The 72,089-nt window shown below is 33.7% G+C and overlaps 1 long non-coding RNA gene across 1 annotated transcript in view; it reads right to left on the bottom strand.

Moving 5' to 3' along the window:
* Positions 1 to 71,744: 71,744 nt before the first annotated feature.
* The window catches only part of LOC131876429 (uncharacterized), a 387-nt gene continuing 42 nt past the window's right edge, over positions 71,745 to 72,089 (bottom strand). Inside the window, exons 1-3 of the long non-coding RNA XR_009372790.1 lie at positions 72,083 to 72,089; positions 71,920 to 71,966; positions 71,745 to 71,831 (exon numbers count right to left, since the gene is read on the bottom strand). The exon at positions 72,083 to 72,089 is cut by the window's right edge and continues 42 nt beyond it. This is a non-coding gene — a long non-coding RNA (uncharacterized LOC131876429). The remainder of the gene's footprint in view (positions 71,832 to 71,919; positions 71,967 to 72,082) is intronic.

Genomic DNA, 72,089 nt, shown 5'->3' with positions numbered 1-72,089 from the left:
AGAACTAGGCTTCAATCTCAACTTAACAACCTTTTCTTTGACAACTGCTATTAATTTTATGAAAAGGTCTCATCCCATGTTCCATTTTTTCAATACTTTCTACCTCATAGGTAGACTTATACCATATGCAGACCATATTTCCAACGTGGGCGAGGTCATCTCATAACACCTCAGTTTTGATTACCTCTCACACATATCAGTGGTATGGCTCCTAACCATGTCATACGCATCCCTTTCCTTGACACTCTTTACATTTTTCTATTCTCCTCCTTTTCACTTCCAATAATTATATTCAATGTAGTTATCAAACTGTTCACACATGTTCCTTACATGAACCTCACAGTGCAACAATTAAACACTAACAAGCTTGAAGAACCTTACCCTTGTGAGACTAAGATCTCCCATGGCCCATATCAATTTCATATGCATAACATTTCACGTAATTTTCTTAACTCATTTTGATTTTAATTTTTTTTGTCAAAAGATATATAGTTTTTCTTAAAGTAAATGGTTTAAGCATTTTTACTTCTTTTTAACTGTTTATGTTATCACAAACTATTCTACCAACATTTGACAAAGATTGCACCTTCACCATAGCTCTTGAATTAGATACACATATTAATTATTCCTTAATGTTTGAGAATCAAACTCATTGTTTTACTTAATAAATATATTATTGGACATAACTATTACAATAAACCAACACAAACATACCAAAATTCAATAATACATGAAAAAAGACAAGAAAATATATATTTTATTTATAAGCTCAAATCCACTTTATGCTTTGAAAAGAAAATTGAATTGTTGGATCTTAGATGAAGATGGATCCAATGCCTTTGTGCTTTTCAGAATGAATCAACAGTTAGTTGTGGAACATGTCTTCTTGCAGGAAAATACAAAAGCTTTACGCTTCCCTTTTCTTTTAGTATCTTCCCACACTTATCATAACTACTACAAATGGATGCCTCTGAAATAATTTCTTTCATTTCTTTTGTTATAGTTTTTACATACTCATTGGAAGAGGCGGTCAAAAATGATGATTATGATGATGATGACCTTTCTTCAAAGTAGCTTCATTCATCTGACTTCCTATACGGAAGTACCAATTTCATATGGTCAAATAAAGGAATTTGCAAGGAGAACGACTACAACAACTAGAAGTAGTATTTCAAGGTGCTTTCCCAAGGATGATCATGATCATGATCATTTTTAACCACTTGCTCCAAGGAATATGGAAAAGCTATCACTGAAGTAGCAAATGAAACTATTTTAGAGGTATCCCTTTGTAGCAGCTATGGTAGATTGTGGGAAAGTTAATGAAAGAAAAGAGAAGTATAAAACTGGTTTTTTATTTTTGTGCAAGAACATATGTTTGACCAGAGACTACCAAGTCATTTTTAAAAGCACAAATGCATTGGATCCATCCTCATCTAGGATCCATCGAACCAAATTTTTTTCAAAGCATAGGGTGGATTTCAGCTTATAAGTGTAACATCTTATACGAAAGATTATTTTCTCAAGTCTCTTTCCATTTATTATTGAATTTTAACATGTTTTTGTTGTTTTATGGTAATAACTATGTCCAATAACCAAAATATTCAGGGTGAAGTTATTTTTTAATGTAAAAAGATGACTCAGATTCTGAAACTAACATAATCCTCTTTTCCTAACTTGTTGTTGTTATTATTATTATTATTATTATTACAACTACTATTATTTTTCATACTATTGATTCTATGAGTAATGTTAGATAGACCAGATAAATTGAATATGATTGGAATTTTAAATAAAAAAGAATTAATAAGTGAAGAATTAATAAACTAAAACCCCCAAATTTCTTTTGTTCACGGTCTCTGTAAAATTTTCTAGAATGACCAAGAATACCAAAATTGATTTTAAAACTAAATCAACAAACCCATAAAATAAAAATAACTAAAAACCTCAATCTGCAGTCTCAGACTCAGAAATATCTGAGAAATAAATCTCATTATCAAGCCCTACAACATATTAATGCATTCTGATAATTTGAAACAAAACCCCCCAAAAATATAGACTCAGGAATTTTCTAAGACAAACAAAGAATGGATTCAGCCAATCTTAAACAAACATTTTCATTCCCAAGCAACCCATTCTCGCAAAATTTTGCCAGCATAACCCCCGCTTAAGGTAGAATTAGTGAATCTACTTAATCTAGAAGCATGAACTCCAACTAATTTAACAATCTTTCCACAATAGAAAACAATCCAAACCAATTTTTTCCAAAGCTAAAACTCAATTTTAAGAACATTCATGAATTTTTAAACCAGAATTTTATGAAGAACAACCAAACACAATTTTTGATTTAACAACGAAATAAAAAGGTAAACAAGAATCCTACCTCTTTTAGCATTTCTGGCAAGATTTTGAAGAAGAGCCCAACTTGCAGCTGTAGAAATCCTTCCTTCCTAAAATCCTTAATTTTCTCCATCCAAAAATACTTTCCCCAAAAAAATATCAACAACCCCCAAAAAAATTTCCAACCTAGGTTAAATGGAATAAAATTTGAATTAATCTCTTAATTTCGAATTTAAACACTTTTTAAATAAAAAATGAAAAATCATTCTTTTCAACTATTCAAATAATCTAGCTTGCTTTTCTAATTAAAATTAAAATGCTTCTCTCTCGTTTAATTTTAATTTTCTCAATATTAACAAAGCTAACATTTATATTTCATAATGAGGGTAAAATATTTTAATTAAATTAAATTCCCAAAATCAATCTTTCACACTATATCAAGTATATATATAAATTAAACTTAGTTTTCTCATACAAATTGATTTTCTTAAATAATTAAAATTAACTTTTCTATTCCAAAAAGCAAAAAGGGATTAAATTATTTTTATTTCGAATAACTTTAAATATTCCCTTTCTAAAATGCATAAACTAAATAAATTTACGATTTTAAATTAACCATTAAATTAAATTTGCTACAAATGTAAATAGAGCAATGTTTTTAATTAATAATTAATCACATAAAAGAAACCTATTTATTTTAATTCCTCAATTACTAATGCATAAATGAACACATTAAATCAAAACAAATAATTAGGGTTAAATACTCAAATTTACCATACGCTAAGCATGGAATCCAAGAAAGCCAACCAAATACATGTCCCGACGAAAAGGGAAACTGATGGACCACAGGTGACGCTCACTTGAGCATAACTAGGGTAAAATGAATGTTTTACGACCAGCTAACCAAAATTCTAAGGGCGAAAGAGGTATACTCAACCGTACGAATCCAGGTGAAGACGTACCTTGCACAACAGCGATACTGTACCTACAATCTCTTGCATGCAAGAGTCACACAAGCATACATAAAAATTCAACCAAGGTCAAACCAGTTTTACAAAGCTAGGGTAGGGGGACTAAAAAAAACAACAAATTTTCTTATTAGAAATCTCCTAATTCTATGAAATAAGCATTATTAATAGACTAGACAAGGGGCAATGGAAGTAAAAGATCATTAAAAGAAGTGTTTTGGACTATTGATTCTATATTCATATCTAAATATCTTTATAAATAATAAACATTTTGTATTTACTAACCACATTTTTAAAGAAAAGAAAACAACAGAACCCGATATGATCATATTCCAGATAATTCATGGATCATTAGAATTTCAAGAATACCAAATAGGATACATATATCTTCTAATTGACGCAGGAGGTAAATTAGTAAGAAATCAATATTCAAATAGATAATCAAAATCTCTTGGTGTCCATACATGCGAACCATTCTTAAATCTTATATGGAAAAACCTAAAGGTGATATGGAACATGGGTACTTAATTAAATCTAAATCAATTCATGCTTAATTATATGTTATTTACCTGATTAAAAAGAAGTGCCCCAAATTTAGTAGACTTTGTGTTGAATTCTTCTAAGTCTAATCTTTTCTTACGATAAACAATTTGCAGAGAACATTTTATACAAATTTATTAATTCATTTTGTTTAGAAATTTATTTCTCAAAAAATTAGGATTTTTTTTTACAGTAAATGTTTCAACCATTATTATTTCCTTAGACCAGTTTCTATTAGAGAAAACTATTCTAACAACATTTAAAAAAGACTACACCTTCAGGCAGCTCTTATATTAGATACACGTATTACTTATCCCTTAATTTTTCAGAATCAAAATCATCTGTTTTCATTAAAAGATAACTTCACCTTGAATATTTTTATTATTAGACACAGCTATTACCATAAAGCAACACAAACATGGCAAAATTCAATAATACATGGAAAAAAAATTCATAAAATAATCTTTCTTTTAGGATATTACATTTATAAGCTGAAATTCACTTTATGGTTTGGAAAAAAATTTGGTTTGTTTAATCTTAGATGAAGATATCTCCGATGCCTTTGTGCTTTTTAGAATGACTTGAGAGTCGCTGGTGGAACATGAGTTCTTGCTAATTCCATTTTTTTTGACATTTGAAAATGGTAGTATTAATCCTTTGTCAAGTGGAGGACAAGATGGCCACAACTACCAAGATGATGAAGAATGTGAATACCTCGTTATTTTTCAACTTGTGCATTCCCTTTCTTCCATAAATACCTAAGTTATCATTAGTGCTTCAGTCAGTCAGTCATGGCTTCCAATTCTTCATCATCTTGAGAGTTGTAACAATTTCAAATATTAAAAAAAATGGAATTAATAAGGAGAAAGACAACAACAACAATTTCAAATAGTATTTCACGGAGCTTACCCAAGGATGATAAAGATCATCATCATCATCATTTTCCACTGCCCTCCTCCAATTCCTATTTCAGACGGATCCCTTTGTAGCTATGGTAGAGTGCGTGAAAGATAATGAAAGAAAAGGCAAATTCTAAAAAGAACAAAGGCATTAGATCAATCAACGCACCAATTTTTTTTCCAAAGCATTAAATGGATTTCAGCTAATAAATGTAATATCTTACATGGAAGATTATTTTCTGAAGTCTCTTTTATGAATTATTGAATTTTGTCATGTTTGTGTTGATGTATGGTAATAGGTGTTCCCAATAATAAAAAATATTCAAGGTGAAGTTAATTTTTTAATGTAAAAAGATGATTTTGATTCTACATAGCAAGGAATGAGTAATATGTATGATAATCTCTTCAAAAATTTGCCTAAACATTCTTAGTATATATGTTGGCAGTATTATGACTGCTTAAAACACCATGAGTTTCTTTCTCAAATTATATTATACTCATGAAATGAGTGCGAAATGGGTAAAGATTATTACCTGGCCCTCCTATTCTTAAAGCAAATGTCTCCTATTCTTAAAGCAAATGTTTATTTGTTGAGGGCTAATATTTAGATTCAGCACTAGTAAAATAAATAGAAAAATAATTAAAGTTTTTAATAATATATAAAAGAAAAATTTAAATATCTGTCCATCAATTAGAAGATACTATTAATATTTATAGTAAAGTTATGTAAATAATTCACGTATGTATGTATATGTATCTATCTATCTATACATACACATACATATACATACATACATACATACATACATACATACATTAATGTATGTACATATAAATACATATATGTATACATATATATACATATATTTATATATATAGGCATGTGTATATATATATATACACACACATATATATATACATACATATATATATATATATATATATACATACATATATATATATATATATATACATACATATATATATATATATATACATACATATATATATATATACATATACATATATATATATATATATATATATATATATATATATATATATATATATATATATATATATGTTTGTGTGTATATATATATATACACACACATAATTTTTTTCTAATCATCCCATTTATCTGCATATCATAATACCACACCTTCATCACAATCCAACATTTATCAATCAAATTCTTCATTCAAACCATTATAAATAATTGGATTCAAAATATTTCATCTTTACAACATTTGGATTCCTTAACCAATCATGATCTCATCCTGCACGTTGTCAAAATGGTGTTAGGAAACAAATTTTTAAAAATGCAGCATAGATATCTTGTGAATTAGGTTATTTTTGTTATTTTGTTGGCATCCTATTTATATGTGAGAAAAGTAAAATAAATGACAGTTGAACTATGTAGAAAATTGTTATATGTGCAGGAGAAGAAAGGGATCATTCTTCGAAGGGATTACTCAAAGTGTGGCTAGCAACCAAAGCGATATCCTTTGATCTTGTCTAAAGATCTCATGGCTAAGTTGTGTTAGCAAAAATAATTATCTTGTCGAAGAGAATCTTGAATTTAACACTAGAAGAAGGGTTAGGATGCCTCCAAGAGTACATTAAAAAAAAGAATTTGAGAAACCTGGATGACGCTACAAGCTGGGTAATAGATTATGAACGGTGATAGCTTCGGGAGGACGAGGCTATAAATGAGGTCACTGTGGAAGAAAATCAAAGCTCACGCGGCCCAAATTATCTATGGAAAGTGATGAAGGTGAGTGAAGGCAATTGATGAGAAAAATGTTTCTGCTGAGTATTGTGCTGGGTGGAAGTATGCCCAATTTTGGTAATTATGGGTATCATAGCTCATAGTATAGTAGGTGTTTGAAAGTAGACTTATAGGGATGTAATCGAACATCATTTTAATTATAAAAGCGTTGAGTAGTTACCGGTGTTATCAAGTTTATCGGGAAAGGCTTACAAGCAAAAACCATTTTGTGAAACTTTGTAATGTTTATTTTTTCTGATATTAATGCAAGAGTGCAGTCCATTTATAATGCTTTTAAATAATTTAAAATTATAGAATTAGGATTTGAGTGTCCTTTTTATTCCTTTGGGCATCATTCATTTCATTCCCGGCTGCCCTTTTGGTCCTTTCCACTTATTTCTGACAAATATTTTAGTTTTTGATCTCTTTAGAGTAGAATTTGCTAGATTGTTCCTTGATTTTTTCGCCTTTGCGCGAGTTATGAGCACTTTATCATTCAAATGAGGGTGTCTTAAGTGATATTTCTTGCTTGGCTCTTAACTGCTTTCCGCATCACAACCCGAAGGACCAACCTTCCTAACAAAATTCAATACAGGAAATTTTAAAGCCATCTACAATATGAAGTGCCACTTGTTATAAGAAGTCATTTCATCAGTAATAGGGCGGATATTCTTTAGGATGTGGAAAAACAATTCATAGTATATGAGATGGGTTTCCTTTTCATTTCAATTAGTATTTTGTAATCACATGAACTTCAGTCTTGCATGAGAAATTCATCAAAGAGGATATTATTTCTATTTAACTTTCGTATTAGTTTTTGGGAGATTTGGGCGTTTGGCAGGGGCTAGCCTGGTTGGTATTTTTCTTGTTAAGCTGGTTAAGGCTTCTTCCACTGTTAAGTCTTTGTATGATGGGATGGTTTTCAGTTTGGACATAGAGTGCCCTGTAGGATTCAAAAATTTAATGTAATCTATTGAGGAGGAAGTAGAGGAAACTCTATTCTTGAAGTCAAAATACTTATATAGGCTTTGAAGACTCTATTGAACACTCTCATCCGGTTCCTGTGAAGCTAGATTTGAACCAATCAAATTTATCTCTTGTTTGAGATGAAGTGTGGAGCTAAGAGGAAAGTGATTTGGCAATTAGTATTTAAGGACGCAACGTTTTCCTGTCCTTTTCCTTTGTTGGAAGTTAAATGCTAGTTTTCATATCTTTGTTTTTTCAAATAAACTTCTTCTAGGGTAGTGTACGTTGGAGTGTTACATGTCGTTAATCTCAAAAAGTGGGAGCCTTGTAATGTTAATTCATGGGTTGTGGGCCCTGTTTTTTTTTGGGTTTTGGTTCGAGGTATTTGAAGATTGTAGATTTAAATCAGTCACAAAATATAAATTTAATTTAAGGCACACATTTTATTTAATATCTATTACAACATCATTTATTTCTATACACAGGTTATACTTTTATCTACATAAACAATACAAGGAGACAATATGCTATAGAAGTTGTAGCCTCTAAAATCATCATAGGTTACTACATCACAAATAAAGAAACTTTTAAAACATGGTAATTCCTACCTCAAAAACTTCACCAAAATCACTAGAAAATTACTTAGAAGCTCTCCCTAAAAACTACCAACTACATAATTTAAATTACTAATTCCATTTAGAGTTGCACACTTACATCACTAGTGAACATACTTCCCATTGATGCTTACTGGACTAAAAAATTGAATCTCTGGAACTTAGTATGCAAAATTTCCATCATTACTCTACCAAATCTTATAGACCAACAAGGTACTGATTTTGTAGAAGTGTTTACTTCCTGTAGAAGTTCTTATCTCTCTCCTCCATGAGATATGGAAAGGGTTTCGCCTTCTTTTTGTAACAAAGAAAAAAATCATGACACTTGATATGCACACAATTGTTCTTGTTAGTTGTCATTGCATACTATGCCAACGTTAGACAAAAGTAGGCTTCATTCTCAACTTAACAACCTTTTCTTTGACAACTACTATTAATTTTTTGAAAGGCTCTCATTTCATGTTGCATTTTTTTAATACTATCTACGTCATACATAGACTTCTACCATATGCAGACCATATTTCCAATGTGGGCGAGGTCATCTCATAACAGCTTAGTTTCGATTACCTCTCACACATATCAGTGGCATGGCTTCGAATCATGTCATACACATCCCTTTCCCCGATACTCTTTATATTTTTCTATTCTCATCCTTTTCACTTCCAATAATTCCATTCAATGGAGTTATTAAACTATTCACACAGGTTCCTTACATGAACCTCATTGTGCAACAATTAAACACTAACAAACTTGAACAACCTTACTCTTGTGAGACTAAGATCTCCCATGGCCTCCCAAATTTAGAATACTTTGTGTTAAGTTCTCTTGAGTCTAATCTTCTCTTACAATAATAGTTGTAGAAAATGTTCTAGTAAACAATTTCAAATGCATAAGCATTTTTACTTCTTTTGAATTGTTTTTGTTATCACAAACTATTCTACCAACATTTGACAAAGATTTCACCTTCACCACAGCTCCTGAATTAGATACACATATTACTTATTCCTTAGTGTTTGAGAATCAAAGTCATTGTTTTACTTAATAAATATATTATTGGACATAGCTATTACAATAAACCAACACAAACATACCAAAATTCAATAATACATGAAAAAAGACTTAACAAAATATATATCTTATTTATAAGCTAAAATCCACTTTATGCTTTGAAAAAAAAATTGAATTGTTGGATCTTAGATGAAGATGGATCGAATGCTTTTGTGCTTTTCAGAATGACTCGATAGTCACTTATGGAACATGTCTTCTTGCAGGAAAATACAAAAGCTTCATGCTTCCGTTTTCTTTCAGTATCTTCCCACACTTATCATAACTACTACAAATGGATGCCTTCGAAATAATTTCTTTCGTTTCTTCTGTTATAGCTTTTACATACTAATTGGACAAGGTTGTGGAAAATGATGATGATGATGATGATGATCTTTCGTCACTGTAGTATTTCATGGTGGTTTCCCAAGGATGATCATGATCATCATTATTTTCCACCGCTTGCTCCAAGGAAGATGGAAAATATATCACTGAAGTAGCAGATGAAACTATTTCAGAGGTATCCCTTTGTAGCAGCTATGGTAGAGTGCGAGAAACATAATGAAAGAAAAGAGAAGTATAAAACTAGTTTTTTATTTTCGTGCAAGAACATATGTTTCACCAGAAACTATCAAGTCATTCTTAAAAGAACAAATGCATTGGATCCATCCTCATCTAGGATCCATCGAACCAAATTTTTTTCAAAGCATAGAGTGGATTTCAGCTTATAAATGTAACATCCTATACGAAATATTATTTTCTCAAGTCTCTTTCCATTTATTATTGAATTTTAACATGTTTTTGTTGTTTTCTAGTAATAATTGTGTCCAATAATCAAAATATTCAGGGCGAATTTATTTTTTAATGTAAAAAGATGACTCAAATTCTAAAACACTAAGGAATAAGTAATATGTGTATCTAAAGCAGGAGCTACGCTGAAGGTGTAGTCTTTGTCAAATGTTGCTAGAATAGTTTGCACTAACAGAAACTGGTGAAAGGAAATAAAAACTATTGAAGCACTTAGTTTAACAAAAACTCTAAATTTTCTGGAAAAAAACATTCGAAGCAAAATGAATTACGAAAACTGCATAAAATGTTCTGCATTTGAAATTGTTTATTCATAAAAATACAATCTATGACTAGAAAAAACAACCTGTGGCTACCAAATAATCCAGTGCAGTGGGATAGCGATTAGGTGGTGGTTAGATAACTTGTTGAATTTATTGAAGTAGTACCTAGGAAAAAAGAATCAACTTTTCTTACTAGAAATCAATTTGTTGAATATAATGTAAAAAAATGACTCGGATTTGGAAATAGTTATAATCCTCTTTTCCTAACTTCTTGTTGTTGTTATTATTATTATTATTATTATTATTATTATTATTACAACTACTATTATTTTTCATACTATTGATTCTATGAGTAATGTTAGATAGACCAGATAAATTGAATATGATTGGAATTTTAAATAAAAAAGAATTAATAAGTGAACAATTAATAAACTAAAACCCCCAAATTTGTTTTGTTCACAATGTCTATAAAATTTTCCAAAATGACCTAGAACACCAAAATTGATTTTAAAACTAAATCAACAAACCCATAAAATAAAAATAACTAAAAACCCCAATTTGCAGTCTCAGACTCAGAAATCTCTGAGAAATAAATCTCATTATCAAGCCCTACAACATATTAATGCATTCCGATAATTTGAAACAAAACCCCCCAAAAAGATAGACTCAAGAATTTTCTAAGACAAACAAAGAATGGATTCAGCCAATCTTAAACAAACATTTTCATTCCCAGGCAACCCATTCTTGCAAAATTTCACCAGCATAACCCCTGCTTAGGGTAGAATTAGTGAATCTACTTAATCTAAAAGCATGAACTCCAACAAATTTAACAATCTTTCCACAATAGAAAACAATCCAAACCAATTTTTTCCAAAGCTAAAACTCAATTTTAAGAACATTCATGAATTTTTAAACCAGAATTTTATGAAGAACAACCAAACACAATTTTTGATTTAACAACGAAATAGAAAGGTAAACAAGAATCCTACCTCTTTTAGCATTTCTGGCAAGATTTTGAAGAAGAGCCCAACCTGCAGCTATAGAAATCCTTCCTTCCTAAAATTCCTAATTTTCTCCATCCAAAAATATTTTCCCCAGAAAAATATCAACAACCCCCAAAAAAATTTCCAACCTACGTTAAATGGAATAAAATTTGAATTAATCTCCTAATTTCGAATTTAAACACTTTTTAAATAAAAAATGAAAAATCATTCTTTTCAACTATTCAAATAATCTAACTTACTTTTCTAATTAAAATTAAAATGCTTCTCTCTCGTTTAATTTTAATTTTCTCAATATTAACAAAGCTAACATTTATATTTCACAATATTAATGAGGGTAAAATATTTTAATTAAATTAAATTCCCAAAATCAATCTTTCACACTATGTCAAGTATATATATAAATTAAACTTGTTTTTCTCATAAAAACTGATTTTCTTAAATAATTAAAATTAACTTTTCTATTCCAAAAGGCAAAAAGGGATTAAATTATTTTTATTTCGAATAACTTTAAATATTCCCTTTTTAAAATGCATAAACTAAATAAATTTATGAGTTTAAATTAACCATTAAATGAAATTTTGTACAAACATAAATAGAGCAATCTTTTTAATTAATAATTAATCACATTAAAGAAACCTATTTATTTTAATTCCTCAATTACTAATGTGTAAATGAACACATTAAATCAAAACAAATAATTAGAGTTAATTACTCAAATTTACCATATGCTAAGCATGCAACCCAAGAAAGCCAACCAAATACATGACCCACAAACCCAAACTAAAAGGGAAACTGATGGACCACAGGTGATGCTCAGTTGAGCATGATGAGGGTAAAATGAATGTTTTACGACTAGCTAACCAAAATTCTAAGGGCGAAAGAGGTATACTCAACCCTGCGAATCCAGGTGAAGACATACCTCGCACCACAGCGGTACTAGACCTGTAATCTCCTAATTCTATAAAATAGGCACTATTAATAAAATAGACAGGGGGCAATGGAAGTAAAAGATCATTAAAAGAAGTGTTTTGGACTATGGATTTTATATTCATATCTAAATGTCTTTTAAATATGAATAATAAACATTTCGTATTTACTGACAATATTTTTAAAGAAAAGAAAACAACAGAACCCAATATGATCATCTTCCAGATAATTGATGGATCATTAGATTTTCAAGAATACCAAATAGGATACATATATCTTCTAATTGACGCATCTGACCTAGATTTTCAATAATAATAAACTTAGCCTTTAACAGTAAAAGACAAGATTGATACTGAAAAAGAATGCAAACAGTTAAACTTATATCACATCCCATACCTTGCCACCGATTGCTTCTTGAAAAGTTTGAAAGAACATCAATATTCAAATAGATAATCAAAATCTCTTGGTGTAGTAACAAATCCATCCACATCAATATTTAAAGAGGAAGGATTATAAAAAAGAGAAATTGCAAGTATCTTGATAAACTAATGAGAGTCAGTATGGTTATATTTGATAAACTAACTAAAGAGAAATTGCAAGTATCTTGATAAACTGAGGATTACTGAAATTGATAAACTAACTAAAGAGAAATTGCAAGTATATATGATAAACTAACTAAAGAGAAATTGCGAGTAATGAGGTCCAAAACTTTCTTCTTCATTTTTTTTTTTTCGTCAAAAAAAGGTTCCTAACAGAAAAATTACATCTTAAATCTTATATGGAAAAACCTAAAGGTGATATGGAACACCGATACTTCCAATATCTGTATAAACGATATCAAATTTTGAGGTATATTATTGCCTGGATATTTAGCGACGCAGCTAAATATCAGCCCTCAACAAGTAAATTATTCCTTTACAAATAGGAAGCCAGGGTAATAATATTACCCAATTAGTACCCAATTAGCACTCATTTCTCTAGAATAATATAATTTGAGTAAGAAAATCAAGGAGTTGTCATAATACTGTGGACATTTCTATTGAGGATGTTTGGACAATCCTTTGAAAAGAATATTATATATATTACACTGATGATTTATTGCCAACAAAATCTCGTTTTTAGTATTCATTAAAAATCTGCAGTCCTTGAATAAATCTAAATCAATTCATGCTTAATTATATGTTATTTATCTGATTAAAAATAAGTGACCCAGATTTAGTAGACTTTGTGTTGAATTCTCCCGAGTCTAATCTTCTCTTACAATAAACATTTTGCAGAAAGCATTTTATACAATTTTCTTAATTCATTTTGTTTAGAAGTTTATTTCTCAAAAAATTAGGATTTTTTTTTACAGTAAATGTCTCAACCATTATTATTTCCTTACAGCAGTTTCTATTAGAGCAAACTATTCTAACAACATTTGACAAAGACTACACCTTCAGGCAGCTCTTATATGACATACACATATTACTTATCCCTTACTGTTTCAGAATCAAAATCATCTATTTTCATTAAAAGATAACTTCACCTTAAATATTTTTATTATTAGACACAGCTATTACCATAAAGCAACACAAACATGGCAAAATTCAATAATACATGGAAAAAAAATTTATAAAATAATCTTTCTTTTACGATATTACATTTATAAGCTGAAATCCACTTTATGGTTTGGAAAAAAATTTGGTTTGTTTAATCTTAGATGAAGATATCTCCGATGCCTTTGTGCTTTTTAGAATGACTTGAGAGTCGCTGGTGGAACATGAGTTTTGCTAATTCAATTTTTTTTGACATTTGAAAATGGTAGTATTAATCCTTTGTCAGGTGGAGGACAAGATGGCCACAACTACCAAGATGATGAAGAATGCGAATACCTCATTATTTTTCAACTTGTGCATTCCCGATAGCATGTGATAGGAGCTCCCTTTCTTCCATAGCTACCTCAGTTATAATTAATGCTTCAGTCAGTCAGTCATGGCTTCCAATTCTTCATTGTCTTGACAGTTGTAACAATTTCAAATATTAAAAAAAATGGAATTAACAAGGAGAAAGACAAAAACAACAATTTCAAATAGTATTTCATGGAGCTTTCCCAAGGATGATAATGATGATCATCATCATTTTCCACGACCCTCCTCCAATGATATGGAAACGCTCTCACAAAAGAAGCAGAAGGCACTATTTCACATGGATCCCTTTATAGCGGATATGGTAGAGTGCGGGAAAGATAACGAAAGAAAAGGCAAATTCTGAAAAGAACAAAGGCATTAGATCTATCAACGAACCAATTTTTTTTCCAAAGCATTAAGCGGATTTCAGCTAATAAATGTAATATCTCACATGGAAGATTATTTTCAGAAGTCTCTTTTATGTATTATTGAATTTTGGCATGTTTGTGTTGTTGTATGGTAGTAGGTGTCCCCAATAATAAAAAATATTCAAGGTGAAGTAATTTTTTTAATGTAAAAAGATGACTTTGATTCTGCACAACAAGGAATGAGTAATATATGTATCTAATACAAGATAATACAAGAGTTGTGGTGAAGGTGTAGTGTTTGTCAAAAGTAAAAATGGTTGAAACATGTGCACTACAAAAACCCTAAATAGTTTGTGCTAGCGGAAACTGTTGAAGGAAGTAAAACCAGTTGAAACGTTTACTCTAACAAAAACCTTAAATTTGAAAAAAAAAATCTTCCAAGCAAAATGTTTGAAATTGTATATTAGAACTTGTTGGTGCCCAACACCACAGATTGGAAAACCCAAAGACTTGCCAACTCCTTTGGAAATCCAATCAGCCTTGGCGAACAAACAGGGATGATTGAAGACCAAATCTGTCTACACTTTAGGCTCCACAAGACCTACGCGGGTGTACCCTTCCCTCTCAAGCACAAAAGAGTTATTTAAATGTGGATTTAAGCCTCTAAGCAAGTTTACATAACTGGCAAATTAGTGTTCTCCAACCATGCTATATCATGTGCTTTAGCTGAATACTTTGAAAACTTAAAACTAAATATGAATAAAAGTGTATGTTAAAGATATTGTATATCGAAAATGAAATGCTTTCAGGACTTGAATGAAATCTACAAGGATTAGTTCAAATAGGAGATGGAAGAATGTTTCTATGTAAGGACCTTATGCACACAAATCAAAATCTCAGAAATAAATGATAGACTAGTACCTCTATCTAGGAATATGCACGATACTTTGTGGACAAATAATTCGATTAAACTCTTGAGATAGTTTTTAGACAACTTGTAACACAAGACTATCAATATAGAGGTTCCATTAAGTGCTATAAGAACATGAAGAAGCAAATCTTATATTCAATTATAACAAAATGAAATTGATCAACACCAAAGTATACATGAATTCTAGAATTGAAATAGTGAATCTTGTATATTAATTTCTGGAGAGTGAATGCATACAATAGCTACACTTACAGATACTCCATTACACAGTGATTGCTCAAAATGATACTTCCATTCCTACAGACTTCTCCAATACAAACATCCCATAGCCCCTACTGGCAGCATCACAGATTGTGAATTGTCTCTTTTTTTTTTTAATTGAAAAAGACTCCCTATAAATACCTGATCCAAAAGACATATGTGAAAGGACACACCCTTTGTTTTACAGAGATAATTACATTTGAATCCCTAAAATACGCACTAAATAAAGCTTTAATAATATATCCTTTATCCTCCGCTTTAATAATACTTCCCGTAAATATTGAATATCTCCTGCACATTAAATAAACCAATGAAATCCCTTATTAATTAAAGATTAAATATATTCCACTTTAGATTAGGCAATAATCATTTTACCCTATGTAAAATACTTATTTACAATAATTCACTTAAACCAAAGTATTAAACACCTGTCAATATTTATTCCATTAATAGTTTTTATTAAATAACATAAGGTAAAAGATTTTGTATAGTAAGTAAAAGAAATTACCTCCCTTCCGATAATGCTACAATACTTTCTCACCTTTTGGTAATGTTTAATTTGGGTGGGAAATATTATATCATATGAAATAACCTTTGCAAAAAGTAATCAAGCATTAAATGACTCACCCTAATGAATATGTTCAAATTATTTACCTAGGGTGAAAATAATATTAAGAGAATATAAAATGGCATAGTAATATATCAAACCATATTTAGGTCATCCAATACCACATATATTTTCCCTTTTGATAAAAAATATTACAATTGTAATTTCTTAAAAGGCAAAAAGAAAATACTACTTGCATAAGTATTTCAAGATGCTACAAAATGTCTTTCGCAAGTAATAATTAGAAATATTATATCACAAAAAAATGTCAAAATGTAATCTTGGACGAAGAATACTGCACATAAAACAACATTGTAAACAAGAGAGTAAAAAAGGTAATAACAATATCAAAATTCAATTTTCTGCATTATTACATTACACACCTTTTAACATGTTTTTCAAAATAAGATCCATTTATATGAAATAATATTTTATGCTAATATATATTTTACCAATGTTTTAGGGTAAAAATAATTTATTTAAATCATATATTTCAAAATGTATTTCCACATTTCAAGATTACTTTAATAAATTAAAATCTTGTGGAAATATTTGCAAATTATTATCATAGTAATTTACCCTAATAAACATTTTCAACTAATACAATAGAGCAATTGGTAAAAGGGGAGGGTAGGTATGGGTAGTTGGGAAGGTCAGGTTGAGAGGTTGAGTGTTCAAATCCCTCTACTCAGGTCCCACTTGATTTTTCATCAGCATAGCTATGTCTCAAAGGATGCATTGTTTTGAAACTTTCCTCTAGCCGTTTTTGGACATATTTGGGCAATTTATTTGTTATCCATGGGATAAGGTCAAGAAGCTTTTTTACAAGCACAAACAATCATTTAGAGCGCACAAACAATCATTTAGAGCCCCAAAACAACTTCAAAACTCTGCCAGAAAATTAAAAACATGATTTCATCTCTTGAGTAGTAACAAAAATTATTTACTCTTTCCTCTATCAAATACCTGATTTTGGTTATGTAACAATATGTCCTTCATGAAAATATTAACATTTGCTTCACCATTCTTTAATATATTGTTCTTTTTCATTTGGACTAGAGTATGATACACATAGTTTCCTTCACACTCCTTTATCCACCTTAATTGAGATAAATTATATCTCAATAATATTTTACCCTTACTCTAAAACCATATTACTTCATTGTATCCCTTCTCTTTTAGGCAATTTTGGAAATCAACCTTGTCATCCCATGAGGAATTTACTTGCCAATGGTAACGAAAACTTTCAGTTTTATAAACTTGATTACCTTTTTCACCAAGCATAACATTTTTTGGAAGATAAATATTTGGTAAATTTCCTTTGCAACTTTTCTCTTTGGAAATATTTATGCCTCCCTTGTGTTCCATTATTTTTACCATCTCCTTATTTTGGAAAAATATTACACTTTTCTCAAATAATAGATTTGGGCACTCATCACATATGACTTTACTATAATGTAAATTTGATACAAATTTTATACCATCTTTAAACATATTTTCTTTTTCCTCGTGTTCTAGAAATAACTTATCCTTTTCACATAAAAATTTAGGGCATGTATCATTCTTAGCAATATTTGGCAAAAATACTATTTCTGCAACATCATCATTTGGTATATGTTTTCTTATGTCCTCTTCAAACAATGAATTTGAAAACATAGAATATATATGCATAACCTCATGAAAACCCTTTTCTGTTTTATTGCACAAAAAATCATCTGACAAATCACAATGCATACCTTCATAAAAAATTTCTTGAGAGTTATCATCATATGCTTCACACACTTCATCTTCAATAAAAATGTCTTTACAAATGTCCTTCATTGAAGTATCATCCTGTGCATGAACTATATGAACTTCAACTTCACAGAGAGAATTAAAAGATGATTCACTCTGGAAATATAATTCTTCATACTTCCCAAGGGTCTCATCATACAAGGGATTGTTGTGACTATCATATAATACCTTTTCTTTTTTATATTTATTTTTTTCTTTGGAATCATTATTTACTTCATCAAACATACCTTGAATGTGTCCAAATTCATTAATTTGCTCTTTTTGAAAAAAAATTGGACCATTTTTCTGAATGTACCTTTAATATTCCTTCTCTAATAAATAAGAGATTTCCTTTGTACTAAGCATCCATTTTCTTTGAAAATGAAAGCATGCTATCTATGGGTATTTTTACATAAATGTTTATCATCCTGGTGAGCAATGCCACTATAGATTCACCCTCATATCCTTCTAAATCAAAGAAGGCATCCAAAGGGGATATGCATGATTCTTCTTCCATATTGCAAATTTGTTCCTCATCCTCTTTATAGTAAATGTCATCTTCTTCATCATCTGTGACATGACACTCATATAAGAACCATTGCTCAAATTCCCTCATTGATGAAATACTCTATGTAGGTAATGATTCATAAGCTTCTCTCACATAACCCCATAATGTCCTGATGAAGAGCTTCATCACTAGATCCTCTGTATCAATTTTATAATATTTTACAAATGTGTAAAATGTATTTAAATGATCAATCACCGATTCATCCTATTCTCCATGAAACTTTGGTACCAGTGGTGAAAGTTTAGGGAGTATGCACTTTGTAGGGACACATTGAAATCTTTTGAGATGCAATGGCCTGATGCCATCTGGAATAAATGGTTTTCTTTGAAATGGTTGTCCAATTTGATACATCATGAATTAATTTCAACTAAAAACAAATTTTTCATTTCCTTCTAGATTGTCTCCCTTAGCATAGTCACTTACTGAAATATTTTGTTGAATATAGTCGCCACCTCAAATTTGAGGAAAAAGCTTGTTCCTAACTTATCTGATCTTCTAGGATCTCTCCTCTAGTAGAATCTGATACAACACACTAGAAACTCTGAATAGTCCTTCTATGACCACTCCCCAGTAGAGTCACATATCTGTTGGTACCCAAAACCATAGATTGTAAAACCCAAAGACTTGCCAACTCCTTAGGAAATCCAATCAGCCTTGGCCAATGAACAGGGATGGTCGAAGACCAAATCCCTCTGCACTTCAAGCTCCACAAGACCTACGTGCGTGTACCCTTCCCTCTCAAGCACAAAAGAGTTATTTAAATGTGGATTTAAGCCTCTAAGCAAGTTTACACAACTAGCAAATTAGTGTTCTACAACTATGTTATATCATGTGCTTTAGCTGAATACTTTGAAAACTTAAAACTGAATATGAACAAAAGTGTATGTTAAAGATATTGGATATTGAAAATTAAATGCTTTCAGGACTTGAATGAAATCTACAAGGATTAGTTCAAATAGGATATGGAAGAATGTTTCTCTGTAAGGACCTTATGCATACAAATCAAAATATCAGAAATAAATGATAGACCAGTGCCTCTATCCAGGAATATGCACGATACTTTGCGGACAAATAATTTGATTAAACTCTTGAGATAGTTTTCAGGCAACTTGTAACACAAGACTATCAATACAGAGGTTTCATTAAGTGCTATAAGAACATGAAGAAGCAAATCTTATATTCAATTATAATAGCTTGTGGTCGCACACTGTATTAAACCCTCTATCAGATTTATTGAGAGGACAAGATGAAATTGATCAACACAAAAGTATACACAAATTCTAGAATTGAAACAACAAATCTTGTATATTAATTTTTGGAGAGTGAATGCATGCAATAGCTACACTTACAAATACTCCATTACACAGTGATTGCTCAAAATGATACTTCCATTCCTACAGACTTCTCCAATACAAACATCCCATAGGCCCTACTGGCAACATCATAGATTGTGAATTGTCTCTTTTTTTTGTAATTGAAAAAGACTCCCTATAAATACCTGATCCAAAAGACATATGTGAAAGGACACACCCTTTTGCATACAGGAGGGAGTTAGGACACACCCTTTGGTTTATAGAGATAATTACATTTGAACCCCTAAAATACACACTAAATAAAGCTTTAATAATATATCCTTTATCCTCTACTTTGATAATACTTCCCGTAAATATTCAATATCTCCTGCACATAAAATAAACCAATCAAATCCCTTATTAATTAAAGATTAAATATATTCCACTTTAGATTAGGGAATAATCATTTTACCCTATGTAAAATACTTATTTACAATAATTCACTTAAATCAAAGTATTAAACACTTGTAAATATTAAATTTTGTATAGTAAGTAAAAGAAAATACTTCCCTTCTGATAATATTACAGTACTTTCTCAACTTTTGGTAATCTTTAATTTGGGTGGGAAATATTATATCATATGAAATAACCTTTGCAAAAAACAATCAAGCATTAAATGACTCACCCTAATGAATATGTTCAAATTATTTACCTAGGGTGAAAATAATATTAAGAGAATATAAAATGACATAGTAATATATCAAACCATATTTAGGTCATCCAATACCACATATATTTTCCCTTTTGATAAAAAATATTACAATTATTATTTCTTAAAAGCAAAAAGAAAATACGATTTGCATAAGTATATCTATCAAGATGCTATATCACAAAAAATGTCAAAATGTAATCTTGGATGAAGAATACTCCCTTTTAATGTTTGCCCAAGAATTTTAGCTTTCTGCACATAAAACAACATTGTAAACAAAAGAGTAAAAAAGGTAAAAGATTTTGTATAGTAAGTAACAGAAAATACTTCCCTTCTGATAATGTTACAATACTTTCTCACCTTTTGGTAATGTTTAATTTGGGTGGGAAATATTATATCATATGAAATAACCTTTGCAAAAAGCAATCAAGCATTAAATGACTCAGCCTAATGAATATGTTCAAATTATTTACCTAGGGTGAAAATAATATTAAGAGAATATAAAATGACATAGTAATATAGCAAACCATATTTAGGCAAAAACAAAATGCTAATTAGAAATATTATATCACAAAAAACAACATTGTAATAAATATTTATCCTTTAATTAATCTCTTAATAAATAAAATTCACCCTAAAGTATTTAATTTAGTGATTAAGGGCAAAAATAATTTACAAGAGAGTAAAAAAGGTAATAACAATATCAAAATTTAATTTTATTCATTATTACATTTCACACCTTTTAACATATTTTTCAAAATAATTTATTTAAATCACATACAGAAATAATTAAAGTTTTTAATAATATATAAAAGAAAATTTAAAATATCTATCCATCAATTAGAAGATACTATTAATATATATAGTAAAGTTATGTAAATAATTCACGTATGTATGTATATGTATCTATCTATACATACACATACATATACATATATACGTATACATATATATGTATGTATACAAACATACATATATTAATGTATGTACATATAAATACATATATGTATACATATATATACATATATGTATATATATAGACATGTATATATATTTATATATATACATATACATATACATACATATATGTATATGTATATGTATATCTATATATACATATACATACATATATGTATATGTATATCTATATATACATATATATATATATATGTTTGTATATATATTTATATGTATATATATGTATATGTATATTATGTATATATATGTATATGCATATACATATACATATATATGCATATACATATATGTATATATATATATATATACATATAGATACATATACATATACATATACATATACATATACACACACACATATACATATACATATATATATACATATATATATATACATATATATATACATATATACATATACATATACATATATACATATACATATACATACATACATATATATACATATATATATATATACATACATACATATATATATATATATATATATACACACACACACATATAGATATATCTAAATATACATATACATATACATATACATATACATAAGATACATGTACATTTCTATGTCTATATATATATATATATATTACTAGAGAAAGTTTTACAAAAGTTTCTGTAGGTAAGAGTAATATAAGCTTTTCGGATTCATGAGTTCAAGAGCACAAATTCACTATTAATTTTTTTCTAACCATCTCATTTACCTACATATCATAATACCACACCTTCATCACAATCAAACATTTATCAATCAAATTCTTCATTCAAACCATTATAAATAATTGGATTCAAAATATTACATCTTTACAACATTTGAATTCTTTAAACAATCATGGTCTCATCCTGCATGTTGTCATAATGGTGTTAGGAAACAAATTTCTAAAAATGCATCATAGATATCTTGTGAATTATGTTATTTTTGTTATTTTGTTGGCATCCTTGTTATATGTGAGGAAAATAAAATAAATGACAGTTGAACTATGTAGAAAATTGGTATAAAGTATCTCAGAGAGTTGGAGGATGTAATAAATAATGTGGAGGAGAAGAAAGTGATCATTCTTCGAAAGGATTACTCAAAGTGTGGCTAGCAACCAAAGAGATATCCTTTGATCTTGTCTAAAGATCTCATGGCTAGGTTGTGTTAGGAAAAATAATTATCTTGTCGAAGAGAATCTTGAATTTAACACTAGAAGAAGGGTTAGGATGCCTCCAAGAGTACATTAAAAAAGAGAATTTGAGAAACCTGGATGACACTACAACCTGGGTAATAGATTATGAACGGTCATAGCTTCAGGAGCACGAGGCTATAAATAAGGTCACTGTGGAAGAAAATCAAAGCTCACGCGGCCCAAATTATCTATGGAAAGTGATGAAGGTGAGTGAAGGCAATTGATGAGAAAAATGTTTCTGCTGAGTATTGTGTTGGGTGGAAGTATGCCCAATTTTGGTAATTATAGGTATCATAGCTCATAGTATAGTAGGTGTTTTAAAGTAGACTTATAGGGATGTAATCGAACATCATTTTAATTATAAAAGCGTTGAGTAGTTACCGGTGTTAGCAAGTTTATCGGGAAAGGCTTACAAGCAAAAACCATTTTGTGAAACTTTGTAATGTTTATTTTTCCTGATATTAATGCAAGAGTGCAGTCCATTCCATTTATAATGCTTTTAAATAATTTAAAATTATAGAATTAGGATTTGAGTGTCCTTTTTATTCCTTTGGGCATCATTCATTTCATTCCCCACTGCCCTTTTGGTCCTTTCCACTTATTTCTGACAAATATTTTAGTTTTTGATCTCTTTAGAGTAGAATTTGCTAGATTGTTCCTTGATTTTTTCGCCTTTGCGCGAGTTATGAGCACTTTATCATTCAAATGAGGGTGTCTTAAGTGATATTTCTTGCTTGGCTCTTAACTGCTTTCCTCTATACCTGGTTTCAGTAGACAAGTTTTGGCTTTCGGCATCAGAACCCGAAGGACCAACCTTCCTAACAAAATTCAATACAAGAAATTTTAAAGCCATCTACAATATGAAGTGCCACTTGTTATAAGAAGTCATTTCATCAGTAATAGGGCGGATATTCTTTAGGATGTGGAAAAACAATTCATAGTATATGAGATGGGTTTCCTTTTCATTTCAATTAGCTTATATATTTTGTAATCACATGAACTTCACTCTTGCATGACAAATTCATCAAAGAGGATATTATTTCTGTTTAAATTTCGTAATAGTTTTTGGGAGATTTGGGCCTTTGGCAGGGGCTACCCTGGTTGGCGGTATTTTTCCTGTTAAGCTGGTTAGGGCTTCTTCCAGTGTCAAGTCTTTGTACGATGGGATGGTTTTCAGTTTGTATGATGGGATGGTTATCAGTTTGGACATAGAGTGCCCTGTAGGATTCAAAAGTTTAATGTAATCTATTGAGGAGGAAGTAGAGGAAACTCTATTCTTGAAGTCAAAATACTTATATCGGCTTTGAAGACTCTATTCAAAGAGTCTCATCCGGATCCTGTAAAGCTAGATTTCAACCAGTCAAATTTAGCAATTAGTATTTAAGGACGCAACGCTTTCCTGTCCTTTTCCTCTGTTGGAAGTTAAATGCTAGTTTTCATAGCTTTGTTTTTTCAAAAAAAATTCTTCTAAGGTAATCTACGTTGGCTCAAAACGTGGGTGCCTTGTTATGTTCATTCATAGGTTGTGGGCCCTGTTTTTTTTTAAGGTTTTGGTTCAAGGTGTTTGAAGATTGTAGATTTAAATCAGTCACAAAATATAAATTCAATTTAAGGCACACATTTTATTTAATATCTATTATATCATCATTTATTTCTATATATAGGTTATACTTTTATCTACATAAACAATACACGGAGACAATATTTTATAGAAGTTGTAGCCTCTAAAATCATCATAGGTTACTACATCACAAATAAAGAAACTTTTAAAACATGGCAATTCCTACCTCAAAAACTTCACCAAAATCACTAGAAAATTACTTAGAAGCTCTCCCTAAAAACTACCAACTACATAATTTAAATTACTAATTCCATTTAGAGTTGCACACTTACATCACTATCGAACATACTTCCCCTTGATGCTTACTAGACTAAAACGTTAAAACTCTCGAACTCAGTATGCAAAATTTCCATCATTATTCTACCAAATCTTATAGACCAATAAGGTACCGATTCTTAGAAGTATTTACTTCCTGTAGAAGTTCTTATGTCTCTCCTCCATGAGATATGGAAAGGGTTTCGCCTCCTTTCTTTAACAAAGAAAAAAATTATGACACTTGATATGCACACAATTGTTCTTGTTAGCTGTCATTGCATACTATGCCAACGTTAAACAAAACTAGGCTTCAATCTCAACTTAACAGCCTTTTCTTTGACAAGTGCTATTAATTTTATGAAAGGGTCTCATTTCATGTTGCATTTTTTCAATACTATCTACCTCATACATAGACTTCTACCATATGTAGACCATATTTCCAATGTGGGCGAGGTCATCTCATAACACCTCAGTTTCGATTACCTCTCACACATATCAGTGGCATGGCTCTGAACCATGTCATACGCATCCCTTTCCTTGACACTCTTTACATTTTTCTATTCTCATCCTTTTCACTTCCAATAATTCCATTCAATGTAGTTATTAAACTATTCACATAGGTTCCTTACATGAACCTCGTAGTGCAACAATTAAACACTAACAAACTTGAACAACCTTACTCTTGCGAGACTAAGATCTCCCATGGCTCTTATTAATGGCCCAAATTTAGTATACTTTGTGTTAAGTTCTCTTGAGTCTAATCTTCTCTTACAATAACAGTTGTAGAAACTATTCTAATAAACAATTTCAAATGCATAAGCATTTTTACTTCTTTTGAACTATTTCTATTATCGCAAACTATTCTACCAACATTTGACAAAGATTGCACCTTCACCACAGCTCCTGAATTAGATACACATATTAGTTATTCTTTAGTGTTTGAGAATCAAAGTCATTTTTTTACTTAATAAATATATTATTGGACACAGCTATTACAATAAACCAACACAAACATACCAAAATTCAATAATACATGAAAAAAGACTTAACAAAATATATATTTTATTTATAAGCTGAAATCCACTTTATGGTTTGAAAAAAAAATTGAATTGTTGGATCTCAGATGAAGATGGATCCAATGCTTTTGTGCTTTTCAGAGCAGTTATCTATCTAGATCGGGATCGAAACCCAGATGTGCATACCAGATCTTTTTATATGGATCGCCGCCCTCCTATTCTAAGGGGCTTCATCTAATCATCTTATTAGGGATCGGGATCCGGCCAGGAGATAGCAATTCTGGCAAACCGCCCTCAATATTGAGTGGTGGTGTCCATCGCCCGGACTAATAAAATGCTTTTATTTACGGTCCAACGTACTGCCCGTTTTGGCGAGGAACATGTCTTCTTGTAGGAAAATACAAAAGCTTTACGAATCCCTTTTCTTTAAGTATCTTCCCACACTTATCATAACTACTACAAATGGATTCCTCTGAAATAATTTCTTTCGTTTCTTCTGTTATAGCTTTTACATACTCATTGGACGAGGCGGTGGCAAATGATGATGATGATGTTGATCTTTCTTCAGTGTAGCTTCATTCATCTGACTTCCTATACGGCAGTACCAATTTCATATGTAAAAAAAAGGAATTAGCAAGGAGAACGACTACAACAACCAGAAGTAGTATTTCATGGTGCTTTCCCAAGGATGATCATCATCATCATTTTCCACCGCTTGCTCCAAGGAATATGGAAAAGCTATCACTAAAGTAGCAGATGAAACTATTTTAGAGGTATCCCTTTGTAGCAGCTATGGTAGAGTGCGGGAAAGATAATGAAAGAAAAGAGAAGTATAAAACTAGTTTTTTATTTTCGTGCAAGAACATATGTTTGACCAGAGACTATCCAGTCATTCTTAAAAGCATAAATGCATTGGATCCATCCTCATCTAGGATCCATCGAACCAATTTTTTTTCAAAGCATAGAGTGGATTTCAGCTTATAAATGTAACATCTTATACGAATGATTATTTTCTCAAGTCTCTTTCCATTTATTATTGAATTTTAACATGTTTTTGTTGTTTTATGGTAATAACTATGTCCAATAATCAAAATATTCAGGGTGAAGTTATTTTTTAATGTAAAAAGATGACTCAGATTCTGAAACACTAAGGAATAAGTAATATGTGTATCTAATGCAGGAGCTATGCTGAAAGTGTAGTCTTTGTCAAATGTTGCTAGAATAGTTTGCACTAACAGAAACTGGTCAAAGGAAATAAAAATAAAAACTGTTGAAGCACTTACTTTAACAGAAACTCTAATTTTTTTGGAAACAAATTTTCTAAGCAAAATGAATTACGAAAATTCCATAAAATGTTCTGCATTTGAAATTGTTTATTCATAGAAATACAAGCTATGACTAGGAGAAACAACCTGCGGCTACCAGTGCAGTGGGATAGCGATTAGGTGGTGATCAGATAACTTGTTGAATTTATTGAAGTAGTACCTGGGAAAAAAGAATCAACTTTTCTTACTAGAAATCTGCTAATTCTATGAAACAAGGACTAATTTTTCACATGTGCCTGGGAAAAAACAACAACTTTTCTTATTAGAAATCTACTAATTCTATGAAATAAGGACTATTAATAGAATAGACAGGGGCCAATGGAAGTAAAAGATCATTAAAAGAAGTGTTTTGGACTATGGATTTTATATTCATATCTAAATATCTTTTAAATATGAATAATAAACATTTCGTATTTACTGACCACACAGAACCGATATGATCATCTTCCAGACAATTGATGGATCATTAGAATTTCAAGAATACCAAATAGGATACATATATCTTCTAATTGACGCAGAGGCAAATTAGTCTGATTTAGATTTTCAATAATAATAAACTTAATATCTTCTAATTGACGCAGGAGGCAAATTAGTCTGACTTAGATTTTCAATAATAATAAACTTAGCCTTTAACAGTAAAAGACAAGATTGATATTGAAAAAGATTACAAATAGTTAAACTTATATCACATCCCATACCTTCCACCGATTGCCACTTGAAGAGTTCGAAATAACATCAATATTCAAATAGATAATCAAAATCTCTTGATGTAGTAAGAAATCCATCTACATCAATATTCAAAGAGGAAGGATTATGAAAAAGAGAAATTGCAAGTATCTTGATAAACTAATGAGAGTCAGTATGGTTATATTTGATAAACTAACTAAAGAGAAATTGCAAGTATCTTGATAAACTAAGGGTTATTGAAAAACCCGCAAAAAGAGAGTCAGTATGGTTATATTTGAAGAGAACACATATTCAATGTTCAAAAATGTCTATTTTGCTTTCTCAGGTTTGGGCTACAAACAAATAAACAAGCATACAAAACAGTACCTATTAAAAGGATATGACTATCTTGCTTTGAGAAACAGAAACGGAGTTGTAGATCATTTTGCTAACAAAGGTATTGGCAATTCAAATCTTGCCAAATTTTGTATATATACTTGGAAGAAGAAAAGTTAACGACTCCAATGAATAGATACAGGTGGGTAACTTGCTATTATGAAGAAAAGTTAACGACTCCATACACCACAGTTAATAAGCAAGACTTGCTATTATGCATGTATTCCGATCAACTATCAAGACAACAAATTTAATTCATCCAATTTGTATTTTACTAACGGGTTCCTAATAGAAAAATTACATCCCTGGAGTGTACCCCATACACGCGAATCATTCTTAAATCTTATATAGAAAAATTTGAAACGATATCAAATTTTGAGGTATATTAGCCCTCACCAAGTAAATTATTCCTTTACAAATAGGAAGGCCTAGGTAAAAATCTTACCCAATTAGTACCCAATTAGCACTCATTTATCTAGAATAATATAATTTGAGTAAGAAAATCAAGGAGTTTGTCATAATACTGCGGACATTTCTATTAAGGATGTTTGGACAATCTTTTGAAAAGAATATTATATATATTACACTGATGATTTATTCCCAACAAAATCTCTTTTTTAAGGGTTCATTAAAAATCTGCAGTCCTTGAATAAATCTAAATCAATTCATGCTTAATCATATGTTATTTATCTGATTCAAAAGAAGTGACACAGATTTAGTAGACTTTATGTTGAATTCTCCCGAATTTAATCTTCTCTTACAATAAACAATTTCAAATGCAAAGAGCATTTTATGCAATTTTCTTAATTCATTTTGTTTAGAAGTTTATTTCTCAAAAAATTAGGATTTTTTTTATAGTAAATGTTTTAACCATTATTATTTCCTTAGAGCAGTTCTATTAGAACAAACTATTCTAACAACATTTGAAAAAGACTACAGCTTCACGAATGTCCTAGTTTCTATTAGAACTAACTATTCTAACAACATTTGACAAAGACTACACCTTCATGCAGCTCTTATATGGGATACACATATTACTTATCCCTTAATGTTTCAGAATCAAAATCATCTGTTTTAATTAAAAGATAACTTCACCTTAAATATTTTTATTATTAGACACAGCTATTACCATAAAGCAACACAAACATGGCAAAATTCAATAATACATGAAAAAAAAATTCATAAAATAATCTTTCTTTTAGGATATTACATTTGTTAGCAGCAATATTGTACATGGAAATAAAACTAGTTAATTAAGTTGTAATTGTGTTGGTTAGTTGGCAACCAAGGGGTGGCAGTTGAGGTGCAACGATTGGCGCTCGCACCCCCTCGGCATCTTTATATACTTCTGAATGTAACTTGTGGAGAACAACAATGAGGAATGGAATAACATCTGATATATTGCATCTGATATCTATGGCATTATTATTCTGCATTACGTGTTTTATCTATGTGCTTTAAGTTATTCACTCAAGAGGGCAAACATTTGGTGCCATTGCCTAGATGTACTTGGGAACGGAAGACGCGGATGGCGCACGGATGCGATGGGCCTAGCCATTGGTGAAATAAACCCAGAGGCCGATGACTTGTGAACAGAACTTTACACAGAAGAAGACACGACAATGAGAGAATTTTCAATTTTGCTCTAGGTAGCCATCTAGACCTACTTTCGACAAGAGGCAATGGAGGCAGAAATCCCACCAAGTGTCATGTGGACAGCGTTGGAGGTGCGGGATGGCACCAGACCAAGAAGGAATTGAACCTTGAATCTTCTATATTCAAATAAAAGTGTCATTGAGACAAGTTGTATCTGAGGAAATGTATTGTGAATTATGGAAATGTACGGCAATTAATGCGCAATCTATTGAATAAAGATAAAAAAAAAAAAATAGAAATGGATGAGTGGGAGGTCACGTAGAGGGCCTTGATTCTAGAGCAGCAAGTAGAATGAAGGCGTAGGCTAATGAAGCTTGTCGAGGGATGAATGGCCGAGGGGTTGCTCGAAGGGAACCTAGGAGGTGTCACGGAGGTTGCAGAGGCAGAGATAGACGGAGAGAAGTACACTCTCTACACTATTGTAGGGTTGCCCGAAGGGAACCTAGGAGTCATGGAGGGTGCCAAAGGCGACCTCTATAGTTTGCCTGAATACCACCACCGTAGGGTAAGAAGTCGCGAAGAGTTGGTGGAACAAACAAGGTGAAATCTAAACTTGATCGATGCTACCAAAGACCTAAAGAATTTATCTATTTTGGAGGACAACTGGAGGGAGACGATCGAAGGTGACGGTACGATCGATGGTGCCAAGGGAACACAAGGGTACCGTATGAGAGGCAATTTGTTTAGTCCGGGGTCAACAACCTTCTCCAGAGGACCCATGAGTGGAGGGTCAGGTGCTGGAGGCGGAGGCGGAGGATCACCAGGTACAAGCACACAAGGCACCAGAGGAGCGAGATCGAGCGGTGGGATGGCCAGTAAATAGAAGTTGCCAAAGTTCAATGGTGAGGGGAAGGAAGATCCCGTCTGCCATTGTCGAACGTGCGAAACCATATGGTCAGCGAATGGTGTTACTGACCAAAATGAATGGGTAATGCAATTCCCAGCCACGTTACGTGGAGTTACTATAGATTGGTACTCCAATGTGGACAAGCAAAAAGTGGCCATGTGGGCCAACCTACAGAAGGAATTCATGGAGGAGTTTCGGTTGCTCCGTCATGACAATGAAATTGTAACAGAGATATACAGTACCAAACAAGGTACCAAGGAGATAGTACAGGCATACAACAGGAGGCTGAAGGAATTGCTGGGTAAAATGGAAAGCCAACCAGTAGAGGGATTGAAGAAACGATGGTTCGTTGAAGGATTGAAATCCTCCCTATGAAAAAAGATGAAAATTGTACCCCCGACATCATATGATGACACCTATAATAGGGCGATGGACTTAGAGAGCGAATACAAAATGTCAAAGAAGAAGAAAAGTAATAAATATTCATCTGACGATGATGAAGACTCTGACGGGTAAAGTAGTAGTAGTGGCGAATCGAGTAAAAAGGTGCACGCTCTCCAAAAGGACATGGAACGAATGCTGAAAGAATTCAAAGCCATGAAGGGGAGTACAAGTAAGACTGAAGAAAATGATGTGTGGTGTACCGACTATAGGAGTGATGGACACACCAAGGGATCTTGCCCCAAGAAGGCTTTCTATGACATTTGTCAAATTGTGGGACATTTGACAAAGGAATGTCCCTACAATATGAAAAGTAGGAACCAACAAGTTCTCTTCATGCAAGAGCAGCCGGCCATCAGAACTTCGCAAACCAACAAAACTACATCATCAAGAGGTTACCAGGACAACAGACATGATGGCAGAAGGAATAGCAACAATAACAATAAAGGAAGCTGTATCCAGTATGATGCCAAGGGCCGGCCAATTATCCAATGTAGGGCCTGTATTCAGTGGGGGCACTTCACTCGTGATTGCATGAAGGAAGCTACCCCTTAGTACCTCTGTCGATGGTGTGGGCCAGGTGACCACGAGGATACAAATTTCCCACAGGTAGGGGTTAATCTCCTCAACATTGAGAAGGCTGAGAAGACTGGTGAGAAAGAAGTACTGGTGATCACCCATGCCTAGATGAAAAAAGCCACTTATCCTGACCCCCGTACAGAGAAGGAGAGATTACAGGAGGCAAAGGCCAATATTGAACATGAGATGATGACCGAACGATGGGACAACGAGGTGGTGAGTACATCATCCCATATAGAAGCAGAAAATAACATCATGGGGCAAGTACTGCAGATGGAAGTACCTATAAGGGTAAAGGACCTTCTAGAAACAATGCCACAGTTAAGAACTGCCATTTTTAGTTCCATACAAACCACTACGCAAGCACCTTTGCGTGCCACATGGGTGGAAGTTCCAGTTAGCCCCTCGACTGACCCAATGTTGTTGGCCTTAAATAGTGGTCGACATCCTGTTGTAGTAGAGATTGGAATTCTCGGGGCTATCCTCAAAGACACCATCCTGGATGGAGGTTCAGGGGTGACTGTACTGCCAGAGGATATGTGGAAGAAGCTAGGGAAGCCAACACTATGGCCACCCACGTTCAACTTGGTAAGTGCAGACCAACACGACATCAAGCCACTTGGCACCCTAATGGGCCAACTGATCACCATCGACACGCAACCTTTCATACTAGATTTTGTGGTAATCCCACTCAACAAGAAGGGGCACAACGCCATCTTAGGCAGAGGGTGGTTGGTTATAGAAAAGGTGAACCACAACTGGAAAAAGAACACCCTTTCTATGAAGAAAGGGGGGCGGAAGTACACCATTGATCTGAAGACCCAGGTTGTTGAGGAACTGACATCATCTTCAAAATCAGAGGGTGAAGGAAAAGGCTACCTGAGGGACGAAGGATGAAGCTACTGGGAGCCCAACGATGAAGGGATTCTCAAACTAGGAGAATGCTCCAAGGATGAGACAGGGTCATTGAACAAGCTCTTCCACTAGCAGATGGAGGATTATGAAATGTTTCAGAGCTACAGGCTCGAAGTAGAGGAACCAAAGCAAGTAATAGAAGAGGTGTACCTACCAGAATACATAGAATATTGGAAGGGAGACGCCCCAAACCTCAGTGACGTAGATAATCCGAAGATCAATTATGTCGGCAATGATTGGAACCTTGTGTGGAAGGCCACAGCTTTCAAAATCTTTATTATTCTTCTTCTTATGTATGGGAAGGAGACTGTGGTCCCTGTAGAATTTGTGGTTCTAGGTCTTCGGATGGCCATTGAAAATACATTGGCCACCAACAGGCCCAAATTGAAACCCTACCACACAAAGCGCGCAGGGGACCTGAGGGGTCGGACGGACACCCGAGAGCCCAAAGGGGGACCCGAGAGGATGGAGGGGGACTCAAGAGGTTGGTCAGGTGACTTGAGAGGTACGGAACCAATGCGGGAGACTCTTGGGTGAGGAAAACCGAGAAGGATGAAGGGCGATCCCAGTAACATGGGACCCGAGCCGAAGACTCTCGACAATTAGATTATATATTGAAAAAAAAAAAAACCACCGTATGGCCGTACACGTACGTACGAGAGTTGACCGTATGGCTACAAAAAGAGGAAAGTCGTGGGGCCACCGTATGGTGACCACACCGGTGGTGGAACCACCGTACGATGGGACCACTAATGGTGGAACGACCGTGTGGTGGGACCATCGACGGTGGGACCACTGTGCGGTGGTCACACCGATGGTGGGGCCACTGAAGGTGGAACCACCATGCGGTGGTCACACCGATGGTGGGGCCACTGGCGGTGGTCACACTGATGGTGGGGCCACTGGCGGTGGAACCACCGATGGTGGATGCCACCGTGCGGTGGACACCTGCACACCACACTTAAAACAAATCCCTGCACCACACAACCCACGCAAGGAAAAAGAAGGAGAAGGAAACCCCACAGAGGTGTCAGTGCTATTGTTGACCGTACGGGGAGGTTGCATGGCTGGGGTGACATTATAGAGGAAACAAAAAAAAAAAAAAAACTAAAAACGATGACGACCAGATTGAAAAATTATTCAATGACATCTGGAGCCCGGACACTGAAAATATTGGAGTGTAGAAGAAGGGTTTTGACATCATAAAACATCACAGCAATGATGCACGCCATGGACTTTTGTGTGGTTCTGAAGGTTGTAAATTGGTGTTGACATCATAAAACATCACAACAATTATGCACTGCCCTCGAACCCCGTGAGGGGCGCTGCTCCTCAACCTCACTGGGGCATTGCCCCAGACCTCGCGAGGGGCACTACCCCTCGACCCCTTTGGGGCACTGCCCCAAACCCTGTGGGGACACTTGCCCTCTACCCCGCTGGGGGCATTGCTCCCAGACCCCCAGTTTATTTTTGAGCTACAGAATACCACGGGAAGTGTTGTGGTTGTCTGTACTGTGAGAAAGAAGCCTCCAGCTAAGCATTGGCGAGGAAGCCATAAGCCATAGAGGGAGATGGATTTGGAGGTTGGGAACAAACAGAGTTTGAGGGAAGGCATTGCAGGTCCACACAATTGTATGATAGAAGAGAGTTATTCAGTTTAGTTAGTAGCCTTTGGGGAGTGTGATGGAGGATTTGTGCCAAAGGGTTGTGGCCACCTCTAGGTAGGAATGGTATGCTTTGAGGAACTTGGAGTATGTCTCAGCTGGACGTGAGGTTGCCTCGGTGGATGCAGAGAGGGCTCAGGAGGAGTTGACCACTAGGTTGGAGGCAAGAGTAGCGTGAGATTTAGCTCTGCATACCCAGGAGTTGGATGCTGAGAGGGCAATGTCAGTGGCTATCGAGGACAAATTGGCTAGGGAGACAGTATCATTTGAGTAATAGTTGGTGGAGGCTGAGACTGAAAAGCATGTTTTGTAGACGAGTTTGGTTTAGGAAGAGGAGGATTGTGATGTCAAAGAAAGCACTAATGGTGAAATCCGCACTTGAGCATAGGTTGGTAGCGGAAAAGGGTTTCTAAGTGAGGACGCAACAGGTGTATAAGTTTTGGGCTTGACTGGCGTCAGTAGTTCTATTTAATGTCATCTCTATTTTGTGTTAAGTCATCCGGAGATGACTTCTTTTCTTTTGGGGGGGATGATGTTGGCGGCAATATTGTACATGGAAATAAAACTAGTTAATTAAGTTGTAATTGTGTTGGTTAGTTGCCAATCGAGGGGTGGCAGTTGCGGTGCCACGGTTGGCGCTCGCACCCCCTCGGCATCTTTATATACTTCTGAATGTAACTTGTGGAGAACAACAATGAGGAATGGAATAACATCTGATATATTGCATCTGATATCTATGGCATTATTATTCTGGATTATGTGTTTTATCTGTGTGCTTTAAGTTATTCACCCGAGAGGGCAAACAACATTTATAAGCTGAAATCCACTTTATGGTTTGGAAAAAAATTTGGTTTGTTGAATCTTAGATGAAGATATCTATGACGCCTTTGTGCTTTTTAAAATGACTTGAGAGTCACTGGTGGAACATGAGTTCTTGCAGGAAAATACAAAACCTTTATACTTCCCTTTTCTTTCATTATCTTTCCCGGACTCTTTCATAGCTGCTACAAAGGGATTCATCTGAAATAGTTTCTTCTACTTCTTTTGTGATAGATTTTCCATGTTCATTGGAGGAGGTGCTGGAAAATGATGAGGATGATCATCTTCCGATAAGCTACGTGAAATACTACATTTGGTTATTGTAGTCGTTCTGTTTTCTAATTCTTTTTTTTTTTTGACATTTGAAATTGGTAGTATTAATCTTTTGTTAGGCGGAGGACAAGATGGCCACAACTATCAAGACGATGAAGAATGCGAATACCTCATTATTTTTCAACTTGTGCATTCCCTTTCTTCCATAAATACCTCAGTTATCATTAGTGCTTCAGTCAGTCAGTCATGGCTAACAATTCTTCATCATCTTGAGAGTTGTAACAATTTCAAATATTAAAAAAAATGGAATTAACAAGGAGAAAGACAACAACAACAATTTCAAATAGTATTTCATGGAGCTTTCCCAAGGATGATAATGATCATCATCATCATTTTCCATGGCCCTCCTCCAATGATATGGAAACGCTATCACAAAAGAATCAAAAGACACTATTTCAGATGGATCCCTTTGTAGCGGCTATGGTAGAGTGCAGGAAAGATAATGAAAGAAAAGGCGAATTTTGAAAAGAACAAAGGCATTAGATCCATCAACGAACCAATTTTGTTTCCAAAGCATTAAGCGGATTTCAGCTAATAAATGTAATATCTTACATGGAAGATTATTTTCTGAAGTCTCTTTTCATGTATTATTGAATTTTGGCATGTTTGTGTTGCTTTGATGACTTTCATTCTACACAACAAGGAATGAGTAATATGTGTATCTAATACAAGATAATACGAGAGTTGTGGTGAAGGTGTAGTGTTTGTCAAATGCTCAAACTTTTCAAAGGAAGTAAAAATGGTTGAAACATGTACTCTAACAAAAATCTTCTAAGCGAAATGTTTGAAATTGTTTATTAGAACATTTTTTACAAACTTTATTTTAAAAGAAGATTAGACTGGAGAAAACTCAACCAAAATTTTACTAAATCTTAGCCACTGACAAGGGCCATTTCTAATAATGAAGCATGATTTGACTTAGATCTATTCAAGGGCTCTAGATTTTCAATGAATCCTAAAGAAAAGATTTCTTGGGAATTAATAATGAATGTAGTATGTATGATAATCTCTTCAAAAATTTGTCCAAACATGACTGCTTAAAACACCATGATTTTCTTTCTCAAATTATATTATACTCATGAAATGAGTGCTAAATGGGTAAAGATTATTACCTGGCCCTCCTATTCTTAAAGCAAATGTTTATTTGTTGAGGGCTAATATTTAGATGCATCGCTAGAGCTTCCTTTCAGCACTGTTAAAATAAAAAGAAAAATAATTAAAGGTTTTTCATAATATATAAAAGAAAAATTTAAATATCGGTCCATCAATTAGAGGATACTATTAATATTTATAGTAAAGTTATGTAAATAATTCACTTTTGTATTATATCATTTATTAAGGTTTAAATCATTTGAAGCATGATATAAGGTTTGAAATGGGTATGGGACAATTTTTGACAAAATAGATAGCTTTCACATCTCCTTTCTTACCCAAAAAAATATTAGTATAGATTTGTACTCACATAAAGAATAATAATAGCAATAGCAATTCATAAAATCTATAATACTCTATATAATTTATATTATATTTTCCTCATGATTGAACCATAGCAAGACCTATGCTGATCAAGAGTGAATTGTAAAATACATTATAATCAATTTTGATTTAACTTTTCAATATATTTCTGAATCTGTACACAGAATATGATTTTTAAAGGTAATCTTAAAATCCAGCCTTAAAATCATTATTTATTTATAGTTGATCGATAGTAGCTGAGTAGCTATTAAAACTAACTATTGATCAACTGAAACAAAAAAATAAAACTAAACCAGATCCAACATTAACAAAATAAATTTTAATGGCATAAATATAATCCACAACTTGTAAATCTTTGATGGGGAACACAGATCAACAATTATATGACAATCGGAAAACTAAAATGGCTACGAAGAAAATACACACAAAATCAACAGTCGGTAAATGGTGGAAGGATACAAAATCCACCGTAGTGCTCATCCTCAACAATCTGAGCCTTCTTTTAATACCATCGTCCACTTGTTCATTGCTCATTCTCAACAATCCACTAAGTAAAATCCTCCTGCAAATCATCCTGACAGTGGGGATGCCCATGTCCCATTTTTAATCTGCAGGTAAATAAAATCTTATAAGATCATCAAAAATAAGAAATCAAATCAATCTGACTTTTCGGAAGAAATCTATTTACCTGCCGAATTTTGGGACAATGGGAGAAACAGTAACTAAGCTGACGAATGATGGCGGAGGAAAAGGTTCTAACTTAACAGGAGGAAATGGAAAAGGGGCGTCAGTAAAGTGAAACCCTAAACCAATATCCATTGAATTCTCAACCTCTTCAGCACAAACCACATTATACTATATTGCAGGAGCTAATGACTCACTGATTGATAATATATAGCAACTTGGATCAATGAGGATGCAGTAGATGAGAAATTTATAGGGGAGAGCCGATTTCTCAGGCGCTTTTGAAGTCATTGGAAATTAAAATGGATGGAAATGGATTTTTTTATAGTTAATGATTTCTGACGATCTGTTTCTGGATCTACAGATGGTTTCTAATAAAGGATTTGTGAGAGGTACCTATCTATGCTACAAATGGAGGGTATATACCATGCCTCTTATATTGGAAATCCACAAGATTGACTATTTTGAGTGTGGAGAAAATCATGATAAATAATGATAAATAAGAGAAATAACAAGAAATACTTCAAAATCCATTTCTTATTCATAGATCTGTCAAAAACCCTAATCTTAATATAACAAAGAGAACATGGTTTCCAACAACGATTATGTATAACAAGAGAATATGGTTTGGAACAACAATTATGTATGTATGCTCATCAAGAAAGTCCATTTGGGAAATAATTCCAATAATAGCAATTTGATATTGCACTTGACTTATGTTTAAGAGAAACAAATATCATTAGAATTTAAAAAATCTATAACTTACTTTTATAAAACATATTTGTTGAACACACATTATCTTGTACTTGGCACCTATATATATTTAGAAAAAAAGTAATCAATTTAAATTTTTGGTAATATTTTTTAAATTCTTTTTTTCTCATTTTTTTTGTAAAGTCATATTACTCATTACAATTAACATCTTTTATTCAAATATCTTGAATTTTAAAAATATTTATATTTATATTCTCGATATTAATAATTAAAATAATAAACATGGGATTTTCGGTGGTCTGCGTTTTTCGGTGACTCTGCGTTTGGTAGAGATCTGGCATCCGACGTGGCGACCCTCACTCGACAGTCACTCCTCCCAATGTTCTAGGTGTGTGCGTTCCTTACTGCATTTATAGTTAACTCATAATGTCCGCTCTGCCATTATTACCTCCGGCAAAAGCCGTGCCACCCGCAGTGAAACCCATTAATGCATCTAACACTACCTCTGCGTTTAAACCTAACACTACCGAAACCAAAAAAAACAATGCTCAGTTAGTCACGAAAACCTTCTCCGAGGCGGTGGCGAATTCCTCTGTCGCTACTGCCGCTAGGTTTAGTGCTTCTCCTCAACATGAAGAGACCGAACCAGGTAAGAGATCTATGAGTGGTTTGAGGCCTTTCTCCATCTCCCCTAGCCCTGAAATGTTAGATGAAATAGAGAAAGAAAAGGGTAGGTTAAAGAACTTTGCAATTTTTTTCGCTGCTGTTGATGTTGAACGAAGCCCTGCAAGAAATTTTTTGGATGATTGGTTTTATAACTATTGGAATTTGAAATTAGGGTATAGCATCTCTTTCTGTCGTCAATTGCAGAAGGGTCTATTTGTCATCTTTTTTAAATCTGCAGAAGCCCAGGAGGCTGTCCTCAAAAGGCAGTATTGGAATGTAGGTAATACATCCTTTCGAGCCTTAGCTTGGTCTCTAGAGGCTATACATGAAGAGGTGTTGGCCTTGTCTGCACCAAGGTGGATCATTGTTAAAAATCTGCCCCCATATCTTTGGCGATTCATTATACAGTTGTTGGAGCCACTCGGCAAGGTCATTAGGTTTGATGATTCCTCTCGATTGGTTCCACACATGGACGCTAGAGTGCTGGTGTCGATTAAGCCAGGCATTGAAATCCCTCCGGCTCTTGAAATAAACATTTCAGGGCATGTAATCTCTTGTCCTCTGGAGATTTTAGGGGGACTAAATGCTTGTTTTCTTTGTAAGAAGGAGGGACACCTTCGTCGCGACTGTCCCATCATCAAAAGGAAAAATGAGACTAACTCAAACCCTAAATCTGTTGATACTGGTAAATTGAACAACTCTATTCCTACTAATAAAAACAATGAAATCTCTACAGTGTTGTCTGCCCAACCTGCAACTAACAATAAAAATCATGACAATACCATTGCGACCGAACCCCAACTAGATGTTAACATGACAGATGGTTTTCAAGTTGTTAAAAGGAAATCGGATTAAAAAAGAAGAAGGAAAACTGACATCTCTGATGCCCTTAGTGATAAAATTAATAAATCCAATACTCCACCGGTGACCTCTACACCTACTGCTCCTCTTACCTCAATAGATACCTCCCCCATTGCGGCCAAAATTAAGACTTTCAAAGAAATTGAGGAAGGGTACTATTTGGAAATTGTACCAGCAAATAATGGTAACTTGATATCTATCCCTCCCAAGCACACAGATGATCAATTTTACTCTACTCCTACGGCTGGACCTGGCAGAGGAAATGACCAATCTAAAATTCCTGATGCGGAAGCTGAAGATTTAGATTGGCAAAAAGATTTCCCCAAGTCTAAGCGTCGGGGTAGACCTCCTGGGTCCAAAAACAAAAGCCCTGTTGGGGCCATGAGTGAAGAAGGATCTGCACAATACAATACCACCAATACAGGTGGATCTATGGACCTTACTTGCGTCCCTACTGACAACAGATTAGAATGAATTTTATCTCATGGAATGTAAGGGGCCTTGAGTCCCCGGACAGGAAATACATTGCTAAGCGTTTTCTGGACACTATTAGCAACAAAGACTTTATTATGTTGCAAGAAATTAAAGCTGTTGATTTTATTTTAGATCTTAATCTTGAATTCATCTGGAAAGATTCAATTAAATTATGTTCTGCACACTCCAAAGGAAAGGGAGGCACTACGCTACTTATTAATCCTAAATGGTCCAAACACATTGTTGATAAAGGTAGATCCCCATGCAATAGTGCTGTATGGGCATCTATCTGTATCAATAATGTTACATTTGGAGTCTGCTCCATTTACGCTCCCAATGAACCTCAGGAGAGAGCTGAACTTTGGTTATGGATATCATCCCTTCCAGACATCCCATGGATATTGGGAGGAGACTTTAACATGGTTGAGTCTCAAAAAGACAAATCTGGAGGCAGACCATTTAACTGGAAACCTACTGAAGTTATGCCTTGGAATAATATGATCCAAGGAAAAAAACTGTTTGACCCTCTGAAAAACATTGACAATACCAATACTAATCTGAAGTATACCTGGTGTAACTTTCAACAGGCCTCCTCCCGTATCTATGCCAGACTTGACAGATTCTATGCTCACTCGAACAGTTTCTCCTTCATACCTGACAAAAATGGCAATGCTGTATCTGTTCACCCTACGGCCCTATCAGACCACCATCCTATTTCTGCTTGTATCAAACTATCTTGTGTTCCACAAGCACCTCTAGTTGGCAAATCTAGATATATTCTTAATACCTCTTTGCTAAAAGATGAAGACATATTGATAGCCATTCAACTTATAAGCTCCTTTAATAAGAATAGTTATCCTTCCCTTTCCTACTGTGATAGATGGCAAAAGAATCTTCTTGCTTGGAAAGCCTTACTTCAAACGATTGGCCAAAAGAAGGCCAAGGATTATAGATATATTGAGAAATCCCTCTCGGATAAGCTTTGCTCTGCTGAAGCTAGTATGCAGAGCAAACCGACTAATCAAAATCTATTACCTATGGTATCTAGAGCTAGGGACAACCTTAGATTACATCAGCAAAAACTTGTTAATGGTGTCAAGATCAGATGCAGGGCTCACTGGCTTCAATTCGGTGATAAAGGTCCAAATTCTTTTTTAACTATCTTAAGCAAAAACATACGAACGAAACTATCTCAAGCATCTCTGTGGAGAATATTGAGCTAGTGGACCCTGAGGAGATAAAGGCTGCCTTCTCCAAATACTACTGTAATATGTTTACTTCTGAGGACACTATGGAATCCGCTGAGCTCAGAAAACAAATTAGAACCATTATACCTAATAAGATAACCCAGTCCGATTCTGATTCTTTGGGACAAAGCATAACTAAACAAGAGATTGTTAATGCTATCAATACTCTTAAAAAGGAAAAATCTCCTGGGCCTGATGGAATCCCAGCTGAGTTTTATCAAGCTAGCATTGATTGGATAAGCTCCGATCTCCTTGACCTGTATAATGAAGCTTTTGATAAAGGCTCTCTCGGCAACATGATAAACAGGGGTATTATCAAATTAATCCCTAAAGAGGGAGACAAAACTAATATCAAAAACTGGAGACCAATTACGCTTCTGAATGTATCATATAAAATTTTGGCCAAAATTCTTGCTCGTAGATTAGAAGGTATCCTGCCTAAGTTTGTGAGCCCTACCCAGACTGGTTTTATTAAAGGTAGATACATACTGGAAAATCTTATCACCAGTTGGGAAGCAATGAATTGGGCTAAGACCTCCAACCAAAACGCTGCTATCCTTCTCTTGGATTTTGAGAAAGCCTATGATAGAATAGAATGGAGCTTTATTGATACTATGCTCAAGGCCTTTGGTTTCCCTAACCTATTCTGTAAGTATATCAAACTTTTGCTTAAAGATGCTATGGCCCAAGTTGATATTAATGGATCTCTTTCGGAGCCCTTTCCTCTAACTCGATCTATTAGACAAGGATGTCCACTTGCCCCTGCTCTATTTGTAATTGCTTCTGAAGCTCTTACCTACATCCTTACTGATGACACTTTATCCCCGGCTGTCAAAGGTATCACTCTTCCCAACAATGAGGATCTGTCTATCTGCCAATTCGCTGATGATACTAGCTTATTCATTAAGATGGAAGATGATAACTTTAATTGTCTTACTAAGAAACTTGATCTCTTCTGCTCGATCTCGGGTGCTAAACTATCTCAGGGCAAATGTATTTGTCTTGGCTGGGATGAACATCCTCCGGGGTGGTTGTTGAAATTTGGCTTCTAGTGGGGTGGCCCAACCACCATAACCAAATACCTGGGCATCCCTTTTGCTATAGATCCCTCTATTAAGGATATGTGGTTATGGGTTAAGACCAAAATCAAAAAAAAGCTTAATAGCTGGTTCAACCGATTCCTGTCACTTGCTGGCAGACTTCAAGTCTGTCAAAAGATTTTATCTTCATACAACATATACTACGCTTCTGCTTGGATGTTCAACAACTATCAAATTTTAGAAATCCAGAAGGCTATAAGGAACTTCCTTTGGTCGGACGGTAAAGGAAATAAAAAGTGCCACATGGTTAAATGGGACTGGTGCTGCACTGATAAAAAATATGGAGGGCTTGGGCTAAAAGACCTTAGACTCCAAGGTATTGCTCTTGCCACCAAGTGGATCTCTCACTGTGTAGATGGAGAAGAGCCATGGAAAGTACTTGTTAGGAACAATGTCTTGAGAGGTTACCCAAAAAAAGCTAAAACTTGGAAAAATCTCCCATTTGCTGATATCATCTTTGGTAAATTTCCTACTGCTGTGCATGGCTCTGCAGTATTCAAAACATTATGGAGAGCTTGGGAGTTATCTAAACACTGCATTTCTGATAATGCATTCCATTCAGACGACTTTCTACATGGTGAGAGGTCTATTTGGTGGAATCTGTATCTCCAAGGGAAGCCGCTTGCCTTGACTCAAGGCTGTTCGACCAAAGTATGGAATAACTTGGGAATCTCCACATTCATGGACCTTTTTGAAAATGATTGCTTGATTAATTGGGATGAGTTAAGATATAAATATAATCTTCCTGCCGCTCATTAAAAAACATACTCCATGCTTACTAGAGCCTGCTCGAATATCCCTTCAAACTGCCTCGTTGACTCTCATAGATTCACTAACAGCAAATCGACTGATGGTTCTCTTCTGACTAAACTTAAAGCCAAAAATGTTTACAACTCCCTGAATAATAATCTTAGTATTATTAAGCATGTTAATAATGTGTGGTATACTGACCTGGAGATGAAGGACTGGAATAAAATTTTTAAAAGAATCTGGAATTCCTCCATTGACCCCAAGATCAGATGTTTTAGATGGTTATTGTTAATTAATAGAATACCTATTAACAATTACCAGATGAATTATGATAGTTGTACCTTCTGCAATAAACCTGAAACTTGTAGACATATATTCTTTGAATGTAATTTTGCAAAGAAAGTATGGGAATTATGTGGAATTACGTACCCCAAGTACATTGATATCTTTGAAATTATTACAGGTTACATTCATGGACTTAAAAATGATTCTAATATTCTATGGTTCATTATTTCAGCTAACATTTTATGGCAGCTATGGAAATGCAGAAATGAGGAAAGGTTTCAAGGTGCACATAGATCTCTTACTGAGTTATACCTTAAACTCACCCTTATTAAAATCTCTTCGTAGGTTTGTATTACGATGATGATCGAGAGGGAGAAACTGATCAGATTCCTCAAGATGGGGCACTCTACTATGTTCGTGTTTGAAATGAAAGACGGTTACGACTATCGTAACCACATGAACAATATGGTTTTTTTCAATAAAACGGTGAAAAAGCTGCACAAGGAAATTACCAAAAACAAGAATGCGACTGATGATCAGATAAAAATGATTGCTCAAATCCAAGCTAATAAAAGCATCGCTTGGATGGAAGGACCTCTCGGATGGACAGCTTGGGTTGATCAGTTTGAAGACCTGCTGCATTAATACCTTTTATGCTATTGTATAGCTGCTTCACTATGTAATTTACATTTTTGGCTGCTCTTGTGACTTACTCTCCGTGTGAGGCATGCCTCCGGAGCTGACTTAATTTTGGAACCTCCTCGTGCTGTAATTCTGTTGATAACACTATATTTAATATAAAAAAAAATAATAAACATACTATTTTAATTGTCATCATTTAGGATTGTGTGCTTTAAACTACTTTTTAAGTATCTATATAGGTAATTTTGGTACTCATATTATATTGTTTGAACATATGTTATGTTTTCAAACTAGCTTTCCTCTCTTTTATATATATGGCAAGTTTTCAAACTAGTTTTTCTTTTTTTTCAAAGCATTATAGATGCCTCTTCAAATTTTATGGCAAGCCTGGTAAAAACTCAACACCTTAATAATTGTGGGTCTTTTATACTTATGAGAAGTTTTCAAATTAGATTTTCTATATTTATTAAATACTATGTAAAAGACACGAGACATATCATTCTCAAGGTGCATCTTCAACTTAGATCACAAAACTCTAAACACAAAATAGCTTGAAAATAATAGATATTTATTCATAATTTTATATAGAATCATGCATACACATACACATATAATATATACATACATACATAAAATTCATTTAAGAGTTACAAGTATCATTTGCAAATATTGTTATGTTTTTTTAAAACTATTTTATTTTTTGAAAATAATAGAATGTGTGTGTGTGTGTGGTGGGGAAATTTTAATATTCTATCTTTATTTCTATGTTTATAATTTTTATTTATAGAGAAATTTTTATGATCTATTTTTGACTAGTATATTATTTATATAAATTTTTAAATAATGATAGTTCATCAAATAAATTTATTTTAATTATAATTGATCATAAGAATTATTATTCATTAGCTTAAATCAAAATCAAAAGATAATAAGAGTTAAAATTCATCTGATTTGTATGCCTTGTGATTTGTTCTCCAAAGATACTGTGAATCTTCAATCTTGGGAAGTTTTGAAAGTTTGGTACCATCTTTTATTACTAGATCAAGAGACATTTGACATAGTTGTGTTGGCTTTACCTCTGAATATGCTACACAAAGTTGACATTCATTCTTTCTAAACGTGGTGGAAGGATCGGCATTGGCATCCCGACACCACCATTTGCAATTATAAGCCATGTTGAGGTTATTGATGGCTCTCTTCACACCTTCACCAAATGCTTCCTCTTAATTTCAGCTCCTTCTATTTTGCAATAATATTTCCATAATATTTTGTTGACTATCATCGAGCCTAAACTTCCCCATTTCACCTAGGGTATACTTTTCCAAGGCTTCCCTACAAGCACCCACATTAAGCATATGGGGATTTTTTACCTAGGAAATAGGAAGTAAATGTAATAAGATAAATTGATCACATGACAACTACAACTTTGAGAAAAAATCCTAGGTCCCATGTGTACAATAAGTAAACTTAGGTAACATGTCTGATATTAGGATCTAGGGGATGGAGATAGCTTAAAATATCCTTTCACACAAAAAAACCCACTTAAGTCCAACTTAGGGAGAATGTACAAAACTGCAAAGAATGTAAGATTTAGCTTGACTAGGTGGCCATGCTTGATAACCATGTACAAATCCAATGTAACACAATCTCTCACAATAAAAAGAAATTAGAAAACCTATAACCCATTAAGATTTCAGTTAAATCAACACATAGAAGCCATATGCAAAGAATAGACAACATACCCATGAAAATGTGACATACCATATATCCTAGGAAAACCCTCACTAGGAAAAAACCTAGCCTCCAAAAGCATCATCCACCATGTATTATCATCAATGTGTCAATTACAATACAACTATGGAAAGCCTTCCAAAACCCAACCATAACCAAGCACTCTATGTTACCAAGCATGAATCCAAACATCAAGTGGTTAGAAGATTATTTCAAGGGAATCTCCACATGTTGCACATCTATCTAGGTGCTCCTAGGTGCAAAAATACAATATGATATTACAATATAATTTTATGTCCACCTCCCAAAATAATAAAATAATAAAACAATTAAACATTATTAGGCAAGGTGTACAACACCATTTTCCTAACATTATCCCACTTTTTATATACATTGCATAAGAGGCAAGAACTAATTTGTGACATGAACAAGAGATTGATCTTTCCACACACATATACCATCATGGAATCCAAGTTCTCCATGTGCTCCATCAAGATACTTGCAACAAGAAACAAAATGCCCACCATCTCATACATGAATGCTCCCACCCTCCATCATGCCACTACCACTAGACATGAAAAGCTCATCCAAAGAGAAATCCACACAATCTGTCATAACAAATGATTAGTTCTGCACCATCTGATATCCAAACACAAAAACTAATCCAAAGGTATATAATGTAAAGGTAGTTGTTTACATTGATTAAATAACACCCATATTAAGTGCAAACACATTAAATATACATGCCTCGAATGCATACGAAACAAGTGAATAACATCTCATCAACATATGCAACCTTTAACTTGCAACCATAAGTCAGAATTACAATACCTGCCATGTATATACACTAAGGAACTCCCACTGCATAAGTAATGTCAATATAAAAAATGGATCCGCTAACAACATATCATAGAAGTGTTACCATGTAGTATCAAGAACATCCACATCAATACGAACATCATGTAAACCAATAACCTACAAGTACCACTCTCACACCATGTCTCAAACATTCTCCCATGTTCTACACACCAATAAAAGAAAGAGATAAAGGAACCTCTATGACATATCCTAGATGGAAACACATAAACACAAAAACAGTGAATACATAGCTCCAAATGACCTCCAACCAATATAATGTAAATACGATCATCCAGAAGGATAACCGAAACAAAGAGAGAAATACTGCAAATAAAATCCTATAGTATGTCCTTCTACACACACCTCTAAATAATAAATGTGTCAAATATGAGCTCCTCCATAGAACCCCACATGAATAGCATAACAACACCCAAACACCATTCAATCCCTTGGACTATACCAAAATATATAAAATGTAATCAACATGGATGTAAGACTCTCATAATGAAGAAGATCAAACTAAATTTCCATTCCCAAGTCTAGGGAATACACCAAATAAACCATCTCCCAAACTAATATCAATGACTTCCACCATCATAATAGTTACTCAAATGCACAAGGAGATAACCAATGCCATACATCTCTCAAACTAAATTATCTAGAACTAACCATGTATCTATAGCTCAAGATCCATATCAATAAAAGATAAACATAACATAATGCACTTGAAAGGAACAATTGACAATACTTCTCAAGTAGTGAACCACTGAGTAGACCAAGTGTGGGGAATGAGAATGCTCATCCAAGACATCCAAGTCATTATGACTCATCTAATAGAAATCTCCTCTCAAGTCTATAAACTAGGAGAATGCTCCTCGGTCTTCCTATAATTGGTCAATCCATACCAAACTCCGGATGCAACACTGCAATATCATGAATTATCAAGCAAATAATCGTGCACTCAAAAGAAAGAGAAAAACCAAGATCAATTTCAAAGCTCCAATAGTTGAATCGGGAACATAAACATGACAACATGATCTAATCCATCTCAAAGAGATAACATGCCTCATATGAACATATCAAATAACCATACCATGCCAAAACTCTAAGTGCATATCAAGAGTGTACCATGACATAATATAATTCCATCCTGCCAATGAGGATAACATGTCAAATGAAAGCATGAAATCATACCTCAACCAAGGACTCCTTGAGCCCTCAAGATGTAAACATCTCCTAACAATGTACCCACAAATGCAATAAAACCCTTCTGCAACAACATGATCTAAGGTATCTTGTAATGGCCCGCCAGGAACCCTAAAGGAAAACAACACAACTAGGCAACTAAAGGGTGAAATAATTTTTTTTTGCTAAAGACTAAGTGCACTAACTAAAACAATTGCACGTTTAGCAACACAACGGAAGTCTACCATATGTTTTCCTAAGGGTAACCAACAAAGATTAATTTCGTAGATTATAATAACACCACAGTTAATCCATTTAATTAGATAAATTGAAAACTTAAGTTTAAAACTACACATACATCCAAATTTCATAATAAAGAAATAAAAGTATTCCAATGTATCCAATTTCCATAAACAATTTAAACATAAGGTCAAAACAATAACATTCATTTCACTGACATAATAATATTACAATATCCATAAATACATGGCTTCCAATAATACCATTGGTTACAAAGATTCAATGTCAAGGTTACATAAAAGTCTGATATAATGACCACAAGGTCTCAACTGAACAATGATCTCGAACAAGAGTTGGTACATAAACCATTAACCAAGAAACACTAGCGAAGCCTTTCCTCGCCTAAAGATACAATCCAAAACATCTGATGGGAAGTGGCACTACCACCCGACCATGTGATCCTGAAATGGAACCACCCCACCATGCTAGGAGATAGTAGAAAACCCTCAAGAAAGAAAAGTAAGACAAGTACAAAAAGACTACAAGACTTCACAAACATCCATGTGACTCAACTCACAAAACACTAGTGACTCTAAGAAGAGAATGTCGTCACATAGCTTGATGGTTACCATGGTACAACCTCCACAGGTCTCAGCCCCCATCCTTGAGTTTCTCCTGGTAACCTCTCCCGAGCCTCCGGTTCCATCTAAGTCTCGTGCAGACCCTACCAATCCTTTCATGAAGACAAGGTGATAAGTTTGCCATTCCAGGCCTTCTCGTAACATTATGAGCCCTGTACAAGCACTCCTATGCATGAGGTACACTTATATTAACACATTATAATTATTTAAATATTATTTAGTTATTATTTGTTTTTTATTTTTATTTTTTTAAACTAAATAACAAATAAAATAATAAATAAAATTTAAAAATTAAAATTAAATTAAACTTAAAAAAAAACAAAAAAAAACTAACTACCAAAGGTAGTGGTGCCACCATATGGTAGCCAATGCTACCCTTGGGTAGCACTGCTGCCTTATGGCATCAGCCACTACCTTTGGTAGTTGCTGCGTGGGTAGAGGCATAGCCTCCCCACATTTTTTTAGTATTATTTTTTTTTATATATTTTTTTTTAATATTATTTTTTAAAATTTTTTTTTAATATATATATTTTTTTAATAATAAATTTTCCTAATTTTCTCCAAATTAAATCCTTTCCACAAACTAGAAATACACATCAGGCATGAATTCTAAAACAAAAACTCAAATTCACCAGAACAGGGTTTTGGATTTTACAATTATTTTACACACATCAAGCAAAGAAAAATAGAAATATTTACTAAAAACACACAACTAAGAAATCATCCAACCTAGTATAGCTTTTCTGGAAGAAATCTATAGAAGAGTCCTAATCCTTTCAATAAACTTCCAATAAATTTCTTCACCTAAAATTCCTGACCTGTTCCTGTGTAACTAAAATAACGACCTATTCCCCTATTTAAACTAAAATTCTAGGTTCAATAGCTTTTTCTTAAAAACCTAAATTTAGAATAAAAGCAATTTTATTTTCTTTTCTAATTTTATAACAAAAGATAAGCTAACATGCAATAATTAAAAAAAACATTATTCTTTCTTTTCTTTTCTTATGCAAATTAATTAATTTCTAAATAAAGAATTAAAACAATACTTTAATTCCAATTAATTCCTTTATTTATTTATTTATTTATTCAACTATGAGATAATTCCACAAAAATTTAAATAAAAATATATTTCTAATATCATGCAGCTTGCAACTTAACTTACTAATTTCTTTTAATTAACTAAATTTATAATCTCAATGCATAAACAATTCAACTATGACATAATTCCATAACTTAATTACTTAATTAAATTCACTAAAACATTCAAATTAAATAAATCTCAAGCAATTACCCATAAAAAGATCAAACGACAAAATATGAAGGCCAAACAAACTGACTGGACGACCAACTGATGACACTCACACGCGTGTAACTGAGTAAAATAGGGTAAACTACTATCTCCTCCACTTCCATCAGAAAATATAAGGCATGCTCAGACATATGAAGCTAGGTGGAGATGATACCCCGTACCTACCCGATACTTGTACCTGCAATATCTTGCATCACCAAACCACACATGCATATATGCAATATAGAAAACACGGTATACACACTGATGAAGGAGAATCACGATGTTCCCTGTCTCACTGAAATGAGTGAAGGAAAATCATCCCCTTGCATCCAATACACTCGTAGACACACAACATATAATTCCACATTGTATAAATAAAGTAAAATGTCAGTACATAGCAATAATAGATAAAATGCCATAAATCACAAGTACTGAAATACTGCAAATAAATTATGCATCTCATATCTAGATAAAGCATAAAATAATGTCATAAAAATCTAAATAACACATCATGATAATGTATCCACTGAAAACAAACAATAATAAAGTATGAGTCTAAAGAGTTCAAACGAGTAGGGGTACTACATATCCTCCAACATATGCACACTAAGAGGATCATCCACCAACTAACATGGTGAATACACATCACTCCCAATAGTTCCCATTGAACCTTGATACTCAGTCACACATGGCATCTGGAGAACCATCTTCTAAATGAAGAAGATCTAGGTATACATACATACAATTGATCAACAATATCAAGTGTAATCATAAACTCCAATCTAAGAAGATACATACAACAACCAACAAAACCACTAAATACTAATCAATCCTACACCACCAACTCATCACTATCAAAAGCTCCCACTAAAAGTATAATAAAATAAATAACCAAGCTATCATAACATTGTGATTGAATACATGCTACAAGTCCCATGCCAACTATCCATGTACTACAAAATCATCCATCCTCTCATCTTAAAACAACCATAATAATGCACAAGTGACCATAGACAAAGTCAACTAACAAGTATACACCACAATGAGTACAACTTGATGGATATAGACAGTCGATATCTGAACCATCCCACTACAACTGAATAGGTGATCAACCCATACAACTTCATAACTCGTAGGTGAAACACTGAAAATGTAAACTCATCATCACATTAGTAAACAATAAACAAAGATATCAAAGAGAATAATCCCATAGACCACATGACTCAAACACCAAATTAACATTCGATCTAATTTGTCAAACATGTCCACAACCAAGTAACATAGTCAAGGAACTAAATAAGCATCAAGGAGATAAACAAAAACCTCTTAACATAAAACCAAATCACCACAAACATGGCTAGGCCATGTCAATGCAGAACATGTGCTTGCATACTCGAGACACCATAATCATCACCAATGCTGCACCTATACTCAACTATCACCTACATGAAACTCCAAGTCTCAAACCATGTCCAACCATATCCTCAAATCAAAGACAACATGTGTACTTGTCAGCATCAAAGTCTAACTCAAACAAAAAACTATAAACCTTTCAAAAATCATCAAACTAATTAAATATTAGCACCACACAATATTCAACTAAAAATGCTCTCCAACGCCTCTTCAAAATAAAAAATTCAATTCTGTATGCAAAAGCTATGACCAAAAGTGTGTAGAGGAGAAAATTTAACTTTTAGGCCCCAAAAACATGTCAAAATGGCAAAATCAGGGAACCAAACTAGTACCAAATTGTAGCGCTAACAATCAGCTTTCCAACAAGTATAATAAGTCAAAAAACTGACTCCCTGGATGAACGTTATGCTCCATTGAATAAAAGCAGCCACTGGCTAGACCTCGACATTTTCCAAAACTTATCATGGCAATAAAAATGTTCAATAAAAACCATCAGATTTTAACATTTATTGGCAGTTTAAAATTTGGCATATTAAGTTTGAATACTAAGAGTATTGGGCTCAAGTTGACTATCCTATTCCACAGGAGCTTCGATGAATCCTCTTTACATACACAAGATTTTGCTTAACATTGTTGAGAATCCTTGGCTACATATTTATCACGATGGAGTTGACTCTTCAACTTGAGTGACTATTGGGAATGATTTACCAACAATTAGAAAGTCTACAATAATTTTTGAGTAAGGGATCTTGATTTTATCCTCATGGTAAATAGCATTGATTAATCAATTCTCTTACTATAATATTTTGCATTATCAGTTCTATAAGAGGGATAGTTAATAAAAATATGTTTCATTACCTTTGCCCATGTTGTGTATGGGTTTTTTTTAATCTTTGTCCCAAATATAATATCTTGATGAGAAGAATTAATAGACTTATGTCTTACAAAATTTGAATACTAAGAGACTTGACCCTAAGTTGACTTTCCTATTCCATGGAAGCTTTGATGAATCCCCTTTACCTATAAAACATTTTTCTTAACATTGATGAGAATCCCTGCCTTCCTATTTCTCATGATGGAGGTGACTCTTCAACTCAAGTGACTATTGAATAATTGGGAATGATTTACCAACAAATGTGAAGTCTCCAACAATTTTCAAGTAAAGAGCACTTGGGAGGAGAGGAAACCATTGATTGATGATTTAAGGAGTTTAATTAAAAATGATGAGAAAGGTATAAATGTGCTTTTTATTATTTCTCTTATTGTGAATGACAATCTTATGACAATAAAAAATTATGTTGAAGTGCTTGGTTATTTAAATCCTATGAATCAAGTTGAGCCTTTCATTCCTACATATTTGCCTAATGATCCTACATATACATCTTATATCATGGCTACCTCTATATAAAATGTCAATTCTACACATGTTATTAATGGGGAGAATCCTATCAATAAATGCTTCTACATATCTCCTTAAACAAATTTTCCATTTGTTTCCCAACCATACCATTTACCTACATATCATAATGTTCTACCAACCTATCATAATGCCACACCTTTATCACAATCAAACATTTATCAATCAAATTCATTAATTCAAACCACTATAAATAGTTTGATTCAAAATATTTCATCTTTACAACATTTGGATTCCTTAACCAATCCTGGTCTCATCCTGCATGTTGTCAAGATGGTTTTAGTAAACAAATTTCTAAAAATGCATCATAGATACCTTGTGAATTATGTTTTTTTTGTTATTTTTCTGGCATCCTTTTTAGAAATGAGGAAAATAAAATAAATGACAATTGAACTATGTCAAAAATTGGTATAAAGTATCTTGGAGAGTTCGAGGATGTAATAAGTAATGTGGAGGAGAAGAAAGGGATCATTCTTCCAAGGGATTACTACATCATTGAAAAGTGTGGCTAGCAACCAAAGAGATATCCTTTGATCTTGTCTAAAGATCTCATGGCTAGGTTGTGTTAGGAAAAACCATTCTCTTGTGGAAGAGAATCATGAATTTGACACTAGAAGAAGGATTAGGATGCCTCCAAGTGTACATTAAAAAAGAGAATTTGAGAAACCTAGATGACACTACAATCAGGGTAATAGATTATAAAGGGTCATAGCTTCAGGAGGAAGAGGCTACAAATGAGGCCACTGTGGAAGAAAATCAAAGCTCACATGGCCCAAATTATCTATGAAAATTAATGGAGGCAAGTGAAGGCAATTGATGAGTATAATGTTTCAGCTTAGTATTGTGTTGGGTGGAAGTATGCCCAATTTTGGTAATTATGGGTATTATAGCTCATAGTATAGTAGGTTTTTGAAAGTATACTTATAGGGATGTAATCAAACATCATTTTAATTATAAAAGTGTTGATTAGTTACTGGTGGTAGCAAGTTCATCAGGAAAGGCTTACAAGCAAAAACCAGTTTGTGAAACTTTGTAATGTTTGCTTTTCCTGATATTAATGCACGAGTGCAGTACATTTATAATGCTTTTAATTAATTTAAAAATATACAATTAGGAATTGAGTGTCCTTTTTAGTACCTTTTGGCATCATTCATTTCATTCCCCGCTGCCCTTTTGGTCCTTTCCACTTATTTCTGACAAATATTATAGACTTTGATCTCTTTAGAGTAGAATTTGGTAGATTGTTCCTTCATTTTTGGCCTTTGTGTGAGCTATGAGCACTTTATCATTCAAATGAGGTTGTCTTAAGTGATATTTCTTGCTTTGATCTTAATTGCTTTCCTCTATATGTGGTTTAAGTAGAAAAGTTTTGGATTTTTGCATCTCAACCCGAAGGACCAACCTTCTCAACAAAATTCAATACAAGAAATTTTAAAGCCATCTACAATTTGAAGTGCCACTTGTTATAATAAATCATTTCATCGATAATAGGGTGGATATTCTTTAGGATGTGGAAAAAAAATTCATATTATATGAGATGGGTTTCCTTTTCCTTTCAATCAGCTTAGATATTTTGTAATCACATGAACTTCACTCGTTGCATGAGAAATTCATCAAAGAGGACATTATTTCTATTTAAATTTCAGAATAGTTTTTGGGAGATTTGGACCTTTGGCAGGGGCTAGCCTGGTTGGCGGTATTTTTCCTATTAAGCTGGGTAGGGCTTCTTCCAGTGTTAAGTCTTTGTATGATGGGATGGTTTTCAGTTTGGACACAGAGTGCCCTGTAGGTTTCAAAAGTTTAATGTAATCTATTGAGGAGGAAGTAGAGGAAACTCTATTCTTGAAGTCAAAAGACTTATATAGGCTTTGAAGACTCTATTGAAACACTCTCATCTGGCTCTTGTAAAGCTAGATTTGACCCAGTCAAATTTATCTCTTGTTTGAGATGAAGTGTTCAGTTAAGAGGAAAGTGATTTGGAAATTATTATTGAAGGATGCAACGCTTTCCTGTCCTTTTCCTCTGTTGGAAGTTAAATGCTAGTTTTCATATCTTTGTTTTTTCAAAATTTTTGCTTCTAGGGTAGTCTACGTTGGAGTGTTTCAGCTCGTTAGTCTCAAAAAGTGGGTGCCTTGTTATGTTCATTCATGGGTTGTGGGCCCTATTTTTTTTTCTCATTTTGGTTCAAGGTGCTTGAAGATGGTAGATTTAAATCAGTCACAAAATAAAAATTCAATTTAAGGCATAAATTTAATTAATTTATTTAATATCTACTACGTCGTCATTTATTTTTATATAGTGGTTATATTTTTATGTACATAAACAATACAAGGAGGCATTATCTTATAGAGGCTGTAGCCTCTAAAATCATAATAGATTACTACATCACAAATAAAGAAACTTTTAAAACATGGTAATTCCTACCTCAAAAACTTTACCAAAATCAGTAGAAAATTACTTAGAAGCTCTCCCTAAAAACTCCCAACTACATAATTGAAATTACTAATTCCATTTAGAGTTGTAGACTTACATCACTATCGAACATACTTCGGCTTGATGCTTAGTGGACTAAAAATTTGAATCTCTGCAACTCACTATGCAAAATTGCCATCATTATTGTACCAAATCTTATAGACCAATAAGGTACACTTTTTGCTCAATGATTTAAGGCTATGTTCAATGATTTGGAGAAGTGAGTTCTTGGCCATAAGAATACCCTAAAGAAAATTGGAGAACACAGCCAAAACATTCAGAGAGCCTCTATCAATAGCTTTAGTGTGATGATTAGAAAACTGGAATGGATCCACCTGAATAAGAGCACAATTGCTATGAGGGGCGGCCTACTTGTTATGGTGAATGAACATGGGAAAGCATGTGGAAGATGGGATTATCAAAAATTTCTCTTAGGTCTCTTGCATGTGGTTGTCCCTTAGGTGTTTCCGTGTTGTCCTTCTATTTCTTTCGATATTTTTTCTATCTTTTTGAATTTTCCAACTGTCTCTTTTTTGTGTTTTGCCTGTCTAGATTGACTTTCAATTGTTTTTAAACCTTCTTTTCACTTAATCAAAAACATTAATTTAAACAACCCAAACGTTAAAACTTTAAAACTCATTTTATTCCAAATAATTTGCATAATGAATCTGAAATTTTATTATACAAAACATTCAAGATAATGTAATTCATTCCTTCAATTTTTCTATTATTATATTTGGTCAACAACTAATTAAATGAAGATTAGCAAAGTTGATATGCAAACATATATATAATCTTAAACTAATCTTAACCACATGATTGATTAATTAAATGAAATTACATATAGATAAATCTAAATACCTTTACTCTTCTCACAAATATAACCAATTTCCAAATATAGCTACACTTAGAAATATTTATATATTTATTAAAAAATAATCTAAATATACCCAATTTAATCCTTAATGATATACCATTATCAAACCTAGCTATATTTATCTCTAAAATAACTATTTTGCCATTATGGTATCTTAAAAATCTACCTTTCTCAAATTATGGACTTATATAAATATTTATCTAATTAATCGACCATGATCAATATACATACATATACATATATACACATACATATATATGTATGTATATGTATACATATTTACATATCTATCTACATATGTATACATATATATATATATACATATATACATATACATATACATATACATATGTATACATATACATATGTATATATATATATATGTATATATATATGTATACATATATGTATATATATATATACATATACGTATACATATATATATACATATATACATATATATATATACATACATATATATATATATACATATATATATATATACACACATATATATATATATATACATATATATATATATATATATATATATATATATATATATATATATATATATATTGTTGGTATTTTGGTATGGTTTTGTCATTGATGTCAATACCTACTAAACACTTATCAACTCTGGCACTTTGGAGAATCAACTACATTCACTGGCAAGCAAGTGACTCATTCACAGTAACTAGTATCTGATACACCGGCAAGATATAATGATCACCGACACTTGGAATGATATGGGAAACACTTGGTTATGTCGAAGACATTGTGTGGACACTTTGTTTTGAAGTTTTGTTTATTGGTACATTTGCATTTGCATATTTGCTGTTACCGGCAAATAGGTCCAGGTTACACCGACAGGTTTATCTTTTCCAGATCAGCACGACATGCTATGGAGATGATTAAATTATTGTTGTAAATGCACTAAGCCGACATGTTGAATTGGTTATTGCATCGGATATTGTATTGTTTGTAAAATATTTTTATTGTAATATCTTGTAGAGCTGACCTACTAAAATTGGTCTTAGGTTATGTTATAAATGTAAGATCAAATGAGGAATGCGAAAAAAGATTGTTTGAAGGTATATGCGAGAATAAGCAGCTATACACATAGACATCATTTGAAGATTGAAAGAGGTTTTTTGTGAAGACAATCAGAACTATACCGGTACTGAATCTAGCATATGAAGATGCTATTTTGTGTATTACATTCTTATTGGATTTAACCATCCAACTGTAGTAGGTGTGACTCCCATTTTGTGATTGAGTAGTGAGCTCTAAGCGCTTGGCCTTTTTGCATGTGCAGACCCCATTTATGTACACTTACTATCTGTAGTAGTATCATCTGATTGTGGGTAAGGTTTCCCACCGTGGTTTTTCCCCTTATAGGGTTTCCATGTACAAATATTGGTGCTATGTGTTGTGGATGACTTTGTCTTTATGTTTCATGCACTAATCCTTACCGGTATAGCAATTAACTATTAAAACTGTCTACCAACATATTAAACTAGTTTACTTGTATTAAGCATTAAGTTGGTTAATTTGTTTTTGGTTTGAATTTATTTGACAACTGATTCACCCCCCCTCTCAGTTGTCTCTAGGACCTAACAATTGGTATCAGAGCCTAGTCCTCTTTTGCAAAAGTTTAGCAGCTTGAGGAGATCCATTGTCTACTAACTATTTCAGGAAGGACAATCCTAAACATGATGGAACCAACTATGGCATATGGAAGATCAGAATGGAGAGACATCTAAATTGCATTGAAAAGGACATCTAGGATGTTACAAAGAATGGTTATACTGCTCCTACTTAGAGTCAACCCAATCCACCCAACTTGACTAAAGATGGGGAAAATGATTACAAAGCAAGAGAAGTACTTTTGAGTGCATTATCATATCAACAAATCATGGGACTATCAGATAGGTCTACTGCTAAAGCTATTTGGTATCATTTGGAAACACTGAATGAAGGAGATTCCATAGTCAAAATTGCAAAACTTGAAAGCTTTTGGGTCAGGTATGAACATATGAAAATGGAAGAAGATGAAAGGATTTCTGCTTTTATGGAAAGAGTAAATTAGATTGTTTTGGGTATTAAATGTTGTGGAGGAACCTTAAGTAAGGATGAAATTGTTTCAAAAGTTTTAAGAGGATTGCCACCTGAATATAAAATGTAACTCACTACTATAAATGAGTTAAGGGCAATGCCTTATACATCAGTAACTAGGGATACATTGATTGGGAAACTTTCAGCTTTCGAAATTGAAGAATTTGGTCCTATTGCTACTATAAAGACAGATTTGGCCTTTAAAGCATCAACATCATCTGCTCCATCATTTGAGAAATCTGATTGGAAAGCCTTTTATGCAAGAGAACTTGAAGAAAGCAGGAAAGAAAATGAAGAACTTGAAGAACTTGAAGCACTATTTACAAGGAAAATGCCTAAAGGTCAAGTTGGAAGTAAGTGTAGACGTATAAAAATGACCATATTCCTAAATAAATATTTTATGTTGATTTCTCTATTAAATCTAATTTAATTAAATTACATGTATTCCTCTATGTAATTAAGTAAATTACTCAATTAAATTCACTATACCTCTTTTACCATTTAATAGAATAAATTCATTTTATTCAATTAAAGCCCCTATCCACTTTTTAATTAAATTCAAATTTAATTAAAATAGTTATCCTAAATTGATTAAATCTAATTTATTTAATTGCAACCAAATTGAATTAAATTCAATTAAAACCCATTATCTCTTCATCCACTTGCAAAATCCTACACCTCCCACTTGCATCCTAACCCTCTTCCTAATTTCTTCTAGAATCCATCTAATCCTAATCAATTAACCCAAACCCATTCATTATCCCTTTTCCCTAAATTTGAGGAGGTCACTTCTCAAATTTGGAGTAAAGTCTTCTAAAAGCATTAAAGCCTTTACCCATTCAACAAGATAACTTGTTGAATACCCCCAAATTAGGAAGGACTCTTACAAATTTGTGCCCAAAGTCTTCATAACCATTAATGGTTAACTCAACCCTCTAGCATGGTTAAATAATTTCCCTAAACTCAACCTCCATGTAACCCAAGGGTCTCATCAAGCATTTATTGCTTTGACCATGGTTATCCTTAATCCTTTGCACAAAAATTTATCCTTTGGATAAAAGCTTTATCCAATGGGTAATCTTAACTTAACCTTAACCCCTAGGGTAACCATGAGGTCTTCTCAAGCATTTAATGCTTCTTACATCTCCTCTCAACCAACCTTATGTTGACAATTGTCACCATTTCATTGGTGCCAATTGTAAACATGGATTCCCAACTTTCAAACTTAGCCCTTGATTAGATCTTTCAATCCTGACCATCCATTGCCCTATTTTTGCTATAAATAGAGCTCTCATTCCTCCATTTTAATCATCCAAGTCTTTAGCATCATAATTATACCAAAATCCATCCAAGCTTTAATATATCATTTGTGCTCATCATTTGGCCTCTCTTTTCAATAGGAATTAATCTAAATATGCATGTTTAGAGTATTTTCTTTATCATTTAGCTTAATCATAGACCAGTATATCATGCTAGGATAGTCTGGCTACTAATCTTGTCATCTTATAATCTAGTTTATTGCATTTATAGGATCATGCATAGTTTAGGATGCATTTCATCTTAAAATCAACCAAAGCATCCCTCGTTCATGCATTTGTCATCCCTAAACCACTTTGCTCAATGATCTGAGAGCAAAGACATTGGTTTCAGGGACCTTGTGAGATATAAAACCATGAAACCAACCATGGGAAGCTGAGCCATGCTTCATGACTCCATAGCTTGCACCAAGAAGTCCTATGGGTGTGTGAGCAAGGCTCCCTAGAACTCTTTTTTTCACATTTCAAGTTCTATTGACCCGCTTTTCCCGCATACATTTATGGTGCCCACCGTGGGGCATCACCCCATATATCAAATCAATTTTTGAATTTAACCACTTTTGCAGGTCTGTGGGAAACAAGAATCAAGCGTGGAAAACATTCCCTAGTGCATTTGGTTAACAGTCTAGCACATCTCGCCTACTATTCAGTGCATTGGGTCCATCTTGTAGCACATAAAGTCTTTTCCTTAGCACATTATATTTCTAATATTTTCCTGTAGGTCTCAGTGTAGAAGAAAAATAGGGCGGTGCATCCGGAAACTAGTTTAGCACTTTTGGAAAATAGCTTAACCCATCGAGTCTATTTAATAGTGCATCTTACCCATTCTATAGCATGTACAGTTTGTCCTATAGTGCATCATAGACAGAGAACAAAATTTACTTTGTAACAGAAATCAGATTTAGACTTGTAGAAGTCCACAAAGCCAGTGTTTTGCTAACAACTTTACTTATTATTTTTGCAGGATTACTGACAGTTTCTTGCAGGCTTGGGAGATCATTTTATTTTTTTTAGTTAGGATTTAAAATAGTTTGAATTTTTTTCACTAACTTAGCCAAGTTAGTTAAAAGTTTGAATTCTTTTAATTTCTTGTTTAAAAGATAAAATTGAACTCACTTTATTTTGGGCTTTAAAAGGAACAACAAAAACCACCATTTTTGCTTTTCTAGGAGAACAAATTTACAAATCAAAAGGCTTAAAAAGAATTTCACCATCCTTTGGTGCATTAAAACGATCCATCTTTAATATTGGAAAAGTAAAGAATCACACAGAGTCCAAAGGTCATTTACAAACTTAAAGAGGGAAGATCTTCCGCTTTCGAAGCAATTTACTTTGTTGATGAAACATCAGATTTACTTTGTTGACCATTTATTTTCAATAGATCCGAAAATCATTGCCTTGAAAAGTTGAAAAGAACACCATGTTTTCGTGGAGCAACATCTCCATATAGGATTAACAAATCATTGCTTTGAAAGATTAAAAAGAACAACTTGATTGCCTTGTCTCGAAAGTAGAAGGTATATGCTCTCCCCTTAGCTGGGTAATCAAAAATCCAGACTACTCTTACGCTTTCAATCATTTCAAGCATTTTACAATCCTTTAGCAGGCCTACCTTCTTGAGGAGTTCAAATCAACTTTTAAAGCCATTTATGGCCGGTGTGAAGGGAATGACCTAAGTGGAAAATGACTTTGACGCCAAGTGTTCCAACACACTATAATCAAAAGTGGAAAGTGACAAAAGTCCTTTTCAATGATTGCGTGCAGTGATGAGCCTTCCCCCAGTATCCTTGAGATACGTAAAGCCTTTGTTCTAAAGGTTGGGAAGCCTCCTGAGGGAGTTTATCATTGACGGCTGAATAGGAAGCCTGATTACGAACCATAGAAATAGAAACCTTGAACCGAGTTAGTAACTAGACATTTGTAATATCATAGTGCATGGGTGGGGAAGAATCCACCCCCAAGATCACTCATCATATATCTGCCAAGATAACTACTCAATTGTGAAGCAATTCACTTTGAGTTAATTTCTGGCAAAAGGCAAAAAAATTGACACCCTCTAGGGGGTGACATGGCTGTTTGAGCTGACGGAGTATTGAGACTAGTGGGCTATGATGTTACTTATGACCTTTGAATAAAGAGTCTTCTTGAAGTGTATTATTTGTATCCAAACCTGTTAAAACATTGGGGATTTGAACACATCCTCGTAGAACATACACTTTTTGTTAGATTAAGCAAAAATGGTTGTCTCTTTAGTGCTATGTTTGCATTTATTACTTCAGAAAATCATCTATCAAAACGGAAAAAATCATAACAAAAATCCAAAAATTGCAAAAAAAAAATAACCAAAGGAAAATATCAGAACAGTCTAGCACGTGGGAGTAACTTATTAGCACATGTGGTACATTTGTTAGCACATCAGAACATCAAGTTAGCACGTTCGGTTGCAATAGTAGCATTCTACCAAAATTTCAAAACAGCATTAAACAGTCAGCACATCCAAAAAGCAGCCTAGCACATTGAAACATCAGCTTAGGAGTCAAACAATAGCGCATAGGGTTTAGTAGTTAGCGCATAGCAGACCCATATTAGCGCATAACTTTTTGAGCAAAATAGAAAACAAATTTTAACAATCTAAACAGTTAGCGCATGGCCAAGGGTAGTTAGCGCATGTGGTCTTTTAATTAGTGCATGAGGAAATTTCTGTAGCACGTCTCGTTTTTGTTTTAGCGCATGACCAAACCCAGAAAAATAGGCGGCAAAACAGTGAAGAATTTTGAAAACTTAGAAGACATTTTTGGAAAGCTCTTTTCATCAGCATCATTTTTCATCAAAACAGAGTATCAAAAATGGAGCTTTAAAAACTATTTCTAGAGCAAAATTTGTGTCGAACAAAAGTTGTAAAAATCCAAAACTGGTTGCGCGATAAAACATATCTATCCTATCAAAATCAGGAAACATCATCATAAGTGACAAAAGGGTCCTTTAGCATCTCGCAGATTTTATCTCAAAACACTTGTTTAAAACCTCAGGTTCTCAAATCAAGTTTCCATATTGGGAGACTTTATCCATATCATTTGACACGCTTTATCATGAAGGGGCATCTAAACCTTCACTTTGATAAAGTAAAACTTAAATTTTCAAAGCAAGATCAACTGAATCCAAAACAATTCAAAGGAAACCATTGATCATTTATGCATGACTAATCCCCATATTCTGAGAAGAAAGTATATTTATCGTAACACCACATTGAAGAAACAACAACCAAGTTTTTCCAAATTTATCAAAAGAAACAAATTTTTATACATAAATCGTCAACTCTTCAAATCTCATCGAACATTCCTTCATCACGTCAAACTTTATATCCAAAACAAATCCAACGCATTTGATAAAGAGCCTTTAAAGACTAGGGCATATTGTCAAAAATATACATTTAATCAAATCATAAACCATGGAGGAAAGATCAATCCGGTATTCTTTCGCGACAAGTGCATCACTTACAACACACCCTGACTTGAACCATCAACTCCCGAACAACATATCGAAGAGGATTTTGTCCCCTTTGTCATAGAAAGTTTCTTCTGAAATGCCTGTTACTCACTCTCAACAAAATAGACAAAGAGAGGCATAAGCAGAATCTAGTATGAATCGAAGGTTATCAAATCCTTTTGAAGGTCCAGATCTAGAGGATACTGAAATTTCTGAAGAACTTCTTCATGAAAGCCAAGAAAGTGCTTCATTCCAAAAACTTGTGGAAAGACTCATGGAAAATGACAAGGAAAAATACTTGCTCATGCTCACAAGCAAAGGGGTCAAACTCCCTGAAGACTTTGACATAGATGTGTTTAGAATGAAACCTCAACATTATGAATATCAAGAACGATAATGAGAAGGGGAAGTACGCGACGCTGAACAAGATATTTTCAAGCAAAACATACTGGAAAAACATACACCAGGACAAAACATCCCTGAGAAACACACCCCCGAGCAAAACATATCATTCCATACACCATTTCAACCTAGGATTAATGCAAGGGAAGAAATCTTCCCTTAGCAAAACAATGCGCCTTTGGTTGCCCTTACTCAACAAATGCAAATGTTACAAAGACAAATGCAAGACATACAACAAGGGATGATAGTATGGTACTCATTAAATGAAATTTGTCCTTATCCCTTTGACAAAAGATTGCACATGATCCCTTTTCCTCCAAACTCAGACATACCTAAATTTGACAAGTACGATGGAAAAAGCGATCCCCGTGATCATGTCAAAGAATTATGTACCATGAGTCTTGAATTTGCTCATGATGACACCTATCTGATGAGGTTATTCCCAAGAAGCTTGGGAGGACAAACAATGGAATGGTTATCCAAAATTACACCTCCTGTCAAATCATTTGATGCATTGGTCACCAAATTCATAACACAATATTCCTATAACATTCAACATGCTATAACCATGCTAGACGTCTGCAATACCAAACAAAAAAACAATGAAATGTTTATGATATTCCTTCAACGTTGGTGACGTATGGTTTCAAAATATCCTCAAGACATTCCTAAAAAGGAGAAAATGGAAATTTTCATCAACAACTTGAATGGTGAGATGAGTTACAGGCTCAAACTCCAATGCATAACATCTTTCGCTAAATTGATTGAAAATGACATTCAAGTAGAAGAGGCATGTGTCAAAAAGGGAACACTCAAATTCTTCAAAGAAGGAACAAATTCATCAAACTACAATAACCAAAACAAAAACAACTTAGACAAGTCTAGATTCTGGACTTGAAACAAAAATGATGGTAGCAATGAATCACATGATCCAAAATCTAAACAACTAGTGCTCACATTATCCAGAAATCCTCAAGCTACGAAAATTCCTATAAGTGCTAACCCAGACGCTAATACATACACACCAAATACCAATCAAGGTCAACCCAATACAAACAACACCAACGATACTCAAAACAAAACCACAAATCAAGGACCTAAGAACAATTCACGAGATGGCACCAACAATTTCCAAAAACGTGTCTTCACACCATTGGGACAATCACTGGAGTCAACATTTAGAGAACTCCTAGAAAACAAGATTATCTCTTTGCCCGCCATCAACAACTATGAACCCCAAGTCAAACCACCTTGGTGGAACGACTCACATTTTTGTGATTTTCATCGCAACAAAGATCATTGAATGAACAATTGCATGAGATTGAAAAACATTGTTCCTGACATGATTGATGGAGGTGAATTAACGGTGGATGGTCTCAAAACAAATGGTGACCATGGAGCCTTTAAAAATCCTCTTCCAAACTACAACAAAGATGGAGCTTCAACCTGAAATGTTGCACGTGGATCTCGTATCAACCACATCTAGAATAACACCTTCAATCACATATCAGTTGAAGACCATCATGTAAATGTCATCACAATATGAGACCAACATAATCATGAATCTGTCAATGTAATAACCAGAGCTCAGAAATATGTCTTGAAGGGCCACACAACAACAACAACCATTACACCAAGAATCCAATATGATTTAGTTAGCCAACTACATAAAAATCCTGCTCAAATATCTATACTAGAATTGCTGAAACTGTCACCAAAACACAAAGACATATTGGAACAAGTGCTATTGGAAACCAATGTACCTCAAGATCTGGATGCTAGGTTAGTGCAGGATCAAGGGGGGCCAAAAAATGGCAATGTGAAAAAAATAGCCTTCCTCACTCACCTAAAAATGTGAAAATCCGTGTTGACTTTTTGCTTGGCCTAGGTGTCAGTACACCTTGGCCTGGTAATTACCTATGCAAATCGGATATCGGGTAAAATCGGATATCCGATTTTTATTTGTAATTTTAATTTAAAATATATATTATATGTTACGTATTATATAATACGTATTATATTATATATAATATAATATTATATTATATATAATATAATATAATATAATATAATATAATATAATATAATATAATATAATATTATGTTATATTATATTATAATATATATAATATAATATAATACAATACGTATTATATAATATAATAATATATTATATAATATATTATTATATTATATATGTTAATTAAAAATAATTTAAGTGTTGAAATCGGATATCCGATTTTCTAAGACTTTTATATTTAGACAGTGACAGTCCCATGAGTCATTTTTAACTCACGGGTTGCACGAATTTGTCAAAATCTGATATCCGCTCCATCCGATATCTGGTTTTTTGACAAAAAAATGCTAAAAATTTGATTTAGAGGTAAGAATTTTGTCGTTTTGAATCATTTTCATTCATTTTTTGTATTTTTTGTGAATGTTTATTTGATTTTTCATTGAAAATATGGTTTTTTTTCATGAAAACTAGGTTTTTTTTTAATCAAATACCTAATTGTTTAAATTTGTTAACTAAATTTAATTGTTTACATTCAATTAGGTTAAAAATGGGAGATAACAATGAAAACATTGACCAACCACAACTGTAACAACCAAACCCTCATTTGCCAAACCCCCCCTTAATTCAAGATTTGATTGCACAAAATTTGAATGAATTGAGGGGGATTGCAGAAGTATATCATAGGATCCCTTGTCTAAACCCATTGTTTGATCCTCTCATGTTGATCATAAAAAGTATGGAAACCATGACTAAGGAGCACGATGCCGCCCTTTTGTGGTGAGATTCTATGAAGGAAAAATATGCAGATGGCTTGTCGTATAAGGATATCAAGGATCTTGAGATATCCAAAGCCAAAATCGCCTCATTGTTTGTCAATCCCCGTACTAGTCAGCCTGTAGATCCCAAAAAAACAAAACTTTCTATCAAATGGTGCACAAATGATGGGATTGTGAAAAACTTTTGGGATCGTTGGTGGATGGTTTTCGCCAAACCACCCAACAACAATCTTGATATCCCCTTCCATTTCATAAAAAAAATGTATGCTATGTTTGTTTTATAGAAACATGTGAACTACTTTGACATCCAACCTTTCTAGGGTGTAGGTTTAGGTATACCCCAAAATAGACCTAGGGTAGTTAGAGTAGTCCAGGGCCCATATGTCCCCCCTCCTCCTATTGATCCCCCACTTGTAGTTCAACATCCTGATATCATTTGTGAGGTGGCTTCACGGACCATATCGGCTATTCACTCTTTGAGTAGCCTTTTGGTTTCTCAGGCTGCATCAGTAGCTCAGCCTACTTTTGATGTTAGTGGTACATCAGGTGGTGCTAACACGTCATCCTTGGCTCCACACATATGCGTGCCACATAGTTGTGTCATGTGTGGGCATGTATGCTTGGGTCCAGTTGGACAACCCATTGATCCTGCTATGGACAGTGCAGATTACGAGGTGCATGAGATGCATGATGCACCAGAGGTTATTACATAGACTTGAGGATACCCTAGGGAGTCCTCACATGCTAGAGGCGAGGAGGCATCGTCATCATACATTGATGATGTATTGGTAAGATTTGTGTTTTCACAGTTCATGTTATATTTTAATTAAATTTTTATTAATTAGATAATATTAAGTACTAATTTTTATTTACATGGTCTATTTAACAGTTGATGACTGAGGATGAGCTGAGACAGATTCAGGAGGGCACCATGTCGGCCATTTCATTTGGCCTCGATAGCTTGACGGTACATATATTATTGAACCTAGTCATTTGTATTTTATTGTACATACATGCTCATCATTTATATTTGTATTAATTAGATTATGTAGTAACTTGCATGTATATCTTATTTTACTCTTGTAGGGCACAAGCAGCACGAGTGCGGTGTAGTGTGATCTAGGATCTAGTAGTGCAATTGGAGACAAGGGAAAGGTAATTGAATGCAAATATGATTGAATGAATAGTTTAAATAACTTATAGTGATTATACATGTCTAGACATAGATTGATAGTTTCATATACTTGTTGTGTATATATACAGAAAATCCTTGGCTTCACATCCTTGATGACTACACCCAGTATACCTGAAGAAGAAGAAGAGATGCCTCAAGTAGATGTGTGTCTATTTTATTTTTTGATTAGTAGATATAATTTGTTATTATCAGTGACAATTATATGCTAACTTGTTTCAATGTCATGTTTCTAAACGTATGTAGGTTGTTTATGAAAATATTCAAAACATACCTCCTCTATCGAAGACATACATCAAGAGTCCTGCAAAGCTGAAGAGAAAATGTGGAGATGAGGTAAACATGAATAGTTCAATTAAATAGTTCATTTTTATGTTAACTTTTTGAATGTGAATTATATAATATAACTAATATTAATCCTGGTTTGTTTTTCTTGTGCAGGATCCTTTAGAGCCAAGTAGTGCGGTGAAGAGGATCAATTTTGATGATCCTTCAGCAGCTTAGGATGTTATAGATAGTTTTGGGATGCTTACATGTCTAGTTGGCATGTATATTTTGTATATGGACATACATTAATGTATTTAGACATACATTTTGTTTTAGTTGGTGTTTATGCCATATTTCTGTATGGACATACATTTGTAATCATTCGACATTTTTATATATACAGAAGTTGATATTCGATCATATAAATTGTTGCTCATCTGTGTGTGGTGTTATCATGGAAATCTTTAATCTTCATTCCAATAATTAACAATGGTTAATAATGGCTATTTAATGAACAATATAATTCATTTCATTTCATCATAAGAATTGTTTTTATAATGAACAATATAATTCATTTAATGAACAATACAATACAATTTATTTAATGAACAATACAATTCATTTAATCAACAATACAATAAAATTAATTCAATGAACAATACAATTCATAAACAATACAATTAATTTAATGAACAATACCCTACGCATGCTCCTATTTTGCCCCCCCACTCGATTGAACGCTCGAGGTCATACCCTACTGGTGTCGTCCCTTGAGCGCCCTAAGTGCTCAAAATTATCAAACTTTGACGGGCCCTAACTCGGAATTTGTGGCACCTACGAATGATCCATTTGAACCTACAGGGCCATGAGAGGGGTCCGTACAAAATCCTATCTCGGTTTTTCAAGTTTCCCTATGGTTTTATTAGGGCAGCAATTTTTCAGTTGGCAAAAAATTGTCAGTCTCACTCAATGGAATGTTGTCGCGTGGCCAATTTCTCATTCAGCTCATCACGATGATGAACCATCAGCTCTGACATGTCCAGTTAGGCATAATTACCCTACGCATGCTCCTATTTTGCCCCCCCACTTGATCAAACGCTCAAGGTCATACCCTACCAGTGTCATTCCTTGAGCGCCCTAAGTGCTCAAAATTGTCAAACTTTGACGGGCCCTAACTCGGAATCTATGGCACCTACAAATGATCTGTTTGAACCTACGGGGCCATGAGAGGGGTCCCTACAAAATCCTATCTCAGTAATTCAAGTTTCCCTATAGTTTTATTAGGGAAGCAATTTTTCGGTTGGCCAAAAAATCGTCAGTCTCAATGGAATGTTGTCACCTGGTTGATTTCTTGTTCAGCTCATCATGATGATGAACCGTCAGCTCTGACATGTCTAGTTAGGCATAATTACCCTATGCATGCTCCTAAATTTTCCCCCCCACTTGATCGAATGCTTGAGGTCATACCCTACCAACATCGTCCCTTGAGCGCCCTAAGTGCTAAAAATTGTCAAACTTTGACGGGCCTTAACTCAGAATCTGTGGAACCTGTGAATGATCTGTTTGAACCTACAGGGCCATGAGAGGGGTCCCTACAGAAGCCTATCTTAGTATTTCAAGTTGCCCTATGGTTTTATTAGGGCAAGAATTTTTTGATTGGCAAAAAAATCGTCAGTCTCACTCAATGGAATGTTGTCGCCTGGTCGATTTCTCGTTCAGCTTGTCGCGATGATGAACCGTCAGCTCTGACATGTCCAGTTAGGCATAATTACCCTACACATGCTCCTATTTTTCCCCCCCACTTGATCAAATGCTCGGGGTCATACCCTACCGGTGTCGTCCCTTGAGTGCGCTAAGTGCTCAAAATTGTCAAACTTTGATAGGCCCTAACTCAGAATTTGTGGAACCTGCGAATGATCCATTTGAACCTATGGGGCCACAAGAGGGGTCCCTACAAAATCCTATCTTGGTATTTCAATTTTCCCTACGGTTTTATTAGGGCAGCAATTTTTCAATTGGCGAAAAAATCATCAGTCTCACTCAATGGAATGTTGTCGCTTGGTCGATTTCTATTTCAGCTTGTCGCAATGATGAACCAATAGCTCTGACATGTCCAGTTAGGCATAATTACCATACACATGCTCTTGTTTTTCCCCTCCACTTGATTGAACGCTCGGGGTCATACCCTATCGACGTCGTCCCTTGAGCGCCCTAAGTGTTCAAAATTGGCAAACTTTGATGGGCCCTAAATCAGAATCTGTGGCACCTACGAATGATCCATTTGAACCTATGAGGCCATGAGAGGGGTCCCTACAAAATCCTATCTCGGTATTTCAAGTTGCCCTACGGTTTTATTAGGGCAGCAATTTTTTGGTTGGCGAAAAAATCGTCAGTCTCACTCAATGGAATGTTGTTGCCTGGTTGATTTCTCGTTCAGCTTGTCGCAATGACGAACTTTCAGCTCTGACATGTCTAGTTAGGCATAATTAGCCTATGCATGCTCCTATTTTTCCCCCCCACTCAATCGAACGCTTGGGGTCATACCCTACAGGCATCATCCCTTGAGCGCCCTAAGTGCTCAAAATTGTCAAACTTTGACGGGCCCTAACTCGGAGTCTGTGGCACCTGCAAATGATCCGTTTGAACCTACGGGGCCATGAGAGGGGTCCCTACAAAATCCTATCTCGGTATTTCAAGTTACCCTATGGTTTTATTAGGGCAAAAAATTTTCAGTTGGCGAAAAAATCATTTCTCACTCAATGGAATGTTGTCACCTAGTCGATTTCTTATTTAGCTCATTGTGATGATGAACCGTCGACTCTGACATGTCCAGTTAGGCATAATTAGCCTACGCATGCTCCTGCTTTTCCCCCCCCCACTCGATCCGACGCTCAGGGTCATACCCTATGCATGTGACATCCATGAAGGGATATGAAGGGATATTTTGTAAACAATCAGAAACCTTTAATGATAATCAAGTTGAAGCCTCAAGATTTATGCAATATGGTTCAAGTCCAAAACTATACCCTTAGAGCATTTTGATTTTACTTATGTCTTGTGTATTATAATAAAGACCAATTTGCCAATGTGACATCTTCATATGAGAGAAAAGCTTCATTTTATCTCAATACAGTTGTACCTGTTTCATTATTAGAAAAAATAAATATACAAAGATCTATTATTAGTATCCTCTAGATTATGGATTTGAATTGATGTTCTCAATTAGTTATTATCTATTCAGCTTTTCTTCATAAGGCACAACCATCTGGTGGTTATCATATGAGGACAACCATGCATGACTTTCAAAGTAATTGATATTTATTCCTACACCTCACACTCACAAGATTAATAATAAAATGACATTTATGATTCATCAAATGCTAACAAAGTCTAATCAAAGTTCAACTTCAAGATGTATACAACAAATCATATTCAACTTCAAGATGCATACAACTTACCATATTCAAGCTCATGCCAACCACCACTTGGATATTGTTATATGTCAATTAAAGTACAATATATGTAATAAAACCATATAGTCTTACAAAAAAGTCATCATAGACCATCTATGTCGATTAAAGTACAATTCATTTGTAATAGGGGCACACTCACAATCTGAAGTTGCAAAGCCCTGTGGGAAGCATCAAATTAGAAATTTATTAATCTGACTCATACTACTATCAAAAGCATCAAAGATGCTACTACTAGAGAACACCATACTCCATTGTTGAGAGAATATTAGGTGCATCTGATGTCAGCATCTAAAAATGAAACAATGTTATTCAATTGCCAAAATCTAATTGACTTTATTTTATAAACGATTAATGAATAAAAATAGACAAGGTTACCTGAGTGAAAGTTCGATGACCACTTTGACTAGTAGGTGTTGATGTTGAAGGCCCAACATTAACCTATTTACCTGACTATCATTATCAAATGTTTGATTCAATAGATCATCTGTCATGACAATTTGATCCACTGCAGATGTGTCCTAGCCACATGCATTTGAATCAGATTCATGATAATAAATACAACAAGACCCACAATTTAATCTCATTAATGCACAAAGGAATATGTACCATCACCAAGAGAGGGTCTCGTCAACAATGAATGATCTAGCATGAACCTGTATTTTTAAGAATTGTTAGTCTACACATAAAATGCATGGATGAACATAACGGATTTATGATAATCACTTCAACTGAAATGCATGATAATAAATGAAAAGGTGGGATCATATACCATAAAA

The sequence above is a fragment of the Cryptomeria japonica genome, chromosome 5 (assembly GCF_030272615.1).
Source record: "Cryptomeria japonica chromosome 5, Sugi_1.0, whole genome shotgun sequence".
Taxonomy (NCBI): Eukaryota; Viridiplantae; Streptophyta; class Pinopsida; order Cupressales; family Cupressaceae; genus Cryptomeria; species Cryptomeria japonica.
Note: the sequence above shows the minus strand (reverse complement) of the source record. Positions and strands in the feature narration are given on the sequence as shown.